This window comes from Polypterus senegalus, chromosome 11, assembly GCF_016835505.1.
Source record: "Polypterus senegalus isolate Bchr_013 chromosome 11, ASM1683550v1, whole genome shotgun sequence".
Taxonomy (NCBI): domain Eukaryota; kingdom Metazoa; phylum Chordata; class Cladistia; order Polypteriformes; family Polypteridae; genus Polypterus; species Polypterus senegalus.
This window is the reverse complement of record NC_053164.1, coordinates 57,954,841-58,026,929: the sequence shown is the minus strand read 5'-3', so window position 1 is coordinate 58,026,929 and position 72,089 is coordinate 57,954,841. Positions and strand designations below refer to the sequence as shown.

The 72,089-nt window shown below is 37.3% G+C and overlaps 1 protein-coding gene and 1 long non-coding RNA gene across 3 annotated transcripts; both read right to left on the bottom strand.

The window, feature by feature from the left end:
* Positions 1 to 26,925: 26,925 nt before the first annotated feature.
* c11h6orf47 (chromosome 11 C6orf47 homolog) lies at positions 26,926 to 36,712 on the bottom strand. 2 transcript variants are annotated; one of them, XM_039768714.1, is made up of 3 exons: positions 36,114 to 36,712; positions 33,317 to 34,240; positions 26,926 to 28,264 (listed from the first exon to the last, which is right to left on the bottom strand). In XM_039768714.1, the coding sequence occupies exons 2-3, from the start codon at positions 34,128 to 34,130 to the stop codon at positions 28,203 to 28,205; spliced, it is 876 nt and encodes a 291-aa protein (XP_039624648.1). In that variant the 5' UTR covers positions 34,131 to 34,240; positions 36,114 to 36,712; the 3' UTR covers positions 26,926 to 28,202. The 2 variants fall into 2 exon arrangements, with proteins under 2 accessions (XP_039624648.1, XP_039624647.1); XM_039768713.1 differs by having other exon boundaries at positions 33,317 to 36,712.
* A 5,905-nt stretch (positions 36,713 to 42,617) lies between these two features.
* LOC120539024 lies at positions 42,618 to 63,184 on the bottom strand. The gene is made up of 14 exons (XR_005635542.1): positions 63,170 to 63,184; positions 62,040 to 62,119; positions 54,768 to 54,845; positions 53,825 to 53,959; positions 52,587 to 52,634; positions 52,330 to 52,376; positions 51,584 to 51,637; positions 50,920 to 50,994; positions 50,117 to 50,182; positions 47,942 to 48,003; positions 47,053 to 47,475; positions 45,248 to 45,339; positions 43,251 to 43,380; positions 42,618 to 42,632 (listed from the first exon to the last, which is right to left on the bottom strand). It is a non-coding gene; the product is annotated as an uncharacterized LOC120539024 (long non-coding RNA).
* Positions 63,185 to 72,089: the final 8,905 nt, after the last annotated feature.

The window sequence follows — 72,089 nt, the reverse complement described above, 5'->3', positions numbered from 1 at the left end:
GGAATTTTTCCAAGTGAGAAAAGAGGAGTGCCTGCAAAGTTCAAAGTTGGACAATTAGGTCACCCGTCCAATCCTTTACTATAAACACAAAAAAATCTGTGATAGGAGACTCAGTTGTACTTGTGTTCCCTCCCACTAGGTGTGTGTTGTTAGCCGTCTGTCTACTGAGAATTACACATTTTTCCAGAATATTATTGTGAATTAATTGCTGCCCCACTAACACTGCACTTTCTCCATTTTTAGTTAAAGATCAGATTTAAAGGAATGAAATATATACTATATTGCAACTCACCCAGGATAAATAGAAAAGCTGCTGACTTTCCTCTCATTGGCTTCTGTAAAATATAAACAGAGATCTGAAGTGTGAAAGGAGAACAATTAATCAGCAATTAGCAACATAAATCTACTTGAATTGCCCATTGGCTCTCAAAGAGGAAGAGCAGGAGGTTATTCAGAAATATCTGGCTGGAACATTACAAGGCCTCTCTGAATGGAATGTAGACTTAAGGGAATTAAGTCCGGCTGCTCTTTGTGTTTCCCAGATTTGGTAAACATTCTTTATCAGATACACTGGCAGCCTGGGGTTGGGCATTTGACCAAAGCTGTGGGTGTTTTGACAAAAATACAGACAAAACTTAAATAAAGACGCTGTTAGGGACTTAAATCCAGCTGGGGTGGATCCCTATAAATAAGGCCTTTCTGAAGTTTAATTTTGCACTGTGAATATCAAGAATGTTTCACCACAAGGACATAACAAGTTGTGAGTGTTTTGAGTACTTTTTAACACATCTGGACCACAGTTTCAGCAAATAATGCACACATTTCTCTGAAGTACAAACCAAAGGTGTGCTTAACCACACTATGCAAGGAGGCCCTCTCATGACTGCACTCTGAACTCAATAGCTATCAGTCAAAGTATGTGAAAAAGGTGGAACCTGTACCTTTTGGTGAAGATTAAGCATGAGCCATTAGAGTGATCCACAAGGAGAGTGGTATTAGACCTCATGGACAGGAATACTGTATGTTCAGCAGATGCATTCTTACTAGATAAGCGGTAGGATTCTGTGGTTGGCGGGGGTGAGCTGTATTTCAAGTGGTGTCATAAATGCAAAAGAAATCTAAATAGATGATAAAGAGCATCTGCAAAGCTGAGGCATGATTGGGAATATTTTGGGAAATAAGGATTAGGAATGACGGTAGAGTAGATCCTACTCTGAGGATATAGAGGATTCATGGTTTTGCAATCTAGTGAGTGACACATCTTTCTATTATAAAAAAAAATCTTGGAAGGGAGACTATGGAGAGAAGAAGTGATCTACTCAGAAGACAATTTGACTTCCCGCAAGAGACACTTTAATGTCCCATGAGATACAGCAGTGAGACAACATTTAAAGCAAGTTCACGGACATCTAACCTAGCAGTTGTTGGAATGCTTTTGTTAGACACACTTCATGTGCTCCCAGCTCTTAAAACGACAAGTCACAAACAGAAGACATAGCTCGCCAGCAGCAGCAAGTCAGCAGATGATCCGACCGCGTGCGTTCAACACCCCCCCACCCCCACCCCTTCTTCACAACATGAGCGGCAGAGACGCGAAGTGGCAAAAGGATAGCTACTGTACAAGCTTTGAAATGATCTATGCATAGCACGGCAAACAGAACATGCAGCAAGAGAGCAGATGATCCGACAGCATCTCCTTAGCGTGCGTTCAGCTGCCCCCCCTTTCACAACATGAGCAGAGTTATACGTCCTGCGAGAAAGATTTAACCACGCCCGGGGCTGGAAATAAAGAACAAGTATTGTTTTTACAAAAGTTTTAAAGTAAAAGTGAAAATGATGCATATGTAACAATTCCCATGAAAATAACAATCTCTTTAAATTGTATATCCGGTAAACCAAACGTGGCGGTTGGTGAGTGAAGCTAGCAGGAGGTGGAGCCCCCTAGCAATATACAGGAAAATTGCTAATGTCTCCTTATTAATAAACAGTTACAGGGAACTAGCAAATGGAATTCTGTGGCCATGTGACAGTAGCATGGGGTAGACAGTGTAGTAGCTGTTCTTAGCTGTTCATTGTTTTTATTTTCAAATTACGTTTATGGCTGCAATTTTCTGAGTAAGGGCAACATGGCCTCTAGGCAGTCTCTTATCCTTGAAGCTCATTCAACACTGCTCAGGGGAATAGTTTTGAAATGAGCTACATATGACATTCTTCTGCAGCCAAGGTAAAATAAGTTTTGACCGGGACAGGCTACTCACCTCAACAAACCTCATTGTTTCCTGTAGTTCTTATTAGGGGTTAGGGTTCAAGGAACATACTGCAAATTAAGTGGTGTTAAAGGTGCTGTGTCCCAGAGAATATGCTGGGGCCTACTACTTTGAATTTTTTTACAAATTATCTAAAAGTAAAAAAAAACATAAGACCCTCAACTAGGTTAAATAGAAGACAACCTGAAGTCTTTAAAGTTATTACATTTGGACCTGGATGGAATTCAAAATTAGACAAATATGTGTCAGATAATGTTTAATGGAAGCAAAATGTTATATTGAACATAAAAATATATTACAAAAATGAGAGCTGAGGAATTTCACAACACACTTATTGAGAAGCATTTTGAAGTTGTAGTGGACTCATCATTGTCCACATTGTCTTGGCAGTATATGGAAGCAAGTAAGAAAACTAATTGGATGTTAGTTAGATAGCATGTTGCATCGATTACAATTCAAGGGTGGCTCTTCTTAAATTACAAGGCTTCCTTGTGAATGTTCTATGCAGTTTTGGAGTCCATATTATGAGAAAAATCTACCAGAGAAAATCAGTTAGACGTATTCCTGGACTGTGGGTTTTGGGCTATTAGGAAAGATTGTCGGAATTAAATGTTTTAGTTTAAGAAAACCAAGATTAAGAGATAACACTCTCATACCCTCCTAATCTAATTTAGCTTCATTTGAGGGGATGGAGTCTATCCTTGGTGCAAAGCAAGAAACAATCTGGACAGGCTGCCAGTTCATCACAGGGAGACTGAATAGATGATTTGATGCAAGAGTTTAAAATTGTGAAGGAAACTGGGACATAGGGGGCATAGACTGAAAATGGTTAAGGGTACAATTTTCTTAAATTATAAAAAAATCTTTGTTTACACAGAGAATAAAAGATACATGAAATTAGTTACTAAGCTCTAAAGTAGATAGCCATACCTTAGATCCTCAAAGATGTTCTTTAAAAGGTTGAGTGACAAGGAATTGACAAGCTAAGTTGTTGTTATGTGTTTATCTCTTATTTTCAACTGATTGTCAAGATTTGGTTTGAAGATATCCACCTGCTGCTTTCAACTACAGTACATTACCTGATGAATTATCCCCTGAATTTGCTGTCCAATTGATTCATTTTAGGTTTAGATGCAATGTACTTGTGACTTGGTGGCAGGGAGATAGAGACGTCTAGGCATTGAAGGAGGAGAAGCGTTTGATCTTTTTATATATGAGACGACCATCCACAAGCAAGGAAGATGTCCTAACTGACAATTAAGACACCAGTACCATTACATTAAGCCTTTGATGTTGTATGGTTGAAATTAAAAAAAATGGCTCAATAAAGCACTGGAGTTTTTTTGTGTTTTTTTCTGTCCTCCTGGCTATCAGATCTTACTTTATTCTTTGTTACTTAGAATTGCCTGTTATTTTTGTTTTTTATGAACTGTTCTTTATTCATCTTGTAAAGCACTTTGAGCTACACCATTTGTATAAAAATGTATTATATAAATGTTGTTGTAAAGCTCTTGATCTCACAACAATATACGATGACAACAATATTGATTATTACTTTTTTAGCTAAGTTAACTTACAATAGAGTTCAAAATACTTCTACTAGATTCCAGATTCAGACCAAGAGGATGAACTGTATTGGGCTCCAGTCTGATATCAATCCATTTTCAAAATTTTCCTACTAAACTGAAAGGTGTAAATTGCAACAATCCAAAATGCCATTAATCTTTTTGCAGCAGGGATGTCTGTTGAACAGATGTGGTGCTCTGATATCTGCCTTCTTTTTATCCTGAACACTCACCACTCCACTCTCAATTAAGTTCTTATTTACCATTCAGGTTCTCCAGAGGTCTGTCTTTAGGCCTCTGTGTGAAGCTGAACCAAAGGTGACATACAAAGCAGAACATTTCTTTTTTGGATTGTATTAGTCCATGATTATTTTCTTTTTTTTTTCTAACGCTTCTCTAGTGTGCTGTTTATGTACTTTTCTGCTACATAATCTGATTTGATGCCCAACTATTTGCAAATTCAGAGAATGAGGGTGCAGTGACACCAGGATGATGCTGTGACCTGGTGACCCCAGTACTTTGAAGTGATACCCCTGAAACAAAAGCCTCCAAGTGATTTAAAGGGTCATTCCCTTTACAGCCAACTGGCATCACTAGCAAGAAAGTTGTATGGCCGAAGCTGCTGAAGAGGGAAGCTGTAAAGGGAAGTGAAGCATTGTCTGTTGTATTTGGAAGTGGCTACGTGGGTGAGCTAACCCAAGAAAAACTTAGAAAGGGAAAGCCTTTTAAACACTTGGATTTTAGGTTTATATGTTACTGTTGAGTACTTCATGCCTTGCCTAGTTTATTTATCCCTTCTTATTGTTGTTCATTTAATTAATATTAGATGATACTTTATAGTTTCTAAGGGGAAACAGCAGTGTTAAAGCAAACACAGCATACTTCATGAATTATACAATGAAAGTGTGCTTTAAATAGAATACACAAACACTTTTAGAAGCAACAAGTTCAAATATAAACTTTTAATACATGAACAATCATGATAAACAAACTTAAGTGTACATAAGCAAAGACAAACCTCTGGGTTCATGGGAGCTGATAAATAGTTTATTGTTAAATAAACTGTTCATTTGGATTCTGTAAAGCTGGAAAACCCTCTGGGACTCTCTCCACTTGAAATACACTCATTGGTTAACTGTCTCTAAATTCGGTGTATTATAAATGTATAAAAACTGCACATCACATACAAACGTGCATTCTCAAAACTCAGTCAAATTCTGGATTGTGGAGTTTATCCATGTAGCACTCAAGAGTGGCGTTTGGGAGTGGCAAGTGAGGCGACTGCCCCAGGCCCCGCACCTAACGGGGCCCCGCTTTTGAGGTCCGCGTGTCCTGTTTGAACGGATTTGTCAAGTTATATTCTCCATTATATATACAGTATATATGAGATGCTTCTAAGAGAAATAGTTTTAAAATCCCTCTTCAACGTCAAATTCAGTACATGTACTCACCCGAAAAGGGTCGCCAGTATAATCCCTTCCTAAAATAGGTATAGCCCATTAGTCACTGGGTTGGCTTCTCCTATCTATAGAAAAAGACGTTGCATCCAGATTAGACTACAAAGATGTCATCAACGACTTTTTCAATCGGAAGGCAAGAAAAGTGGATTTTCGTCTCTGAACCTGGAAACCAGTAAGAGATTTCATGATGATACCTCTATGTTAATTTCACACTTCCTGTTGAAACACTGAAACTCACCTTTTATTTGTAGGCCATAAACATGTCCGAATATTAATGCACAAAAACATGTATCACTAATGATAACCGGCTGACATGACGTCAACTTGAGTTATGATGATCCTGCATATCGAGACTCAGAATATACTTGCAATTTGGGTACTTTCCTAGAAGAGGCCCTGCTAAGTTCCGCATGATACCACATAGCATTTTGCACTGTTGTGGTATTGTCATGAATTATGAATTGAACTTTTTTAATAGATTATATCGTTATATTTTGATAAAGTCCGCATGTTATCTTGCAAAAATTTAGCCGAATACTGTAATGAGAAAATCTGGTGTATGTTAACATTATTTTTATTAAACTCGCAAGCAAGTTTATACAGTCCACACATACCAGTGACAGTGTTTGACCTAACCGGCCCACATGGGAATGGTCAGCCCTAGGCCCCACACACCCCTAAGGCCACCTCTGGTAGCACTGTATGGGGATGAGGCACCAGTTCATCACTTACAAACAAATTTAAAGTCACCAGTTAACCTGCTACAAATATGTCACTTGCAGAAATTTTCAGATGATTCTGCACTTATGGGGTGTATCAATAAGGTGGATGAAACAAAATATAGGAGTCAGATAGAGAACTTTGTTTCTTAGTGCAAAGGGAATTATTTGCACTTAACATCAGCAAAAACAAAGAACTGATTATTAACTTACACCGAACCAAAGAGGCTGTATGTCCAGTCACCATTCAGAGAGTGGATGTAGAAGTGGTGTGCTCCTAAAAGTGCATGGGTGTCCACGTCAATGATAAGTTGGACTGGTCTTGGAACACAGAGGGACTACATAAGAAAAGGCTTTTTCCTTAGGAGACCATGTTCCTTTACTGTGGGTTTTCACATCCTTCACATCTTCTGTGATGGCCAGTGCAATTTTCTAAGCAGTAGTGTGCCGGGCTGGTAACATCACTTCAAGACTGGTCCACCGAATCAACCAGCTAATGAAATGGCAAACTTAGTTATGGGACTCACTTTGAACCCCCAGAAGGTTGTAGCAAAGGAGAGAGTTAATCGATCAACAATGTCTCCATATCATCTAGTTGTCTGCCTGAGATCTCAAATCTGAGTTAAAACCACTTTACTAATAGCATTAGTGTCCTCATGTGAGTGCAAGCCTTCTGCACCCACTTAAACTATGAAGGGAAATGTGAGTGAGTGCATGGGTTAACGATTCAGCACAAGATAGTGGTGACATCAGCTCATGATGGCCTGGCACACATTCAACACAGAAAATACTGTACAAACATTCCAACATAACTTTGACAATAGGCAAGAAAACAGAATGAGCAACAGATTTGATTATAGATCATGCATCTAGCCCTCCAATGTAAATTAGCTGTATGATTACTGTAAGTAGGAATGACAGGTGAGAAATGAAAAAATATAAAAGACATGGAAATTCCAGGCCAGTGGAGACCAATTTGCATAACACCTGCTTCTTGTGTCAATCCTTTATTTGTCACTGAGATCCAAATCATCACAGCCGGTCAGGAAGGACAATTTTTTCAGTGCTCCCTTTTTAATTATTGTTATGTTTTGTTTAGTAGCTGGCACAGGGCCTAGCACTGCTCTCTCACAGCTTCAAGTCCCAAGTTTGCATTCTGTCCCAGTTATTGTCTCAGTGGAGTTTGCATGTTTTTTTTCCACTTAGAAAATATACTGTATGTGTGTTAGTTTGAGTCAAAGTTCATGACTTAATTGGTTTTATAAATTACAATACAATAAATTATATGTCACTTAGACTTGTAATGCTACATCTTATTTAAAACAAATTCAATATCACAATCCCTATAGGGTGAGAAGAGGGTGAGAAGAAAACAGATTTAATATGAAATTAGTCAAAAATATCAAGGCATCCCAAGGGTAAGCAGAGGTTCAGCTCTACTATATAATAAAACACTAATGTCTGTATGCGTGTGTGTCCAGTCCCTCAGGGCAATCTGATTGGTCAGTTTGGCACTGGTGATGCATTTGAAAGAGGAAGTGCGAATGTGAGACACAAAGAGGAAAATAAGCATAGGAGAGCTACATAAGCTGAGAGTCGCCTTCAAAGGCAGAAAGTATAAAAGTGGGCAGGAGGCAAGCAAGGTACCTCGAAAATAATGACAGAATCAGAGAAGTAGGCTTTACATGAATGTGCTTGAGAGGCAGAGTGCCCAGCAAGAGAGGTTCAGACACACAAGCATACAGAGGAATGGTACTGAAGAGCATGAGAGAGCAAGTGTTTTGACATTTATTCTATTACTTGTCTTTGACAGGTAGCATGGTCAGTGCTTGATATGTCAAGTCCAACATTAATAGATGTGTGTCAACTTCTAAACGGGTTTTGGATTACTTGTAAAATGAATTTCATTTATTCACATTTTTAGCAAAACAGACCATTGTTTATCCCACTATGTGAGAATAAGTGGATTGGAGTTCTACCAGGCACAAACAACAAAATGATATGTTCACACATCAGATGCATGATGTCTCATTGGGTGTCACCCAAACACAGTGCTTAGATGGTCAAGGACACTGTGACTCTGGAATTTTTTGATAAATAAGGAAAACTTGTCCTGAATCCGTTATAGTAAGTATTATTCAAAATAAGAAACCAATTATTAAACTCAGTTTTATTTAATAATTAGAACCATATGTGTTTAAGCTACAAGGCTTAGTTAGGGATCTGAGGAAATGTAGGCACCCTAAGTAAAAGTAAAACTGATGACTAGTGGTATCGCTGTCCGGCTGTCTGATTTCAGCTTGTTTTCCAGTTTTACCCACTGTCCATCACGGAAGTCATTTTACCTGCAGATTAGCATCTCTGGTTTTGTGACATTGTCCTTTCTAAACAGAGAAGATATTTGTGTCAGCTTTCTTTTTTCAATTATAAATACATCATAATACATGTTTTGGACAGCTTTTGGAGGAACCTTTGAATAGACTGATTATATATTGTCTGTCCAACCAGTTTGTTTGAAAGAAACAGTGCCTTCAGGAAGTACTCAGACAACTTCACTTTTTACACATTTTTTTTATACATAGTCTTATACTAAAATCATTTTCATTTATGTTCCTCTCATTGAGTAATACTAAATACTCAAGATTTTAGACATTTTTGCAAATTTATCTTTCTATTATATTAAAGACTAGCCACCCCGCGGCGTAGCATATGTCACATATAATTATTTATTGATGAGTGAACACTTCCTGAAAGACACAGTTGTCCAAATGGGGAGGATTTGAGGATACAACTGTCAGTGAATGAACAGATGGAACTCTGGAGAGAGCAACATACAATTATCCGTGAGTGAAAACAGGTTTTGTCAGATACAGGCATATTTTTTTGAAAGTTTGTCCTTGTGCCTTATTGATAGTCATTGCAAACGCTAATCTAACAGGAAATTGTCTGCATGTAAAAGTAAAAGGCAAATTAGAATCTGATGGGGTCAGGGAAATCCGGGGAATAAGGACAGTTTGGGAGGTAGCAGATGTGATAGTCTTATACTCCAGTACATTGTGGTGAATGCTGGTAACAGAAAGTCTAGTGCCATTACAGAGACCTTTTGCTGGCATGAGGTTTCTGAGAAGCATGATGACTGAACCAATTTTAATTTCTGAGTTTATGTGGAGTAATGCCAGTGGGAGTAAGACTACTAAGAAATTCTTCGGGGAATGCAAGTTCATCTGCAGGATCGTCTGTGACGATGGAGTCAACGCTGGTGAAAGTTACTTCATCGTTAGGGATAAGTTTCAGCACCTGTTCATTAATGGTTGTGAGTCTTTGTTGATGACGCTTAATATAGCTTACGTACTGAGTTGTTCCAGAGTGGCAGTTGAAAAGTCGATGTCGCCATATAATTGCCTTGAGAGCGATGTTGGAAGCCTGCGGAGGGTGAGAGTTGGCGGAAGGGGCCTTGTCGTGCGTTCCCCATGATGTTGGGAGGTTGGTTAGAGTGGGCGTTCGTGGCTCTTTCGTGCGTAACCCATGAGCGGGGCTCTGTTAGAGTTGGCAGGCGAGGCTCTCTGTCTTACGTGCGGTGAAAAGTCAACGTGGCTCAGAGGTGCATGTGGACTTTTGCACAGACGAAAGCGACTGAGGCTGTGTTTGGTGAGTTGTTGCGTGCGGGCACATGAGCAGGCAGTGCACATGCCTCGAGAGCGACGCTGGACGCGGGAGTACAGTTACAGTTGGCATGCATGGCTCTGTCGTGCGTATCCCATGATATGGTAGGAGGGTTAGAGTTGGCGGGCAGGGCTCTGTCGAGCGTATCCCATGGTCTTAGATTTGGCGGGCGTGGCTCTCTGTCTTGCTTGCGCTCACTGTCTTGCGTGTCCATAGTGAATTATATATACAGTATAGATATTTTCCGTCGTGTTCGCATTATTCAGTCTTGACCCCTCCCCTCCACAATGTTCACCCAATCATTACTCCTACTGCGCAAATCCTCACTCCTTACCTCCCCGTAACAATCTAAGTGTTGACTCGCCTTTCAACATAGTCGGTTAAATGGCAAGGCAGAAAAGCAAATGATCTATTCAAGTACTTTGAATTTTAGACTGCAATAGAAACAGAGTGGCAAGAGCTGATAAAGAACGTTGAAAAAAAGAAAATGAACAAAAAAGCACTACATAAAATAAAAATCAAGAACAAAGAGAATTGTCCAAAAAATGAAAATGATAAAAATATTCTGAACAATATGTGAACAGAAATACTGAAAAGCAACGTTTATAGAATGTAAGTTAGAGGATAAAGTAATTCATAATATTGTTTTTGATGAGGTGTTAATGTAATTTAATTGTTTATTTACTTTTATTTCATTTTAGTTTTTTACTTCTACTTTTATTTTTTACTACTTTTTATTATTGATTGTTATTTAAAATAGACAGATGTAGTGAAATACTCAAGTAACAGATTTTCTATCTATAATAACTAAGGGCCAAACCGTGTTCCTCCCACGCCCCGCATACTCTTCTATATAATCTTCTCTTTAAATACAATCGTCTAATGGAGCGCCCCGATGCCCTTCAAGCATTGACACATCACATTGACACATGTATGTAGAACCTTTACTCAGTGCTTTGTTGAAGCACCTTTGGCAGTGATTACAAGCTGGAGTTTTGAAGGGTATGATGTGACAAGCTTTACAGTCTGATTTTTTGGAATTTCTGCCATTCTTCTCTGCAGATCCTCTAAAGTTCCATCAGACTGACCCTCTGTGGACAGCTATTTTCAGCTCCCTCCAGAGGTGTTCAGTTGGATTTAACTCCATGTTCTGTCTGGGCTACTCAACACCATTCAAAGAGTTGTTCCTAAACCACTCCTGTGTTGTCTTTGGTTTGTGCTTAGGGTCTTTGTCCTGTTGGAGATGGACCTTTGGCCCAGTCAGAGATCCAGGGCACTCTGGTGAAGGTTTTTTCTTCACTTTGTTCCTTTCAACTTTCTCTTAACCCTGACTAGTCTTCCAGTTTCTGAAAAACAACACCACAAGCATGATGTTGCCACCACAATGCTTCACTGTAGGAACGGTATTGCACAGGTGATGAACAGTGCCTTGTTTCTTCCAGATATAATGCTTAGCATTGAGCCCAAAAAGTTCAATCTTGGTTTCTTCAGACCAGAGAATTTTGTCTTTCATAGTCTGAGAGTCTTTTAGGTGCCTTTTTGCAAACTCCAAGTAGATTTTCACGTGTCCCATAGACGCTCTGTCATAAAGCCTAGGTCAGTGGAGTGTTACAGTGATGGTTATCCTTCTGGAAGTTTATCCAGTCTTCACACTAGTTCTCTGGAGCTCAGCCAGTGAGACCCTTCAGCTCTTGGGCACCTCTCTTACCAAAACCTTCTTCTTCTTCTTTCGGCTGCTCCCGTTAGGGGTCGCCACAGAGGGTCATCTCACCTCTTTTACCGATACCATTCTCCCTCAATTGCTCAGTTTAGCCAGAGAGCCAACTCTAGGAAGACTTATGGTCGATCCTAACTTATTTAAGAATTATGGAGGCACCTATGCTTTTGGGAACCTTCAGTGCTGCAGAAATTTTTTTGTCGCCTTTACCAGATCTGTTCCTTGACACAATCCTGTCTCGAAACTTTAAAGACAATTCCTTCAACCACATGGCTTGGTTTTTGCTCTAATAAAGTACACTTTGTCAGCTCTGGGACCTTCTATAGCCACGTGTGTGCCTTTCCTAATCATGTGCAATCAATTGAATTGACTACAGTTGGACTCCAAACAAGGTGTAGAACCATCCCAACGATGCTCAATAGAAAGGGATGCACCTGAGCCAAACTGCAAGTCCCAGAGCAAAAGGTCTGAATACTTGTGCCAATGTGTTAATTCAGTTCTTTATTTTTCATAAATTTGCAAAAAAAATAAAAAGAATAAATAATAAAATCTTGTTTTCAGTTTGTCATTCTGGGGTACTGAGTATTGTTTGATGACAGAAAAAATTAATTGAAATAATTTAGAACAAGTCTGTACAATAGCAAAATGTGAAAAAGTGAAGGGGTCTGAATAGTTTCTGAACGCACTGTAAAAAACATCAGGGCATTCTGAGTGCAGGACCAGGGCCCATAATGGCAAGGGGTCTTTTTACCAATTAGCTCCCCACTCTACGCTCATTGAAATGTCTAAAGGAGGACCTACCCTAGGCTTATTGAAATAATTGAGTTACTGTGTGCCATATTGGCCAAGGAGACACTCCCAAACAGGGACCTAAAGTAATTGAGTATCACGTCGAGATCAAGAATATAAATACCACACTGCATTAAACAGCCCACTGACCATGTGCTGCATTGCTAAAAGTATGATCAAATCTCTGTTAAGGAGCTAAGTCACCCATGGGTCTGTGTGGGTCTTAATCTGGGCTTGTGTACAAGAAACAGCGCGCCCATGGCGCATTCTTAATTTAAATACATTGTGCTTGACGGTGAAGGCAAAACTTTATATTTGTGTGGACCACTAACAGCAGTACAGTAGCTACAAAATGATAAAACAAATTTACCACTTCATAAGTATAACCATTTTAAAATTTTGCAGTCCATTCAGTTTGTTAAATAATAAAATATATCACACATACAGTTTAGATTTTTTAAAGATATTCAAAATATACACTACAAATGAATGTAACACATATTATAAAATTCTCAGTTTGCCCTGTGGCACTGGATGCAAGACAGGAACCATATCTACATTGGGCACCCATACTCACGTAGGACCAAATATAAAATCATCAAACAACCTAACGCACACACATCTTTGGGGATGTGGGAAGATGATGGTGGCACACAGCATAAATCCTCTGTAACTATGGAGAAAACATGCAATTTTTAAAAAGAAAATAACTAAGCACAGGATTCATGCCCAGGACACTGTTAAATTGTAAAATAGAAAATGATTAAATATATGAAACACAAGCTATAGTCTTCATAATGTAGTAATACAGCAGATGTAAACAGTATAGTATTTACAACACACCCTTAGAGTTAGTGTTTTAAAGCAACTATGAATGTAGAAAAAGAAAGTTACTTAAGAATGAAGTCTGGCCTAGTGGTGCATTGGGCAGCCCTGCTTCTTTGCAGATTGTGTGTCTTGGGTTTGAATCCCACTCCCAGTAATTGTCCATGAGGAGTTTACATCTTTTCACCATGTCCACATAAGTTTTTCTATTACATTCTCAAAGATGTGCAGGATAGGGTAATTGTCAGGTCTACATTGGCCCAAATGTGAAGTGCAGTTATGAGCGTGAGTTAGTGGTCCCTCTAATTGTCTTATTGCCTTATACAGTGCTGGTGAGATAAGTTCCTGTCCATCAATGACACTGAATTGGATTAAGCAGGTTTGAAAGTGTGATGAGATGAGTTGGCCAGAGTTCACATTGGTGGTGCTACTGCCTGTCAACACTTGGACTTCACTATGACTCCATGCCTAGCACCCCTCTGTGTAGAGTTTCAGTGTTCTTCCAGGGAACTCTACATCTCCTATAGTCCAAAGACACATTTCTGTGCTGATTAACAACCCCAAACTGGTCTGATGTGATAAAAATGTGTGATATACTGGCATCTGCTGTGCAGAGTGGTGGCAGAACTTCTGCGTTTTTCCCAGTTGATTATGGGGTTTGTCAGTGGTGTGTTCTTGCTCCTACTCTGTTCAGTACTTGCATGGACTGGGTTTTGGGCAAGGTCATGGGGTCCATAAGCATCTGTCGGTGAAGAAAGATTCACTGATCTTGACTTTGCTGATGATGCTGTGATGTTTGCAGAGTCAATGGAGGCTCAGATCGGGGCTCTTGAGAGACTGAGTGAGGAGTCTGAGTGTCTGGGCTTGTGAGTGTCCTGGATAAAAAATAAGATCCAGGCCTTTAATGACCTCTTTGGCACAGTCATCAGCAGTGTGTCTGTCGGCGGAGAGAGTGTTGACCTTGTCGAGAGGTTTACTTACCTCAGCAGCGATATTCATGTCTCTGGTGACTCTTTCTATGAAGTAAGTAGACGAACTGGGAGAACATGGGGGGTCATGAAATCACTGGAAAGAGGTGTGTGGTGCTCCAAATATCTTTGCAAAAGGACGAAGGTCCATGTCTTTAGAGTACTGGTGCTTCCTGTTTTGCTTAATAGTTGCGAGACATGGGTGTTATCCAGTGACCTGAGACAAAGACTGGACTCTTTTGATACTGTGTCTCTCTGGAAAATCCTTGGGTACTGCTGGTTTGACTTTGTGTCGAATCAGCAGTTGCTCATGGAGTCCCGATTGATGCACATTACCTGCATTGTGAGGGAGCATCAGTTACAGCACTACTACCGTGTGGTGAGATTTAGCTCACAGTATCCTCATTGCTGAGGACCTGAGTGGCTGGACCAGGCCAAGGGGATGCCCCGTAACACCTGGCAGCAGAAGATAGATGGTCATTTCCGTAGGGTGGGACTGGACCCATGTCTGCCTGGGGGTTGACAGGCTGTTTCATTGTGCGGTGGGTGCGGCAACATGCTGTACTGGTGCATGCCCCCCAACCTGATCTGACCTGTTCTGGCACCTGCTTTCTTTCTAAATATTCATACCCCTGTTCTGGATAATACAACTTTAAAAAATGAATGGATAGAAAGACACAAAAGTGTGTGAGGCGTTCCTGTCATGCAAGTTGAAGATATGCAGTATAACAACAAAGTTCAAAACGTACTGTATCTACTAAATATTTTTTAAATTCTGAAATAGAATGACAGTTGTTTTCATGTGAAAGACTAAGACGTAATTATGGTTCCTTGTGCTCTGAGCAGCATACCAGTCTTATGTCAATAAAACAGGAAAGTTGCCTGGCAATATGAAGAGTTCCATAAATACAGTGAATATAATATGAGGAGAGAAAATTTCTTTTAAAGAAATGTAGTTTTGTTAACATTTGTGACTTTGCAAATTTTATTTACAATGATTACTATAAAGTATTTGTTTCAACTTGAAAGTTGCCAATATTGTTATTACAAATTGTTTTATGTGAAGTGCATGCCACAGCATAATACAGATACAGACTAAAATGAAAACACTATTATTCTAAAATGGCATTGGGTCACCCCCACGGCATCAGAGCAACTTAAATGCACCATGGAAAAGATTCAAAAGGAGTCAGGAACTGTATTAGAGGGATCTGGTACCATTTGCCCATCCATTATTTGCTACTTTATTGATGCTGAATATATTGGGAGAAGGATGCTAAGGATAGAACTGTCAGGGAAGAGGAAAGAAGAAGGCCTAAGAGAAGGTTTATGGATGTGGTGAGAGAGGACATGCAGGTGATGGGTGTAACAGAACAAGATGCAGAGGACAGAAAGATATGGAAGAAGATGATCCGCTGTGGCAGCCCCTGACGGTAGCTGCCAAACGAAGAAGATGAATTGATGGAAATGGAAAACACTGATGTTACTTCATCATCACTCAGTTCTGACTTGAATTAAGTTCTGATGACTGGAGCAGCCTTCAAGCCTTTCACGGACCTCTTGTGCCCTGTGGGTGGGGCTATCATTGTCACTTTGGCTAGAAATGCTTCACTGCAGAATGACAATGATGGAGTATTTGCTTTGCGTTCATGGAAATTCCCCTAGACATGCTAACCATTTACAAAATAATCCTTTCACAACATGAAGGAGCCTGTAGAACTCTTTACAAATATCCGATCATGAAGACTTTTGCTGATATGTGTCATACATGCACTCTTCTGAGAAGGTGGAGGATGATTCTTTTCCACGGCCCGGCTGGCCACACTTTGTGTTCTTTGCCCTAATTTACCCACAAAAGTGGATTATTAGAGGCAATAAGAGGTTAAACTAAGCATACCATCTGTTTGTGAAGTTCTAGATAAATTGTGTCTGGTGAACCTTCATGCTCTCTGTTCGATTGGAGTTTTTGCTCAGATTATTCTCCACAGCCTTAAACTGGGAAAAGGAAGGGCGGATAAAAATGCAAAGCACATGCATATAAAAGGTCAAGAAGGTTGCATTTCTGTCCTCACTACCATTAGCTGATGATGCGTTTCCCTCCAGCAACAATCTCATGAAACATCAGCAATCTGGGCAGCATTCACCACTAAAGCTCCTGCTAAATGTGTCCCTCTCTTAAAGTCTCTTCTTCATGCCATACTAGCCAGTAAAATGCACAAGTGACACCGCTCAGCATGACTCAAGTCCAATGAGATATTAATTTGCTTAATTATCTCAATGGCCACACCTGTGCAGAAGTGCCTGCTTCCAATACCATTTGCATGCTTTATTTACTCAGTGTGTTTCCTTTATTTTGTCAGTTGCTTGTATGCATTTTCCTGGAGCGTGGGCAGGCATGGTAACATGCCCAGGGTCATGGAGTCCTTCAGTAGTACGAAAGCAACCCATGACCTCCTAGTCTCAGAAAAACTTCCAATATGCAGTGCTGCCCTTTTGAAAGAGAAACTGTCAAACAAGCTTATTATTTTCAAATTCATCTGAATTATACAGTACATCAATGGAGTAGACTTAAATAACACTGACAGTGGTCTCCAAAAAGTGTCTTTCAGGGTTAGTGAGGACTGCATGTGTATGTTCAGCATATAAAGTGTCAGGATGGGCATATCAGCACAAATACAATGACATTTCTCCATTTATGCTTTAACATTGTTATTCTGTTTAGAGAGACTCTTTTCATATTTTCAAAGAATACTTTGTCGTTACTGTTTAGTCTTCTGAGCTCATAAATATTAGCACGTTTGGTAAGAATAAAATTAAAATAGAAAATGCATACTTATGCATAATTAAGGGAGATCATTTTCAAATACAAATGTCATTTGAATGGCTCACACTGGGTGTAGCTGTACAGCAAGGGTGTCAAACTCAGATAATGGAGAGCCACAGTGGCTGACAAGTATCGTTCCACCCAGTTTCTTAATTAGTAACCAATTACTGTTAGCTAAAAGGGACGCACTTCTTTTTCTTTATTTTCAACTGCCTTGCTGTTTTGTGACTCAGAACCCTTAAACGTGTCCTTAAACAGTGGTCAAATAATCTGATCTAATCAAATTTGATATTTCTTTCAATAAAACCTTTTTAAAGTAAAATCTGAGAAATACTGATCTACATTCAGATGAAACTTTCAAATTCAACAGTTTTGGAAATGGTTGGCGTGGCCTCATTAAGAGGTCATAGAATTGAATAATATGTGACATTAACAAGAAGAATTGGCTTCTAGTTAAGCAATTAGCTGGAAAGAAAAATAAAGCAACTGAGTTTGAGATGCTTGACTTGGCCGATCATTTGTTAGAATGAAGAAGAAGAACACATTGCATTTATATAGAGATTTTCAAAGCACTTACAGAAGGGGTGGGCCATTTCAACCACTGTCAATGTGCAGCATCCACTTGGATGATGTGATGGCAGCCATTTGGTGCCAATACACTCACCACACATTAGTTATTAAGTGGTGAAGGGATCAGAAAGAGACAGTTATTCAACTAGTGACAGGGGATGATTAGAGAGCAGAATGACCAGGCCGCGATGGGCAGTTTAACCAGGACACCAGGAAATCTGACATCCCTGAGATATTTTATGACAACAGAGTGTCAGGATCTTGGCTTTACGTCTCCTCTAAAGGATAATGACTTTTTTTCAGCACCATAACTATGTCACTGCACTGGGGTATTGAGATCCACACTTTTTTTCTGAGTCAGAGATGGGAAATTCTGACTTCCAAGTTTTAGCTGAATGTAGGATTTGACCACATTACCACATTTTCATTCTGGTTATATGTGTAGAGTATGAGTCCAAAGAGGTTATGCTCAAGCTTGGCAATGCTCTGGTAAGGCCTCATCTGGAGTACTGTGTGCAGTTTTGGTCTCCAGGCTACAAAAAGGACATAACAGCACTAGAGAAGGTCCAGAAAAGAGCGACTAGGCTGATTCCAGGGTTACAGGGGGTGACTTATGAGGAAAGATTTAAAGAGATGAGCCTTTCCAGTTTTAAGCAAAAGGAGGTTATGGAGAGTGTTTAAAATTGTGAAGGGAATTAGTACAGTGAATCCAGACTGTCACTTTCAAATGAGTTCAGCAAGAACACAGGGACTCAGTTGGAAACGTGTTAAGTTTTAATTACACACAAACATTAGGAATGTTTTCTTTACACAGAGAACCGGAGACACAATGAATAAGCTACCAAATAGTGTGGTAGACAGTAGGACTTTCAAAATTCAACTTGATGTAATACTGGAGCAGTTAAGTGGATAGGACTGGTGAGCTTTATTGGGCTGAATGGCCTGTTCTTGTCTAGACTGTTTTAATGTTTTAAAAAACACAAACATTTGTCTTCATTTTTGCCTTTCATCCACACTACCCGGACAGTTTCAACCCATGAAAGTGAATACCTTTGAAAACATGCTCCAGAGCTGGAGTTTCAATTGGGATGGGCAAAAACAAAGATTCCTGAAAATGCTGACTCCATAGTGTTCCGATATTTCCCCGTTTGGATCCTGCTCATTACAATGTCGCAAACATATTCCAACATAGCGTGTATAGAAGAGTAGCTTTCCATGGTGCTTGTTGTGTTGCTTACTTACATGTAACTAAATTGTGTTTTGTACAGTTTGAGTGCTGCGCACATGTGCAAATATCTATCTATCTATCTAAAGGCCAAATAATTTACCGGTTACAACAGTTTTTTTTCTAAATCCCATTTCCAGCAGCATTACCGTTGTAACGAAAAATTCAGAGTGTCTTGAAAATTATATTGTATATAATTCAGTTGATAGTCTCTTATCAATGTTTATTATTTAGTCTTGGTCCATTCAGTAAGGAGGGACACTTTCCGCAGCACAACTAATATTAAGAAACCTAACAAAGTGGATGGGTGTAGAAGTTCTGGAGCTCAATAAGGATACAGAACAGAGAAACAAAAGCAAAACACATTGAAGTGACGACAGAGACATACAAATTTATTTATGTCCTCTATTGGGTAAGTTTTACAAATGTTTGTTATAAGATGTGCTCCGTTTGCAGTCCTCCTGTGAATGAACATTGAGTTGATAAATTTTTTTAAGTGTCGTTTTAACATTTGTTAGGTTTGACCTTAATGATGAGACTACCGTCACCAGTTCTGAAGACAGTTACATTCAAATGTGATCAGAGCATTAATGTGAGATGGGGGCAACTCGCTACGGCTCCTCAACTAAATTTCTTTTTCTATGCTGTGAATGCACTATCAGCTGATACTTTTGAAAGTACACAAAGCACAATGGCATCTGATTTTCATGTGGCTCTGAATTTTTCACTGCATAGTCCTTTCAAGGGGTTTTCAGCCGATGTGCGCATGTCCAGTGTAAGCGATGGTCTGCGGCACATGCATTTTTACTCATTTTAGTGTGGACAAACATATCTTTGTGAACAAAGTGAAAACTCGAGTGTGGACATAGATCCTTTCTGTTTCAAAACACTGTCTTAATAATAATAACAATAATAATAAGTTGTATTTATGTAGCACCTTCCATACACTCAAGGACCACAATTCAATAAACACATTAACAAGAAAATGAATAATACTCATTGAAGAGATATGTTTTTAACAGGAGTTTGAAATGAATAATAGATTTTTCCTTGAAGGCTGAGAGGAAGAGCATTTAAAATTTTAGAAGCTATCACACTGAAAGCTCTGCCCCCCCATAGTTACTAACCTGTATTTAGGTGCAGCGAGTAACTTAGCATCCGATGATCTTAATGCAAGGGCAGGAGTGTAAGGAAGCAGCTGCTCAGACAGATAATGAGGTGAGAAGAATTATTTTATAATTTGATTCTTGAAAAGACTGGTAGCCAATGCAAATCATAAAGGACAGGAGTGAGGTGAGCAGATTTTTTAGTGTGTGTAAGAAAATGAGCAGCAGAATTCTGAACATATTGTAATCTATTGATATATTTAGTCAGGAGGCCATACAACAATCCATTGCAATAGTCCAGACATGATGAACGCATGAATGAGTGTTTCAGTATCCTTCACACTGAGGAAAGAATGCAGATGAGCAATGTTGTGAAGATGAAAAAAAGCTGTCTGTACTATTGCACTAATGTGTGATTGAAAAGCAAGAAGCTGATCAAAGATGACACCCAAATTACAGACTGATGCTGAGGGTTCAACCAGGATCAACGTCAATTTTTAGCCCATGAAGGGGCAAGAGGACAGATTTGGTACCAACTAATAAGATTTGTTTCATCAGGATTAAGTCGTAAAAAATTAGCTGTCATCCAATTATTGATTTCCCGAATGCAATCAGTCAGTCAGTTCTCAACAGGAGGATGCAGTTGCATCAACACTTATATAAAGTTGTGTGTTATCGGCGTAGCACTTTTAAAATGAAAGCATAAAAGCGTGGAGGTGGCCTAACACACACTCACACTCACACTCATACACTGCCAGTGTTCAGTTGCCAAATAATTTAACACACGTCTTTGTACACTGGGAGGAAATCCAACACAGCCATAGTGCAGCATGCACATTTCACACACTGAGTGCAGTGCAGGAATTCAGTCTGTGCCACCCACACTTTAAAAAAAACAGAAACAATTAAAACATAAATACAAGAAAATTCACAGTGCTTGTTGAACAAACCGACTCCATTTAGATGTTTATTAGACTAGCACATGACCCCGGATTCAAAACCTGTTTTTATAGTTTGCACCAGAATAATTCAAATACTAATAGTTTTAGTTTGTAAAGACAAGGCAGTGAGAATATTATAAATGATCTGAAGGTAAATTTGACTTGGGGTACTTGTGCTTATCTTAGCCTATGAAATTATGAGGAGTATTTACATAGCTTTTCATAACAATATAGACACAAAACAAGCATACAGACGATTCATAAAACTCACTTGACATCTTATGACAGAACAAATTCAAACAGCAAGTGAGGATGAAAAAAAAAAAAACCCATAGAAACTAAATTATCCATCCCTCATTAATGAACACATGTAATCCATTTCTACAATCAAAGAGAGCCAGAGATTACCTTAATAGTAGTTGGTGTGAGAGTGGAATAAAATCTGGGCAGGGTGCCAGCCCATCAGAAGACACACTCACGCTCTCACACAGCCAATTCAGACTCAGTAATTACACTGCCCTGCAAACTGTCTGATGGATGAGGAATACTTGAAGAAAAGGCACACAGGCACAGGGAGGACGTGCAGACTCCACAGGGAGGACGTGCAGACTCCACAGGGAGTGCAAGAGCCGAGGTATGAATTGAAGAGGCCAGGTAACCAGACTTACCAGTGGGCCGCCACACAATTTTTTATTTTAGTACTTAACTTTCTTTCATTGCAAATGAAGTTTTACTTGAAATGCTCAATGAATGGAAATACTCTATTCCAATTTTTGATAATGTATGGCTCAAACACAACTGGTGGCAAAATCATGTAAATAAATCATCTTGTTGCCCGATGCTTACTTGTGTCAGTGTGCAGCATTATGAAGTTTCAGGCACACACAGAGTTTAATGAGTACACAAATTCCCTATTGCAGTTTGTAACGGTATACATGTTCAATTTTAAAAGAATGCTACAGTAGAAATATTAATATAAAAATGGTTACCTGGGTTGGGTGTGTCTAAATTGCATAGTTGACTAGTGAGTTAGTGTGACAGGTTTTGCAGGATTTTTTTTTCTAAGTAATGCAGCCTAGCCACTTTCAAGTTACAGTTTTCTAAGTTGCGATATCGATGTGTGTTGAAAGGACTTGTCTTCAGACAATGAATCATTAAAGCATCTGAGATATTTCCCCCAAAGGTGTTATGATTGGAATCAAAAGATGTGCACCGATGCCAAAAGCAGTAAGAAACCAAAAGTGGGCCGAGTGTCTCCCACATGGTACAAAAGTGCAAACAAAGTGACTGTTTGGCGAAATTGTCCCTTGAATTATGAACTGTTAACTTATGTGAATGCCAGCTTCTAACAGTTCACTTTGCACTGGTCAAAGTACAGAAACAGCGCTAACTCATGTTGTAAATGATGTTTTATTTGTACATGACATTTTAATATCTTTGTGATGAATGAAATAACATTTTTTAAACACTTTAACAACATTGACCTCTCTGTTCCTTTAAATAAACTTGCAAATTATGTAGAGCTTTCAGATGACGCCCTTGTGGGCTTCAATTTATATTTAGCAAAACAATTTAAATATTTTTGAAAGTTAGATATGGCGTCCCACAGGGCTCAGTATTTTGACAGTTAACGGTTTCATTATAGGTGTTTGCTAAAAACTGTAATTAGAAAACATAACATTCATTTCATTAGTATGCAAGGGATACCCAGCTACACCAAATGATATTTCTCTTACATTCTCCTTAATTAACTGTGTTAGCAAGTTGGAAGAATAAATGGATGATAAATACTTGTCTGAGTAGAGAAAAAATACAATTATATTTATTGGGAAGAATAATACAGAAGACAATATTTGTTGCCGTTTATCTCAGTAGGTCATACTGTATTAACATACATCGTAGGTGTTACCTTTGATACCATTATGTCTTTCAAAACACACATTACAACATTACCTAAAACCTATTATTATTTCCAGCTTTAAAATATTGCAAAATTAAAGATGGTTTCTAAATACAGAAGAATCTAAGAAATTAATTCACTACTGCAGTGCATTATTTGCAGGCTGTGTAAATCGTTGTCTATGCTGATTTCAGTTAAATTAAAATGCTCCTTCAACAATCATTACAAGAGCTAGAAAGAACAACTTGATAACTCCAGTTCTTTAGTCCCTATGTTTACTTCTACTTAGGGCTGATTTCAAATTCTTTTTTTCTCATTACTGACAAACCAGAGCATGCATTGAGATCCCAAGATGCTAGTCTGCTTAAGATTTTAAGAATAAAACTATGGGAGGTCAAGCCTTTAGTTACAGGGCCCTACAGCTATGGAAGTCTTACTTTTGTACAATGCAAAATAATAGAAACAATAATACAAGTATAATATTTATTAACTTTCAAAAGTACATATGTGAAAATATTATGCTAAAGAACAGCTGGGATGAGTTTATAGAGGAAGATCCTGCTAAACTACGTTTTCTACTGTTGTAGCCCATCTGCCTCAAGGTTTGATGTGCTGTGCATTTCGAGATTTTTTTTTTGCTCACCACAGTTGTACAGAATGGTTACCTTAATATATCATCGCCTTCAGCACAAACCAGTCCGCCATTCTCCTCTGACCTCCTCTCATCAACAAGGCATTTCCATCCATGGGACTGCTGCTCCCTGGCTGTTTTTTGGTTTTTCACACAATTCTGATAAACTCCAGAGACTGTTGTGCATGAAAATCCCAGAGGAGCAGTTAAAGAAATACTCACACCAGCCTGTCTGGCACCATCAGTCATGCCACAGAAAAATCACAGAGATCATATTTTTCCCTATTTTTTATTATTTGATGTGAACATTAACTGAAGCTCTTTACCTGTATGAATGATTTTATGTGCTGCGTTGCTGTTTCATTCTTGTCCATGCAATTATTTAATCAGCCAAGTGGTATTCAAGTGTTCTTAATTATTTGCTCAGTGATAGATATAGATAGATAGATATCTCTCTCTCTCTCTCTATATCTATATCTATATCTAGAGAGAGAGAGAGAGAGAGAGAGAGAGAGAGAGATAAAATGCTAAGGGTTATGTCCATCTGTCATCAATTACTTGCAAAACACTACAGCAAGGACATTGATCTTGGTTTTAACTGAAAAATTGAATGACAGCCTCAACTGCTTCATCGGCGTTCACATTTTTCCTACAACAAACTGCATAGAGTAACCGAGTGGAAAAGGTGACATGGCAGAATGAAAAAGGAGGGAAGTTACATCTGCTGAGCATGAAGCAAAATATAGAGTCTGATTATGTGATAGAAAGGAGAATGCAGCTCTAGCATGCACTCGGTAGCAAATGTATGAGGTGTTGGAACCTTCATCTTAACAGGACCAGAGGTCTGTGTGTTTCTAGTGGGTCGGGGTGTGTGTGGGTACTGTAATATTACAGAATAAGCTTTTGAGAATTCAATTGCACTATGTACACATGATAATAAACTTGAGTGTAAAGGGCAGGCACAGAGATATATACGCCAGTCAGCGTACTTTTTGCATTATTTGACAGTAAACTAAGTAACATTCTATGATCTGCTTCTAGCAACTGAGAGGGCCTGTGGCGGATGTTTGCCAACTGACAGACCAACCACATGCATTACATGGTAGGTAACCACCCATACAATCAGATCAAGACTCGGACTACGAATGTAATTACTCTGATCTCCAGGCTGTCAAACGAACCACACACCGCGGGTACAGTGTAAAGAGGCTTCGCCTCAGATGCTGACATCCGATCCCCGCGAGGGGTGCAGCGGAGTGTGCAAGATGTGAGCACAAATAAGTGCGAAACACGTGTCGTGTACTATTTGCATTATTTGACAGTAAACTATGTGAGATAGATAGATGACAGATAGAAATAAAAAACAAGTATAGGCCACATATACTTAAATTACGATTGAAAAAGGACATCAGATAAAATAACCAGATAAAATTCACATGCAATTTGTCTTTAAATTGTAATAAATTTAAATTTATTCAATAAATAATAAAAGATCACTGCATCAAGACTGAGGCACACACTTACCTGTAACATTTTTCTAAACCAAACAAAAACCTCAGACCATTTGTCATTAAAATGCAGATTAAACCTTGTGTAATGACTGATTTTTATTAAGTCTGACATCTTCGAAAAAAAATGACATAAAATGATTTATTCATTAATTAAATAAACAAGCAAGTGGTCTCCTCTAAATACATAAAGATAGAATATTGAGTGGTTCTCTTTAAACAGAAGAGGTTGCTAATCATTTACCTGAGTAAATGCAACTTATGTGCAACCAAGAATTAAGTTAAAACCTTTGCCTTTTGTACAGCTGAAGGACATGTCTGCACAAATCAGATTTTACTTTACTATAAGCTTTACTACAAGCTTATCCTGTTTTTTCCCCATCTATTAAAGCACCAAGTTAAATATTTAGTATTGTTAAAAGTGAGCTACACTATTTTAAACCCATAAGGAGTTGTGACATAACTTTGCTAATTTAATGCACAGGGACAGAAAGTTGTAGAGATTGGTGTTTTTTCAGGAGTTACCACAATATCTCTCGGCGACACTCAAATTCAACACACACCAGATTTCATTTTCTTTAAGTAAGTCAATAAAGGAGGCAGAGAGAAGAAAAAAAAGAACATTTTCTGACACATGATACACATTAACCATTTATTTACCTTGAAGCTTGAGTAACTATAAATAATTTTCCACAAGAAAAGTAAACACCTACCCTTGTGCAGACAGCTGGACTCATGACACAATGTGAAAGTTGTAGTGTGCCACTCGGCTAAAGAGTATTTCCTTCAGTGCTTCTCACACTAGCTGGACTAACATCTGTACTTAAACCTAAAAAGAATCACCTTATATAATATGCAAATCAAGTTCATTTTCTTAACTAATAACAGTTTGTCTGGGCTGTTTCCACGAAAGCCTATATTAAATGATACATGAGGTATGTAAATAAAGCCCCTTGCTAATGGGGAGTAACTCAATCAAGCACAGGATGGCCTATACAGTAACCAGATTTGAACTGTAGGATGTTGCATTAGCTGTAATAATGCAAGTGTTATTGCGCTATTAAAACTAAAGAAATCCTCTTACACAGAGAGTCTTGGAAAAGAGCTATTTGAAGATTCATTTTTACTTCACTCACCAAAACTTTACCCTCATGTAAACATACTTTGAATAAAAGAACTTGGAAGGCAATTCTGAAAAAGTACAAAGACCACAAACAGCAAGCATACAGCTGGTAACATTGAAAACAGCCAACACAATAAATAGCATGCAGGAGGTTAAAAGGTCCTCAAACTAAGATTTCATAAAAGGCAAAGGTAAACTTATTTAATCTACTGTACATTGGAATCACATGGATTTCTGCATAAACTGCTCAAAAGTTTTTTCAAACAAGTTTGAGTCAAAACAACACGGTCCTATTTTCAAAGAATCAGAATAGTAGACAAAAATAATGTGCTTAAATTAATAATACAAACAATGGTACCTCTTTGTGTCAATCGTGAACACACTGCTCAAAGATTCACAGTCTAGGCTTATAGTACAGAGCACTGTACAGAGGTCTCAGGCCACTAAAAATGTTTAAAGCTACTTATCTGGCCAGTAATGGTTTGTGAAAACACTGTGTACTGTGAAGGTTTTCACATTTTATTATACAAAGGTGGATTTAATTGGGCTTTTTTGACACTGATCAGGAGGAGAAAAAAAAAAAAAAGACTCTTTAATGTCAAAAACAGACCTATGCAAAATGGTCTAAATTAATTTAAAAATATAAAAAAAAAAAACAACACACAATTCAAGTCAAGCCAAAATTTAATAAATGCACTTTTGCCTGCCATGACAGACTTGAGTCTGTGTGCTCACCTCTCTATCAGATTTGCACATCTGGATATTGCAATTTCCCCAAATTCTTTTTAAGAGGTCTGGAAAGTCTTCTTTTAGTGATTTTATCTGTACTACCCACCAGGCATTAGCTTTAGCGTTTTTATTTTTATTTTGTCATGCCCGACATTCCGACCAATAAACAACAAATAAAATTCAACATTTGGTTGTCTTAAAAAAGGTACACAAAACATCCATCCATCCATCATCTGTAAAACATTTCAAGGACAATGACGAGCTGCGATTACATAGTCTCATCTACTACTAGTGCTAAACGTCCCTGAGGAAAAATCTAACAATATAATAAACTTCAAAAAAGTATTGTAACACATTACAGATACAACTGATGATAATAAACAAATCAAAACAGGTTTTCTGATTATATACTGTTTTATTCAGTTTAAAACTTCCATAACAGAAAAGATCAGATAGGCAAAATAATAAAAATTAAAGAATGAACAGGGTCCCATTACTAATTTCTGAGACAGGATATTGAAATATGGAATACGGACAGTATGTCTGAACAATGGAAAACTTAATTTGATTAAATCTCATTCTGAGACAAAGTATAAATGATTATGTGATGAATGTTTTAAGATTGCGACTCTTCAAATAAATAACACAAATTAAAGCATGCATTTTAGTTGGGTGTACAACTCTTCCAAAGATTTTGTAATTCTGAAGAATTAAATGAGTCACTAACAAAAGAACTTGGCATTTATATTATTAAACAGACAAAGAAATTAGTAAAAAATACTAAGATAGTCAAATCTATTCTCATAATAAGAAATTATTTGCATAAAGGCTTTTATATTATGTAATTTTCTCATATCAGTGTAATCAAGGCACATTTAACAGTTTTTTTTTTTTTTTTTAACTCCACTTTTGGTAGTAATGTGGCACCACCAAGTAATTAAAACAGGGAGTGTTGTAGTAAAGAGACTACAAGTTCGGTTCCCAGGTCCTCCTTGTGTGGAAAGCGCTTTTAGGAGTGAAAAATGTGCTAAATAAATGCAAAGAATTGTTTTTATGATCATCAAGTGAAAGAAACGGGATGACAAAGGAGTTTATTCAAATCAGCAGCATTTACCAAATCTGTAAAGCAGTCAGTAACACAGTATGGAAGCATAAACTAGATTTATGTGGACACTGACTTTGTATTAGTTTGTCAATGACATGATTGTAAAAGTGTAGCATAAACATTCAGTATTTCAGAGTACCTCACGCTTAAGTCCGACATTTAGCACCAGAGAAAACTACACGGAGTGTTAATGGTGCAATTGGTACTATTACTGGCAGAAAGTGAAGACAAACATTTCTCAGAAAACAAAAAATGATTTCCATGTAATACTGTTATAGCTAATCACTAGGTTTTATATAATTATCTGCAAAAACCAGTACCGCTCTTAAAAAAGAAAACAAAAACAGACAATGAAAATATATCTGTTAAAACAAATTAAAGTTTTTTTTTTTTTTTAAAAACAGAGTGATTGAAAATTAACCATTGCAGTGTAGCATAAATTCTATGCTAAGTGGTTGTGAGAGATAAAATAGTTTAAAGAGAAAAAAAAAACTTCAGCACTAAAAAATAAAATTTCAGGACACTGTGAAGCGTTTTGTTGTGAGCGAATTAACTGCAGAGTGAAGTTCACACGTTGGATAATATTTCACAAGGAATATTTTCAGGATGTTCACGTGGCGCTTTCCTTGCTGTAGAAAAAAAAAGAAATACATTATTTTTTCATCTTATATTTGACTTTAGGTAACTTTTCTAGGTTGGTTACAAGCCACAAGCTCTACAGCCAAACACTACATTTTGTAATTTACATTTTATCAATTGTTGCTGCCTGATAACAGAATAGCTTAAAAACTGATTCACTTAAATAAGATATTCAATTCATAAATTCACCTTTAATCAACATCTCTATTATGTAAATAGAAGGTAGTTATTCAGGTCAAAAATATCTCTGTGCAGTTTATCATCTGGCCAGGTTACACACAATACAAAGTCTACCCTTAAAATTCAAGATCATTCATTAAATAATTTAATGCTATGCACACACCTTGATAAATGAGGTTTACACCAATGTCCTGAAATATATTTCCATAATGTTTAATATGTATTACAAAACATATTAAAGTAATAGTATATAAATTCTAACCAAATGTTTTGGAAGAATAAATAGACATTTAATTAAAACTTTAATGTAAATGAAATAACCATTCTAGACAAGAAATCTGAATATATGACATAATAAAACCTTTAATTTGGCAATGACTAATTTAAATTTACCTAAACAAAATCATAGAGTTTTAAAACTGGAACACAAGTTACATACAGGAATTGTGTCCAGTTAAAATCTTCTTAAATTAAAAGTTTTATGCTGAAAGATACAGGCATGAGATTACGATTGACTTCAAAAACGGTGCCTTTTTTTAAGGGGCAGTGTAGCTGTAACGTGTCAAAATACTGCATTACAGGACATGTGATAAATTTATTTTTTTTATTTATTTAAGAGTGGCATAATATTTACAAAATCATACACTTATTTACTAATCCATTAGTCTTTTTGTGACTGACAGAATTCTGGAACATGTTTAAAATTTTATGTCAAATGTTACTATAACAAACTGCAACAAGCACCAGGAATAAGAGTTCTGAATACAGTAAAAGGATGATTTAAATCACAAAGTATAACTATACATACACATATATAACTATAACCATTGTAAAAGTGGTCTATTTTTTTTTTTTTTAAATTGTACCACGAAACAATAACATTTAAATTTGATTCAGCACTGTAGCCCAAGGTAGATATTTTCCCTCTAAAAAATCTGAGCTAGAGAAATAATTACACTTCATTTGAAAAAACTATACCAAAATAAATAAATAAAAACTTTAGTTTAATAATAAAAATCCTGTTTCTTCAATCCTAATAAGAGAAAAACAAACATTGATGACAAAACTCTCAGGATTTGACGAAATGAGAAAAAATTAATTTAAAAAAATAAAGTGTGCAAATCCAAAAGTTCTGTTGATAGTATGAAATGTGTGAGGCTCAGACATGTTAAAAGCATGACAAAATGTAAACAATAAGAGGTAACAAACATATTTGAGAAAAAAGTATCAGCTTTCTTTGAATGGGTAGAATATTATTTAAACTGCAAAAATAAACAAAAACATCAATTGTGGAAAGAAATGTAAAGCAATAAATAACAAAAAAAGCGAGAAAACAGTGGTAGTGTATGTCATGTATTGTCCTCAAAAAGCATTTGTTCATTTCGAAACATTAGCTGCGTGGAGGAGAAAGGACATTTGCCAACTATGTGCTTCATTTTTAAAGCATGTTTATGACAGCAAAAGCAAGATGATGACGATTCACTATTTTTTTCCCAGGCCTATTTTACCATATTTGTTCAACACTATGGCACTGGATTCTCTGCCTATGTTTTATTGTCACATAAATTGTGTAACATTTTAATATTTTTTGAGAGACAAAGCATATTATAACAACCTAGATCATAACCGGAGGTGGAGCGTATGAAAGGGGGAAAAAAGAAACCCACATACAAAACTTCTAAAACTCTGAATCAACCTAATTTTGAGGCTATAGATTTAAACAACCTACAAGCAGAAATAATGACCCGTTGCACCAAGAATAAAAATAAGTACGGTACTTGTTGATGAAAACATATTACTAGAAATGTTCTGCCATATTTTATAGCCAAATATGGCAAAAAAAACACTCAATTACTGCAACAAAGCAAACATCAATGTGAAAATATCCCCTTGATTTCTGCTTTATCTCAGTGTGGGGCAATTTATTTTTTCTCTCCGAGGTCTGATGCTGCTTTATTAGTCATTCTATGCTAGAGCTGAAGACATGGACAGGTCACTTCTTGCTATTTATCATATGCAAAGCAGGTGGTTTATCCAGCATCCAAATGTGAGCAAATATATACATCTGTTGGGGCAAGTGTTGCTTGTTTCAATGGAAAGTTCATCAAATTTTAATGCAAAAGTGATTGAAATGCTTCAGTCAGCAACCACAAGCACCACCTAGAAGTCATAAAATAGATTAGCATCGGCCTTGAGATACCTCAAAGACACCTAGGTAAGTGAAGAAAGAAGGGGCTGGGATGCTGGGCATTTTCCTCACATAGAAAACATCTGAAGTCTCTAACAGTTAAAGTATAGTTTCACACATGCCTTAGCATATGGCTGTTACAGAAAGGCCTTTCTGCAGCTTCTCATATTCATTTGTCAAAGTAATTCTTTATTCAGTAAAATGAAGATAGGCAAATAAAGATTAATGGATTTTTTTTTAAAGTGTTCAGATGAATAAAAGCGATTTATAAAAAAATAAATAAAAAAAATAAAAAAATGAATGGGTGGATGCAAGTAACATTTATTATAAAATGAAATCAAGTAAATGAAGTCAAACAAAGGAAATCAATACATTAGAACAATCTTTTTAGGAGAGACAGCTGTTTGCAAAAGATACCAATCACAACTTGAATCAGAGAGAATTTTTCATTACCATTTAAACAAAATGATTCTCCACTCCATCTCTTCTAAAAATACTGTATGCATGTCAACTTACCTGGCAACTACTGCACATATTAGCCTAATGTGAGCATGGGTGGGGGTACTCTGCAATGGACTGGCATACTCTTTTGTGCAGGTGAGTGAGCACAATAAAGGACCGGTGCCCCAACCTGGATCGTTTCCAGCAGATGTAGCCAGTATAGGTTTAAAAATTCATGTGACCTTGTATTGGATTACACTGATGTTTGACAGGGTTTTCATTTTGTGTTTGAGTAAATTGCAACCTTCCACTTCATGTCCTTGAGGCACAAGAGAAAAACAACCAGGAATAGCTCAATACAATGAGAAGGTCCTCGTCAATTACTGACTAAAAGAAGTTTTCACTGAGGCTGGTACGAAGGAAAACAAAAAAAAAAAAAACACCACACACACGAGAGAATCACGAGCCACACTTGCAGAACCCTGTCCTAAACAAAGTAAGCACTTAAGTTTTAACATACAGTAGTGTGAAAAACTATTTGCCCCCTTCCTGATTTCTTATTCTTTTGCATGTTTGTCACACATGTTTCTGATCATCAAACACATTTAACCATTAGTCAAATATAACACAAGTAAACACAAAATGCAGTTTTTAAATGATGGTTTTATTATTTAGGGAGAAAAAATCCAAACCTACATGGCCCTGTGTGAAAAAGTAATTGCCCCCTGAACCTAATAACTGGTTGGGCCACCCTTAGCAGCAATAACTGCAATCAAGCGTTTGTGATAACTTGCAATGAGTCTTTTACAGCGCTCTGGAGGAATTTTGGCCCACTCATCTTTGCAGAATTGTTGTAATTCAGCTTTATTTGAGGGTTTTTTAGCATGAACCGCCTTTTTAAGGTCATGCCATAGCATCTCAATTGGATTCAGGTCAGGACTTTGACTAGGCCATTCCAAAGTCTTCATTTTGTTTTTCTTCAGCCATTCAGAGGTGGATTTGCTGGTGTGTTTTGGGTCACTGTCCTGTTGCAGCACATTCTCCTTCAGGATTTTTTGGTAGACAGTAGAATTCATGGTTCCATCTATCACAGCAAGCCTTCCAGGTCCTGAAGCAGCAAAACAACCCCAGACCATCACACTACCACCACCATATTTTACTGTTGGTATGATGTTCTTTTTCTGAAATGCTGTGTTCCTTTTACGCCAGATGTAACGGGACATTTGCCTTCCAAAAAGTTCAACTTTTGTCTCATCAGTCCACAAGGTATTTTCCCAAAAGTCTTGGCAATCATTGAGATGTTTCTTAGCAAAATTGAGATGAGCCCTAATGTTCTTTTTGCTTAACAGTGGTTTGCGTCTTGGAAATCTGCCATGCAGGCCATTTTTGCCCAGTTTCTTTCTTATGGTGGAGTCGTGAACACTGACCTTAATTGAGGCAAGTGAGGCCTGCAGTTCTTTAGATGTTGTCCTGGGGTCTTTTGTGACCTCTCGGATGAGTCGTCTCTGCGCTCTTGGGGTAATTTTGGTTGGCCGGCCACTCCTGGGAAGGTTCACCACTGTTCCGTGTTTTTGCCATTTGTGGATAATGGCTCTCACTGTGGCTCGCTGGAGTCCCAAAGCTTTAGAAATGGCTTTATAACCTTTACCAGACTTCTAGATCTCAATTACTTCTGTTCTCATTTGTTCCTGAATTTCTTTGGATCTTGGCATGATGTCTAGCTTTTGAGGTGCTTTTGGTCTACTTCTCTGTGTCAGGCAGCTCCTATTTAAGTGATTTCTTGATTGAAACAGGTGTGGCAGTAATCAGGCCTGGGGGTGGCTACGGAAATTGAACTCAGGTGTGATACACCACAGTTAGGTTATTTTTTAACAAGGGGGCAATTACTTTTTCACACAGGGCCATGTAGGTTTGGATTTTCTTTTCTCCCTAAATAATAAAAACCATCATTTAAAAACTGCATTTTGTGTTTACTTGTGTTATATTTGACTAATGGTTAAATGTGTTTGATGATCAGAAACATTTTGTGTGACAAACATGCAAAAGAATAAGAAATCAGGAAGGGGGCAAATAGTTTTTCACACCACTGTATATGAAGAACATAAATGTCCATCTTTCAAATTAATCGATTCCACTAAAATAAGCTTTTGTCACTATAACAAACTTTTTTTCTTGGCAATTTGCATGCAAATAGCAAAAAATAAAACTCATTCTTTTCAAAGCAAACACTTACTTTTTGATAAGTTCAGTTCATACTCCTGCTCTTCACTTTTTTCATCTTCACTATAATATGAAATGATTTCAGTCCTTCCTTCATTCTCGAAGACATCGTCCAATGTATCATGCAAATTGTTGTGCTTTTCTATAGCATACCTCTGTCTGACGCTGACTGAAATAACCAGAGCCTGCACCACACCATAAATTAAAGCAAACTGGGGAAGATAAGTCTGGACAACCCATAGTAAGAAAGCCATGCCAACTGTTGATACCAGGAACAATACCATCCCATGCAGCCAAAGTTTGAGTGCTCCTTTCAATCCAAAAATGTCCAAGATGACCCTTACTACAGGCGAGCTGGCACATAAGAATCCAACCACAAACATGTCAAACAGATGCCGCAGGAAGTTAAAACAGATCTCATAATGCTCTGGAAGAACGACGTTATCCCATCTGGCACTTTTTGGCAGGGGAGTCGAATCCGGGGGTACTGGAGCTGCAGAGAATGTAGTCCCAGACAACTCTGTAGGTTTAGAGTCTGCTTCAACTGAAGGTGCAGTGCTAGAGTCTGGGTCTTTCTTGGGAAATCTCCAAATCCATCTGCCAAAATCAGGCATATACCACCACCTCCAAGAGTATCTTGTTTCAATTACTGTGGCACTTGGCGACTGCATTTTTTCCAAATGCACCAGACTTTGTTTGTCAGCCATTTTTTGCTCCAGCACTTTGTCCATATTTTTCTCTTTATTTTTGACACCCCAAGGGCGATAGGCAAATAAGGGTTTAAATAAACCCCAGGCTTGTCCAAATAATGCCATTTTCTCTGACATTGTTTTAACAAATAGAACTTTAGAAAACACACATCCAATGTGTTTGGTCAGTTAAACATAAGTTGAATGTTCTTTAAGATTTCTCTGGTTAGGCGTTTACGCAAAACTCACTGAAAGTAAACAAATATTTAAAAAAATTAATAAAAAAACAAAACAATGAAATCCTTGCTTGTAAAGTACCATTGTGCTTGCCATCCTCAAATTGCATGTTTTTCTCAAGGCTGTCTTTTAACTTGTTTTAACTAATGAGTAACTTTAACTACTTACAGTTCTGCTCTGCTTTTCTAATTTTAGACTACAAACCAAAAAATTGCACACACCAAATTGCTTTTGTTTTTTCTTACAGCTTTATATTTGAATTTTCTTTATGTGCCCTCTTTCCTTTTTAGAACACGCATCTCATTCCCCTGCTTTTATATACTCTAGCCTTACATAACATACTACTATTCTCAAAAAGAAAAATATATATATTGTCTTCTAAATATTACTTAGTGTCCTTAAATATCGTTTTAGATAATCACCTTTGTTATTTTTAACTTCCGGACTTTATTTAGAGTAAATGTTGAAATCATTAAGCATATAATGCAAGCCTTTTCTTTCTTATAATACTTGACCTTCTCTCCCTCAACTTATTTCATGGCTGAAAGGATTCTTTGTCCTTCAGCCATTGGAACTTAAATGTTCTAATAATAGCCTGGTACAAACCCTCTTTTTGTGCTTTTATATAGCGTTTTAACATGTTATATCGTCTCCATTTGATGCTGCTTGAATTTGCCAAAAAGCCTGACACTTCAATTGCCGATCGCAGAATTAACGCACTCGGGCCATATTTATCTGGCTTAAAAAAGAAAACGAACAAAGGAATGCGCTAAGTGTTCAAAATGACAGCTGTTCAAAAATGTGTTTATATATGGCAAAACTCAGTATTTAGAATATATATCTTTACAAAGTATTACATAAAACTCTATATATCAAAACTATTACAAAATTATAAGGATCTACAAGGAAACAAACATGATCTAGTAAACAGTTGTGATAAAGGGGCTACGTTAGTTAGTTACCTCTAAAACATGCGTTTCATTTGTTTTTTCTGGTTTTGTCCCTTTTTTCTGGATTGTCTTTAAATATTGGGCGATTGACAGAACAATTTAAAAAAACAGTTTTTTCTTCATAAACCTAAAATGCAGCACAGTCTCACAGTTTATGGAATCTAATGCTTCGCTAAACAACTTTCACATTTATCAGATGTACCAGTAATATCTGACAGCCTTTCCCACAGATTTATAATAAAGATAAAATGTTCACCGTATTTGGCTCTGTCTTGAGCTTTTGTTCACATTTGTCGATCAAAAGTTTCTATCGGATGTCAAAAACCTTATCATTCATAGCTTATTTCACCCCCCAAACCTCGTCACTGTCCGGTTTTTCTGGTAATGTATGCGACAGAAAAAAAATATCTGCGGGCATCCACCCGTCTCACAGCTGTGCACTTTCGCCCCCGCCCTACGTCTCAGAATTCTCTTACTTGCATGTGGAGCTGTCGATTAAAAAGTAATTGACTGGCCTGAGTGATTCAAATATTCTTTTTAACAAACTATTACGCAAAGGCTGCAAGTCACGAATCTACTAAACACAGTGGTCATTTTAGTTCTATTTTTATGTAAACACGTACGCAAACGAATGCTGTCACCTTGCTTTGTATTCTTCACTTGTCATGCATTTAACTGCAGTTTCTAACTGATGTTTTAAAGGCTTCTTTGTACTGCTCGGTGTACATTAACGGTTAAAAGAGGACTTTGAGCAAACAAAAAAAGGACAAAAAATATAAAGGACTTCCTCTGAATTAAGTCCGTTCCCGTGTCAGTGAAAGAGTTGTCCATTGATTCGTAGGACGCGGCCTTGATTATGATAAATGTGTGCTCATCTTGCAGGTGAAAGCTTCAAAGTATCAACTGTATATGAGGTAAGCGAAGAGAAACTTACTTTCCCGTTTCGTGCGATACGCTTCTTTTCGATAACATAACTTCTTCAAAGTCGCAACTGCGTTGACTCTTACTGTTTATATTTTACAGTTCAAAGGTCTTCATAAACTTTTGATAAGGCAGTCCCAATGTCATACGCAGGAGTCTTTTCTCCAGATCATCCTTCACTGAGCGCAAAAGTCAGATATTCCCCGTGGCGTGGCTTCTTTGTCGACAGCCTTTGTCCCGCTGCATTCTCCTTTGCCCGTTTAATGCATCTCACTCTATCCCAGCGCTCGCTTCCGGCATTTGTTTCTGATCCGTGCCCAGTTTGTTAGTCTTCTCGCTTCTCCTTAAAAGCACGCCGGTCACTCTGTGCATTTCATTTTTCCGGTCTTGTTACTTTGTATTCTGTGACTCCGGACTACCAGACACCAGCCGGTAATCCGAGGCTGGAGGCCGGAAACAGCTGTACTCCTCGGCCAGTCCAGACGCGCTTGTCTACGGCAGCCTGCGTAGGACACGCCCTTCACCACGTCGCCGTTTAGTCAATCACATGGGTCGAACTTTTAACATTTTATTATCATGTGGCCCAAGAAAATCGAGCCAGAAGAAACTTAGACAGCGAATAGAAAAACAGTATAATTAAAGAGCGGCTTAATGGAAAGGTATGTAGGTTGGGTCGAATGTACGTGTTAACAAGCATTTATTAAGCCACGCGTGAGTAATTTAGTGAAGGGGAAGCATTTCGTCCTGTACAAGCATGCCCAAAAATGCATCCATTCATCCATTGAAGAGAAAGATCCGTCATCAAGGCTACCAGGTACTTTAGACAAAATCCCCCCATCCGCAAGTCAATTCCCCTCCTTTTGAGAGTTTTTTTTTCCTTTCCGAAAAACAAATATGGTTTAATAATTTACCGCTTGATCAATTTACTGTAAAAAAAAGTCTTGTCACTTGTAAAAATAAATTGATAAATTGTTATCGAGCTGGTTAAGTACAACTAACTCAATCTACCGATGTAGCAAAATTTTTAATCAATCAGATTAAAAGCAATTTCCAACCTTTATGCGTTATTGTATGCCATGTCTTTGCACTACATGGAGGATATTCACAAATGATGGGCACCAGCTGTTACCCTAAACACGTTAAATATGCAACGTGGCAAACAATCATAATGGAGGACCACAGTGGCTGCAGGTTTTCATTCTTACCCTTTTCTTAATTAGTGCACTGTTTTTGCTGCTAATTAACTTCTTTTGAATTAATTTTAATAGATAGATAGTTGAGTTGTTGTTTAAGATTTGTTCCCCTGAATTTCTTCATTGTACCTCTGAACTGCTTCATGTTTTCATGAAATAAAATGTGAAGTTTGTGAGCCAACAGAAGGCCAACTAAGCTAGTGCCTGAAACTCCAACCAATTTCACTCCATCCAGTTGCTTAATTAGACTTTGATTCTTGATGTTAATTAAACCAGTTCTTTAATTCCATGGCTTATTGCTGCTCTTATTGTGCAATAGCATACATTTCCGAAAAATTCTCTTTTCCAAGATCGGTGTTAAAATGTTTTGGGGACCTGAGCAGATCATCATTCCTGAGACCTTCACCTTTCTTTATTTTCACATATTGTATGATCAACAGAGTTTGCTAGTCATGTTTTGGTTCCTTGTATATATCATTATTGTTTGGCTGCTGATTAAGGAAAAAGAAACAATTAAGGGATCTGAATCTTCAAGGGCAAGTCAAATAAAATTATTCAAAATAAGTTAATTATCAGCAAAAACAGGTCACTAATTAAGAAAAGTGTCAGAATGAAAACCTGCAGCCACTGAGGCCCTCCAAGACTGGAGTTGGGGACCCCTGGTCTATTCTTTAGAGATATTAAAGCTTAATTAATCTACAGCGTATAAACCTCCCATAAATCACAGTCCAAGACATGGGGGATTAGCATTGTGAAAATGGCGTGGGTTCACCCTGCGATGGACTGCCGCCCTTTCCAGAGACTGGCCCTGCCTTGCACCCGACACTTGCTGGCAAAGACTGTAGCTGTCCTGAGACCCTACCATGGATAAACATGTTAGGGAAATGAATGGATGGATGGAAACAGCAGTCTACTTGTACACTTGTAAACGCAGTGTTCTGTGCTTGGATGCGAACAGACAGTTTCATTGTAAAATTAAATTAAGTTAGTGTTAACCCTATGATATAATATGCAATAATAGTTTCATTTAGAAACCAATAAAATGTAGGAAAGCAAAAGTAGTCATTTAAATAATAGACGCAACCTATAAATTCTTGTTTTGTACTTTATTTACTGCTGAACCCTCAGCCTGTAGCTTGATTCTTTGGGAATTAATACAAATGGTAATTGTTAGAGTGAAATATACTTAAAAGATTCGATTCTAAACTTGTAAAACTAAGACAACAATGTCACTGAGCTCTTCAGGCTAATACATGTCATAGATCGACTGTCATGCTTAGCTAGAACTCTGAATCTTGTTAGTAAAGTTAGAAAACTTTACAACAGGAGTACTGACTGGGGTGTAATGTCAGATGGCTATCAATCCCAAATGACTCTGACTCCCTAACCAATTGTGCATGAGCTTTAAGATGAGGTGACAGAGCAATGGCAGGTGACTCTTGTAAAGCTGCCTTTGCTTTCATTGACAACATCGTGGTTGGGGAAATTGTGTAAGGTATGAAATCACATTTCTATAGGAACATAAAAATGCCCCTTATTTTAAAGAACACCCCCCCACCCCATTATATTTTTGTCCTCCTAATTCTCCCATGAAACTTTTTCCCCAATATTTCCATCAAGGCCCTAATTTCTCCTCAAAACTGGACCTTGTAGCCCTGTCCATTCTTGTACATGAAGATTTTGAGTTTAGAAATTTACAGTTATAATGTAAATTAGTGGTACATTTGTGTGTGTGGTAGTTCGGCCATTTTTCAGTTTTAAATCTGATATCATTCAACCCAATTGTCTTTATTCAACTCTCTGTTCCTAAAAAATGTGAACAGTTTACCTTTATTTATGCCATTCTACAGTTTAAGCCTTTGTTTTACATATACTTCTTATTTAAATGTTTTCTCTAGTTACTCTTGTAATGAAGCCTCTGTATCCCAAATAACAGTTACTTAGCTGCTTTTGTAATCGTTTTAGAGCATCCATGCTTTTTAAATTTTCCACTGATAAAGTGGTCTTGACTAAACACAGTAACCTAAGAAATTTGTCTGGGTATGTCAAACATCAAATGTGCTTCATTTTATTTTAGAAAGGGGCTGGTTGTCTTCAAAGAGATTCTAATTGACCTTTTGATTTAAATACTGTAACAGCTTAATTGTTTTGTGCTGCATTGGTAAAATGTATTCTAAATTATATTCAGTGGGGTTTCTGCATTAAAGGCCAGTGCCAGTGCAGTACAGCTCCACTGATTGCTGCACAAAATAAACTTCCCTCGGTAATTTAAGTTACTATTACGTTTCTTGGACCTCTCAGCTTTGTCATCATACAGTATAAGCAATATTTCCAAATTTCTATCATGCGCTTAATGCATTTACTTAACTAAAAATAAACACTACTTCTTGTAGTAGGTGAAATTGTTTTTGTACTGGGTGCTGCCAACCTGCTTCCAGTTGAAGGGGCTAGACCAGTTGGCCCTGCAGTGACCTCTATACCCTCGGGTCTGTGCATGTGCAAACTGGATTTTCTGGTTTTGTGATGGGGCTTGAAGGCTGTCGCCTTTATTAAAATGAAGACTGGCTGTTTTTGGTTTTTAACTGTGTGTTTGCACTTCTGGTACAAGCTTTTCCCAGTTGAGGCCAATTAGCACATGCCTGCAAAGAGATACATAAAATCCAGTACCATTTGGTCCCTTAACGTTATTCAGTCATTGAAGACAAAAAAAGTAGATCAATATCAATAACGCATCATTTTGCCACCCCGAGAAGGGCTGAGCTAAATTTGAAAAAGCCAACATGAGCTCATCCCACTTCATGGAAAAGAAGCCAGCAGTATGATGTCCATTTCAAAGAAGTGAAGGATCTTGGTATAGAAAGAGCAACATCAATACCTACATGAAATGATAAAGAAACATTAATTGATTTTGAGATTATAAACAAAAAGTACAGTAGTAATAAAATTTAAAAAACTAAACATCAATAAATACATCTAACAGGCTGGGTACCTAATAGAGGAGAAGATATGCTCTAGAAAAGAGAGCAATGAAGGTCAGTAGGAACAAGACAGAATACATGTGTGTAAATGAGAGTGAGGTCAGTGGAATGGTGAGGATGCAGGGCGTAGAGTTGGTGAAGGTGGATGAGTTTAAATACTTAGGATCAACAGTACAGAGTAACGGGGATTGTGGAAGAGAGGTGAAAGAGAGTACAGGCAGGGTGGAATGGGCGGAGAAGAGTGTCAAGAGTAATTTTTGACAGACTGGTATCAGCAAGAGTGAAAGGGAAGGTCTACAGGATGGTAGTGAGACCAGCTATGTTATATGGGCTGGAGATGGTGGCACTGACCAGAAAGCAGGAGACAGAGCTGGAGGTGGCAGAGTTAAAGATGCTAAGATTTGCATTGGGTGTGATGAGGATGAATAGGATTAGAAACAAGTACATTAGATGGTCAGCTCAAGTTGGACGGTTGGCAGACAGAGATGCGAGATTGCATTGGTTTGGACATGTGCAGAGGAGAGATGCCGAAAATATTGGGAGGAGGATGCTAAGGATAGAGCTGCCAGGGAAGCGGAAAAGAGGAAGGCCTAAGAGAAAGTTTATGGATGTGGTGAGAGAGGACATGCAGGTGATGGGTGCAACTGAACAAGATACAAAGGACAGAAAGATATGGAAGAAGATGAGTCGCTGTGGTAACTCCTAATAGGAACAGCTGAAAGAAGGCGGCTGGGTACTTAATGCAGCAGTGCTCAACAAAGGTGGTTATTATTTATATAAACCATTTTAGGAAAGAGAACTGGATCATTTGATGTTAATCAATAAACTAATGATTGACTTTGCCAGTTATTCATGAGATGTTCTGGCAAGACTCCCACTTTATTTACATTAACGGTCGCCTGATTTATTTCAAGGTAACTGAAGCAAACTTGTTTTTAAAAAAAAACTGAATAATAAAATTTACTGATAAACATAAACATGATAGAAATAGGTTTACTGCATACATCAAAGATGGGATGTAACACAGACAAACATAATACAGAAGAGGCTTCTCATAATTTGCTTAGAAGTTTTCCAGAGTCACTTTGATTTATTAGCCTTTTCTTGTATCTCTCTTTGTTCAGAGTGTTCAAAGGGATTTTAGAGTGTCCATATTCAACAGCTCTAAAGAGAGTATCTTCTGAGCCCAGAAAGAGTGCTGTTCATCCCCAAAAAGAAGTCCGGGTGAATTTTCTGGCTCCCAAGAAAGCGGATAGGCTTACTGTCCTCAAAGGAGGAGTGTTCTGACTGCCCAAGGGAGTAAACTGAGGAATGCACCTAGTTGTTAAGTGTAGCCATAGCTTAATTTGTTCAGTCTATTTTAGGGTACAGATCAACGTCTACTCATATGTGGGTAATTGAGTCCATCAGAGTAAGGAAGAGTTCCAGTTGTGGCTAGAAGCTTAAGATGAATATCTTTCCAGGCACCTCTTGATCTAAAGAAAGTCTGCAGAGCCATCAATTCATGTTTGACTAACACCTGGATATCAGATGGAATTCAGAAAGCTAATTGTTGTCAGAACAGACACCCAAGCAAACAACACCGAATGCTTAATGGTTGCAAGTACTTCAGGATCAGACCCACTAATGTGCTCGGTAGTAAATAATGGATTCAATAACAAACACACATGGAAAAGCAGATTTTACTACTTTTTTTTTTTTGAAAGATAGAATTTGATGATTATCCCAAATATTGACTTATAGTACTGATTGTAACATACTGAGCTAGTTAGTCATTTGTGCAAACCACACCCACACATTATACACTCTATTGGTACTAAATTAATGACTGTAAAATGTATCATTAATAATAAAACTAAAAAAAAATTTTTTGGCAATCTCGCATGGCTAGGTTCTAGATATGTTTCACTAAATAATACACATTCAGAACCAAGAAGAATGAATGGATGCAAAAAAGAACACAATACATAACAAAAGCAGTGAGTGCTTACACACATGCATGAATGTGACATAACATATCAAAGAAAAGCAGTCGCAGCCACTGTCCAGTGATTGTATCCATGAGCTGCACTTGATGCATGTGGATCAGTCAACAATCCAAAAAATCTACTGGTATGAGAAATGCTTCATACTTAAAATTGAATTTTCAGTTGATCACATTACTCATATTCAAAAATACCTGACAGTTCTTTGTATCATAATACAAAAAAGTAAGGCTGCATTTACTGTATCAGGCCTACATATCAGGAAAAGCACGCTGCAAACAGTTATGAAAGAAGATCCTGTAAAAGATAATACAACAAAATGGCAAATGTAGATCCGGTTGTGATATTCTGCTCATCCACAACTAGAAGTGTAACTCTGTAAAATAGGAACATAATAGTTACAAGTTTTAGTAAACTATCCCTGACATTCTCTTCAGTGACATCCAAACTATTACAGTAAGCAATACGATAGCAGTGTTGCCTAAATGCCAATCAGAGTAAGTTAAATTAATAAAGTAGTCAAAAAGGATTAATTGGGGCATCAGAATGTTAGGAGACAAAAAAACTGGTCTTTGTTCAATGACTGTCATTTCACTGACAGAAGCTGGGTGGTTTTATTACTGCAGGACAGGAAATGATTGTATCACAAATACATATTCAGTTATGCAGTATTTTTAAGAATTCTCTCAGACACCAACACATAGATGTCTAAGTGGATAAAGATCACATAAAAACACTAACACTGATACTTATAGACTGCACCGTCACAAGGCATTTTACAATGATATTTTTAAAAACAATGCAAGTTTAAATTGCATGTTAGTTATAGGCTTGGAATGTACCAAGATAAAGAATGACAGAATGGTAGAGTGGAGTGGAAGATTCACACCGGACGACAGTATGGCAGTATTAGAATCGGTACAGTTCTTTCTGGAGAATGCATTAAATACACAGATGAGGCTGGTAAATAAAAATGTAAAAGATGAATATTTACCACTACAGCTTCTTGAACAGATGTACCAGGAATGCCCCATAGTAGGCACAGTGCTGAATGAACACACACAGAGCTTCAAAGGGGATGTTTGGAATTGTGAGGAGGCCTGCATCCCAAGGATCTCAATAGTCTGTCAGGTTCATAAGATGCAAGTAGGGATGACAAAAGAGTATTAGGATCAACATCATTAGGAAAAAACCAGAGAGAGGACTATGAATGTAATCTGCTGCTGAATAGAGAACTTGAATAAGACGAGGCTGTGACAACTTGTTACATTCAGTAATATTGCCTCAGCGGAGGACAAAAGGGCTTAGCCTCCGGTAATATTACTTTGAAGCTGTCAAAACATCCACCTAAGATGTGGTTTTCGAAAGTCTGAGCAGACAAGAACAACTGCAGGAATAGTTGTAAGTGGATAAAGACAAAAGTCTGAAGCAGCTAAGTTTGAGAGTTGAGCTTTTATAGTTTGGCTAGTGATCCCCCAAGGAGCAGGTATAGAAAGTTAGTGGACACATCATTTAGGTAGGCAGTGTTCACTGTGCAACAAGGAGAGTTCTTCATGCTGAGTATCACTTATATTGGTGTGGAACACAAGGTTCTGCTGGAAAATCTGGCAGTGTGGTGGTAGCATGTAGATACTGTAAAGAAATGGACCAAAAACAGAACCTTCAGCACTGACCACAGTGTTGTCAATCACACGCTGAAGACAAACCACCTTAAGGAAACATGTTGGAGTATCTAGTTGATATGTTTTATCATTCCAACAGAAGGTGCATCCAACATTTGTAGTAATAAAATGCATTACATTTGTCATTCCAGACAAAACATTTTGTAGTAATGTTTTATTCCCCCACTAAAATGTTTACATTTGTCATTCCAACTGATGGAGCATCACAATGCATTTGTATTATATGCATTACAAAACACACTCCTATAGTTGGTTTACTGCAAACAATGCTGAATCCACAAAGGTCTACATCGATTACTCAGATTACAACCCATCTGATATGGGTAGCACAGCTAGTAAACCCATTAACACTATAAGATCAGTTATTCTTGTGATTTATTACTGGCTAATGAGTACCTAAAGAAGAATCATTGACAAATATTCTAAATCAAGGGATTGAGAGTGCTATATAATCAGAAATATAGGTTAAAAAAGTTTCCATAACCTGCAAAAATTTGTTACTGAAGAGTAACACCTAAGCACTTTCAATATAAAAGCAACCTTGCAAGCAACAGGACAGACTAGTATGGAGAAAACCCTTGCTCTGCTTTTCTTATAGGAAAGGGCTGGAGGGTTCCTATCAGCTATGCAATGGTGTAGGCAACAAGACAATGTGTCAGCTTTTCAAACTCAATCTTAGGGACCCACTGTGGCTGCAGGTTTTTGTTCCAGCCATATTCACAATTGGTGATAATTGATAACTAATCTTATTTGATTAGCTGGTCTTTTTTACTCTTATTCTGTATTCAGAAACACAATATGGTTTAAACATTTATAAGACATTTAGAAATATTTCTATTTTTTTTCTAAAGCTATAAATGCTTAAGTCTCTTTTGTTGTTTTTCTATTATTTTTTCCCCTTTTCCTGTAGTTTGTTCCCTTCATTTAACCCCAATAGTGACAACAACCAACCAGCACAGCAGACACCCAGAATGATCAGAGCTGCAATGACCTCAGTGTCAAACTCACTAATTAGCAAAGAATCAATTAAACCAGAACACCTGGAAAAGCAGAATGAAAATTCGGTTGAAAATACTGTCAACGACTTTAAAACAAACCCTATATATTCCCCATACAGCCACAACTTCTCCATATAACTGCTTATTTTAATAAAAATCTACCAAACTTAGTTTGTAAAACACAGGAACTGGGAAATGACTTAATTAGGCTAAAAGTCCAATGAAAAACAGAAGTTGGCTGGAACAAAAAACTGGGTCCTCTGGATTGAGTTTGGGAATTACTGCTCCAAATTAACTTCTCAGCTGCTCACCTGCTTAAATGTACATGTGTAGGTGTTGAGATTTTGGTTCTGGAAACTGGTACTAATAGTTGGAAGGCAGGATCTTCCATCTTCATTCAGCTCTGATATTGGATAAAACAGGTTCAAGCAATGGACAGATTAGGAAAAAAAGACTTGATTATACAACAGTATACTCTAAAAATGTAGAATCTTACACAATCTGCCATTTAGACAATAGAACACATCAGAATACTAGGTTAACAATGGATCCAAAAACATGTTCATGGTGACATCAGGGTGTATTGCTACATGGGTAAATTGGGAAGGAGGAAGCCTCCAGCATCAAAATGAACACAATCTGCACATCACATTTATTATTGATAATTCAGGCAAGTACACAATGATGGAATCAAAGGTTGCTTACTACTACTAAGAAACACATACATCAGCTCCAACAGTGACTTCACAACTCTTATTCTACAAAAAGTACTGGAAACAAATTCACAACCATAATATAAATAAGCTCTAAATAGAACACACTTTTCCTGAAGTTTGTGCTTAGCACTGACTAATGGACCTTACAAGTATATTTAATGTGCAGGAAACTACTGTTCTTTATGAAAACAAAAGTATCCTTTGACTTTAGAAAATTGCCCAAGTTTGGTATTTTTCAAGTCAGTTATTTCTTCAATCATGTCGCATATTACCTTGCCACAATTTTTCTGAAATTAGGCATTTTTATACACTATAAAGAAAAAAAAATCTAGCCTGTTCCTCCATTTTAGAATGAAAACTTACAGAACATCTGCTTTGAAGCAGGAAAAATTTAAGTAATGTGCATTCCACATTAGGCATATTTGCGTACACAAAAATACACTGGAAGCACATTAATTCTTGGTACCATTTTGACGCAACAAAAGGTTTCCCAATGGCTCGCAATTGCCATCATGGACGGTTGACATTTACAGGTACACACAAAATTCACCAAGTTTCCACAGCGTCAGGCTGCACAAAACTGTTGTACGTGTCCAATATAGAGGTAGGGCTGTTTTGATAGAGGTAGGGCTGTTTTGAGTCTTGAAATTCTCTGCTGTGATTCAAAACATGAGTACACATTGGCAACACAAATTGTAATTCTCTATTTGATGTATACTCAAATCTTAGTCCATTCATGCTGGTACACAAACCCATTTACAAATGCAGTCATTTCCGTAATACCTCTTCTCACCTATTTCATTCTTACTTTACATAGCCTATGAAGCAAGATTCACACCAAGTTGCATCTAACTAATTACAGTGCATTGCATTTTTGGTGCTTTACATGAAGGGGAAAAAAAAAAGTCAAGCCACCTGCACATCCATACCAAGTTCAGAGTAGCAATCAGAACTAATTTTGCACCATGCCCTGTGCATATACTATATGAAAAGTCTACTGCAAATTTGGAATAAGCAAACGGTAGGTTTTCCTGCCTTGCACCTTGTGTTGGCTGGGATTGGCTCCAGCAGACACCCCCTGTAGTTAGGATATATAGCGGGTTGGATAATGGATGGATAAACTTCAAATGCTGGGCTTGCAAGTGCCAGTGTCAAGTACCGTTGGGCAAAAGTCAATTCTGTAGTACAACCAGGCAATTGTACACCCAAATCCACAACTGGAACAAGGATCAGATTGGTTTAGTCGATAGTAAACTCCTCCCAAATATGAAATGCAGAAATTGAGCACTTAGGTGTGCACTAGGAAAGTCTCCCAAACAGTGTACAGCTTTAACAGGATTCCATATAAAAAAAGCTAAAACCTTTACCCACATGAAGCACTGTCTGCATTTTTACCGTACCTGTATTAGTCACCTGGAATTCTAATCAACTCTTCAGAACCACACAGCATCTCTGTTCTTAAATACAGCAGACACCACAAAGTGCAAAATTCTTTAGAGAAAGTGGTCAGTCTTTTACACACCCATTTAGCCTTGCTCCACCAAAACTGGAGGTATGGTGTGTGTGGTTCTTGTATCGATAAGAGAAATAAGGACCAAAAAAAAAACACCACAAACCAACCAGCTACTGATTTTTCTGTTGAGGTTTTTATTTGTCATCTTTTGTAAATCAATTTCTTATAATCTCTGGAGACATTGCACAAAAGCAGACCAAGTTGGGAGCAAGTGAAAAGGGTAGGTGAAAAAATTGCCTAAATTTACAGTTTTAAAAAAGGTCTTCAGAAGGGAAACTGTGGACTTGGGTTTGTTATTAACTTCAGACACCTGCAAAAAACACAGAGTTAAAAGGTGAGTTACCCCAGGAGTCAATGTATTGGATTTTAAACTAACCTCCTGCCCACCTATGTGTCTTCAGTTGTACTTGGAACTGCCATTTACAACAAATATGCATTTCACTTTAACATGCATGAGTGGTCACCCAGTTATCAAAATTAACAGAGGTCTTTAGAACATTTAACAGATTTAAGTTACAAATAAACTGGTGTAGCCTTCACACCATAAGAAAAACATGCGACTTAAGTTTTCAGATTCCATGTCATTTAGGATTTGCTCAGAAACAGTGCAATAGACAGATCCTACTTTGGTGAAAATAAAAGATCAAATAAATCTGAAGCGTTTCAGTGCGCTGCGAGAGTGACTTCACAGTTAATCAGAGAACCATATAAAATGTTTCATCATAAACGCTTCAAAATCTCTACCACAAAAATTACAATATACTATAAATACCAACCTCCACCAAGCTCAGATTATAGGGTACATGTCAGAGAGTTGCACTTCTGCTGACAAAGCAATCTGGGGGAAAAAAAAAAAAATTACCATTAAACCAGAACTTGAGTACTTTACAAACCAAGTATTTTATACAAGTGCATTTGCTTACTATAATCATACACCAAATTGCAGCCACACTATTTTACAAGATACAATAAATACATCTATAAACATCTAGTCATTGACTTTGGTAAAGCTGGTTTTTCTTCCAAAAATAGGCAAAAATGTGTGTGTGTTGGGGGGACAAATTGATAGCATGACATCTATACAAAGTACAAAATTAATGTGCCTCAACTCTTTTGCCACTACTATGAGGACAATGCGTCATGCATTAAATATGAACATTTAGAAGTAAACAATATTCTAGTTCTGAATATGCAGGCTGTAGAAGATTCCATCACAGGACTCAGATCTGCAGGTCTGTAAGTATCAAGTAGAACTCTGCACTACCAAAGTCTGGCACGTAAAAGAGAACTGACTAACCCTAAACAGTTAGGGCTGAAACAGGAAACTAATGAGGTTGGTTGTATCACTGATTCCAATGCGAGCCAAGCAAATGATTTACCAAACAGGAATGAATTCTGAAGTCATTTAATGAAGAGGCTGGATGTTTAAAACTTGTCTTAGAACGTTTGTCATTTTAGATTGTTGTATTTTAAAGTACAATCAAATGTAATTTTCTTACCTCAGTGCAAAATCTAAGTACCACCCTTATGTACTGTGTAGTATTCTAGAATGCTTTAATCTATCCTTGGTGTAAACTAACAATGAATTATGCACACTTCACCTGACCAGTACTTGATAGTAGGACGGCTAGAATAAATACCGGGCCCAAAAAAAAAAGGGGGCTTTTAGGAGTGTTTTCAGTGCGCTGCGAGATTGTCTTCACAATTTAGTCAGTGAACCAATAAGCAGTTTCATCATTAACACTCCACAGAATACATTTTGGGGCAGGGGATGGAGGAAAAAAAAAAAAATCCCAAAACATTCATTTAATACAGGTTTAAGAATCACAATGGAACCAGTTAGCTTAAAATTGTTACCAAATCATACAACCGGTTTAGACTAAAATTTAACCTGCATAATTACCAAAAGTGAAGTTCACAAGTGCACTACTTTGCACATTATGGTACAAAAGGTATCAGCAAAGATGGAACTAATTAAAACTGAAACAAGACCCGAGTTTTACCTGGCAAAAGCCAGATACAGTATGAACTGCTAGAACAGATAATGCAGTTATAATTAGAAGTCCATTTATGAGTTTAGTTTCTTACCAACACACTGTCAATTCTAATAGTGTGGAGATTTTACAGATAAAATGTTCCTAACCTGAATTCTTATGAGGAACGTTCAAAATGTTTCCACACTTGTTTTTAGCTCTATAAAGAATTAAAAAAATCAAATTACATCACTTTTCTACATAGTCACCTTCCTTTGTGAAGCAAATTGTCCTAGCGTCATACCAACTTTAACAAACAATTACTCCTACCGTCTTCAACAGTTCCAACAAAGATTATGAGTGCGCGAAAACTTTGACTGTCCCTCATGTCTGAACAGGAACCCTGTCCTCTACCTGGAGCCAATCATAACTGTTCAACTGTATGTATATACATTTAAAAGAAATGTGCAATAGGGTCACTACTTGGGCAAAAATAACCCATCAGGATAAGGATCTGTTTGCTAAGTACCACCCTTATGTACTGTGTAGTATTCTAGAATGCTTTAATCTATCCTTGGTGTAAACTAACAACATTGAAACAATACTCTATTTAGGCTGATAACTAAGAAACTAAACTATACTGCAGATTGATCAATATTTACACCAACAATACATTCAGATAATGTGATGCTTGCCATAGAGTGCAATTACAAACATTAGTTGTACTACAGTACTATAAGCTTTATACAGTTCCATTATACCAACATGCCGCATAAACCTTAACAAAGGAGCAGGAGAAGTAAGCAAAAGGGTATGTGGAGAAAAGTTAATGAATAAACTGCTATTATGGTCATTCAGTACATCAGAATATTTAGCTAATGCCAAGTTAAGCCACTCTGACCTTTTCCTTGGAAACAACATCTGTGTAGGTGTGAAATACAATTGCCAAAACCCATAAAGTAAAAAAATGGCTGATACCATTCAAGAGGAGCCTTCGGTTTTAAAGTCATCTGCTCAACTTCCACCAAAAACCCATAGTGATCACTGAAATTAAATTACAAAAAAGCAAAAATGTTAAGTACTTAAAACTACATATCACTATAAAACTTCCTTCCAGATGAGTGTTAAAACGAAACATCTTATGCAATACTCATTTTAGTTATACACAAATCAGGCTTTGTAATACCACACACTTAACTGTGCTAAACACAATTACATTAAAATTCATGATAAATTAAATTAACATTGGAACCACATTAAAAGGACTATTAGTAAGAGAACCCATCGCCTTTTGTGGCAACAACGTGGTGTCTTCAGTGCACTGTGAAATAGCTTCATTTGCTACTCAGAGACTCTAGTCTGAAAGATTTCATCATTGACACCAAAAGGCTAAAATCACAATGGGCGATAAACATCCTGAACCTGATATATTGAACCAAGCTAATTTTTTTAACCAGCCACAGGTTATAGTGCATGTTTCTTGTACCACATTCAAGCCAACAAATACTAAAAACCAATAAAGAGTATCATGTGATAATTCAAATTCTAATAGAAATATAGTTCTAAAGCATTGTTCCCTAGCTAATTAAAATGTACCAGACCAGTCCCCCTCCTTGTCCAAAGGTCAAAAACTAAACTACAGCGGCTGGTTCTTACTCAGATGACTTGGTTTTGTTGATGTTCAAAAGACACCACAAGAAAGTGTTACTCAATTGTCACCCTCCATCAATTTTCCAAACCCACAGAGGGAATAGTACTGGAGAAATGGAACGATAACAGACTCGGATTTATGGTTTAGTTGAATCCATTCTTCAGTTAACAGTTACACAAAAGGTTCATGCCCAGAGATTTGGCTGCTGAAATTAAACAAAAAGGACTGTAATTACAAACTAATAGAACTTCGAGTAGGAGGAATTTAAAAATAGTGTCATAACTTAGGATGAAACTTGGATACAAATGCATTTCTACAACACCAAACCAATTTAACATCAAAGCCAACAGTGCCCTCAACAGCTGTCCAATTTATTATGTTGCAGATACTGGTAATAGACAGACAAGCTATCAACCGTTCCCCTTCTGGTTCAAGACAATATCTCCATTCGCACTGCACAAACCATAAGGGCTGATCTGCAAAACTAAATATATGGAGGTTCCACAAGTACTCTATTCTCCAGCTCTGGCCCTGTGTGTAGCTCATTTAATCTAAAAGACTACCTCAGACATCCTATGCTGCAGATGAAAATGTCAAGTCACATACTTGAGTGATCACCAAAACAAGACTAAATATTTTCAGTGGTGCAGTGTCTTTGTGAATTTTATATATTGAAAATTGGAGTTTCTCTTGTGTTCAGGCTCAAAACTCAAAATAATGCCTCTGATCAATATGAATGACTGAACGATTTAATTAGAAACAAAGCAAGAATTTACTCAAAATGCAGTACTTACTCTGTGGGAGTGATAAGTCTTGCTTGTCACAGAGCCCATTCCTCAAACACTATCCTACAGTTTAACATGGAAAGCAAAAATAAAGTAGCTGTTTTCCAAATGTAAACAGAATATACTAAAAAGAGTCATCAGTGCACTGTGAATGAGCTTCATTTCATATTCAGAGACTCTAGTCTTAAAATTTCATCATTGACACTATAACCGCATCTCCTAAACCCACTCCAGCATTATTTATGTGCTCTGGGACAGATGGGGAAATATACTCGTGGGAAAACCCTAAAAGTAGTATTTCCTATTAGTACAATTTTTGAGAAAGCAACCATACCCAAATTAGTTTAGTGGTAAAGCATTGTTTACTTCAAACCTTATTCATAAAAAAAGCTCAGTCTAAAATTGTATTTTTGGTCATATCAGTTTTGGGAGGATAAATGAGCTTTATTAAGGAGCTTTATTCACATAAACAAAATGTTTTAGCTAATTATTGATTTTTGTTAAGACCATAAAGCAAAACAGACTGTTTCTCAAAGACATTTGCAAAGTGAGAGCCAACCCTATATGGTGGGTCAACGATTTATCAAGAAAGGTTTTCAAATAATGACCCTATACACATTAGACGTTTTCTTCCCTACACTTTTAAACTACTGTGAAAAAAGATTAATGATTGAATGACCTTGGCCTCCTTATGTAACCCATAAGGCTCTGTACAATAAGTAATATGGGATAATGAAGGAATGGCTGACACATACCACACTGATGCTGAAATGGTGTTTTTTTCAAACCACTAGGATCCATCCTGTAAGAAAAAACATGTTTTAGAATCATAATATAGAGCTAATTATGATCCAGAACGCACAAGATGCTGAAGCATATTCAGTGCACTGTGAAAGAGCATCACATTCATTCAGAGACTCTAGTCTGCTTATCTCATCATTAATGCTCCAAATGGAGTTGTACTACAATATTATAAGTAATATGGGATAATGAAGGAATGGCTGACACATACCACACTGATGATGAAATGGTGTTTTTTCAAACCACCAGGATCCATATTCTGTAAGAAAAAGAACATGTTTTAGAATCATCATATAGAGCTAATTATGATCCAGAACACACAAGATGCTGAAGCATATTCAGTGCACTGTGAAAAAGCATCACATTCATTCAGAGACTCTAGTCTGCTTATCTCATCATTAATGCTCCAGCAATAAATACATAAATAAAAAGGATGGCATATACTCTAGTTGGACAAGAATGGATTTTTGAGATACAAAAGCATCATTACTTCAAGGACAGTTAAGTAACTGCAGTTTCCATATAGTTTAGACTCCTGGTCTAGAAATTTAACTCTAAAAAGTGGAAAGGTTTCCAATTTTAATAAAAGTCACACAGGTATTACTGTATATTCATTTTAATGGCCTGTGTTCCTCTTCAAATTAGAGAGAGAGAGGAGAGAAAAAAAAGCGTGCCCGCCAAATATACAATTTAAAATAGCTAGGATTGGCACGCCTTAAAACAAGTTTTGATTAAACACAAAACTTAATTTTCATGTTAACTTATTATGAATTCAAAACAGAAATACAAATGTACATCAATCTTAGTAAGCACTGGTTAAATGTATTACCTAAACTCTGTTCTAAGAATAAAGTCAACTGTTTAAAAAAAAAAAAAGGAAAAGCAATATAGGTACTGCCAAATTCTATCTTTCCTCCCACAGACACGAGGCACTGTGGCCTACCCGATTCACTTGAGCATGCATACACTATCGGTTGATGTGGTACATTACTGGGTAGAAGTAAAATGGCTAAATATCACTTTATTATATGGACCACAATAAACCATTTTAGGCAACGTGTTCTCAACCGGGGTACCCAACTTTATACTGAAAGCCTTTCATGACACCTTTCCCCTTCCCAGATTAACCTTACAGATTTATAGTTCACGATTGATTTTCAACGAAAAACAAATAAAAACCCCAGCTTTATAAAAAAAAAAATAATTAGATTTTGATGTTGAGACTCGTGTTTGAGTAAAGAAACTCCCCATTTTCAAATGTATACCAATTTAAAAGACCCCCACACCCTTCCCATTTACCAACTGTTCTGTAAATCAAGAAGCAGATACTAACACAAAATAAAAGTGTGAAAATCACTTTGCTATGGATAGCAACAATCTGAAGAAGCTATATACACATACGTTTAAAAAAAAATAGGTATAAAAAGAATTGAAGCCAGACATGATTACCTTAAACTCTCCAAGCTGACTAGCCATTTCACTCTCTACACACGACCCTCCTCGTTGTAAAAAAGAGCGAGGAAGTCGATGAACGGAGACTTATACGGGTCCTCAGCCAATGTAGGAGGCTAACTAAATGCCCGACTGAAAAAAAACAAACAAAAAATACTGCAAATAATAGAGTAACTACTGATTTTTATGTTAAAAACGTTAATTTAAAAGGTCTATTAGAATAGCTTCCGAATTATTAGTTTTACAGCAGAAATTATGCCTATTATTCTGGCTTTAGAATGGGCAAATTATGTAACGCCTAAGAGAGTCGTCATATTGACAGACTTATTATCAATATCATCGTTAAAAGGAAGTCATGTAATAGCAGCGACCTTCTAATAGAAGTTAATCATACAATGTCTGGCTGGCACGTATTTAAATAATATAATTGTAAAGTTTGTATGGATTCCTGCATATAAAGGTGTGCATAGTAATAAAATTGTATATAAGCTGGTTAAGAAATTTTCGAAAAAATTGAACCTGACTTAATTATAATTCCTTTTGGGAAATGTGAATTTAACGGTATAATTAAAAGGGCAATTTAGACAGAGTGGCAATATAGTTACAAAAAGGAAGGCATGTGGTTCATATAAAGCTTTTAGTAAAAGATAAGAAGGAAAGATATATATAATAGAATAAGGCTTGGGTGTGTCTTAAGTTAATATTATTACATTGGCAGACATAAAACATAGAATTGCGAACAATGTGGGATTGAGGAAGCATTAGAGCATTACTTGGTTTGGTGTCATAAATATGCTAGGGCAAGGAAAAAGTTAATAGCAATTATTCTGCAAAAAGACTTAATTTGCAATTTGAAATAAATAGTAATTAATATAAATGGAAATATAAGTCTATTTATAGCTTTTTATAAAGATCTTAAAAATTTGGAAATATATAATACCTTGGATTGGATAGGGAATTGATATTGAAACCACAGTCCAGTAGATGGAAGTAATGGATTGATGGATATGATTCCAACCTGCCAACATTTGGAAAAAGGAGAAGAGGGGAAGAAAAAAAATCACTTTCTTTGTTGTGGAAAACAAATTAAAATCCATATATAAGATCTGGAAAGCAGCTCAGAATGCTAGTCTTGAAATTGAAGGCAACATATAGTGCCTTGCAAATGCTTTCAGTACCCGAGCCTGTTCTCTAATTTTACTGAATAACATTCTTCACTGAAACTTCATTGTGATATTTTTATTTCAAAGGACTGAAGCTTAGAATTGTTTTAATGTGCCATTGTTTCATGCTAAAAGTAGAAAGTATAAATATTACTATAAAACGTATATGATCAACACTTATATTTTCATATTTTGTACAGCCACCTCTAGCTTTAATTCAGGCAGATATGCTCTATGTTGTTTAGGTTATTCAGAAGGTTCTTGTTCATCACACTGTCAAACAGAGCCACCAGTTCTCACCTGGATTACCTTGGCCCTTGTAATACATTCATGATTTCTTCTTGAGCCACTTCAAGGTTCCTTTGGCTTTGTGCCTGAGATCATTGCCTTGCTGAAAAATGCACTTTCACCTAAGACCGAGACCAAAACAGGTTCTACTCAATGTGCAGTATTTGCTTCTATTTTTCACCATCCATTTTCTTCTGTTTTACTAAAATGCACAATTTTTGCTGATGGCAAGCTGCATACAATCCAGTAATACCAGCACAATGCCTAAATGGAGGTGTGGGCACATATATGTCTTTGAACTTTGACAGAAAAATAAGCTCTCTCTTGGGATTATCTGACCACAAAAACATTTCCCATGTTCCACCAGATCACTTCCATGCTTTTTTGACTACAGGTTTGGTTTTAAATGGTTTCTTTTGAACAATGAATATTGCAGTGTAAGAAATTATACTACTAATGACTATCACTTTTGTACCACAGTCACATACAGAACAGAAATATGCAGAGCTCGTAATATAACTGTTGAACCTCGGCTCGGTTGCTGCTCTGCTATGCTCTGTTGACAAGCCAATCAAATCCACTGGTAAAACCACATCAGGAGTATTGTGTGCAGTTAAAATCACTACACTACAAGAAAGGTGTAACAACACTTGGACCTGTGCAGAGGGGAGCAACCAGGTATATCTTAGGACTTGGGGGCATGTCACAATCTTACAGACTCAAAAGAATTAAACTTGTTTAGTTTCGAAAAGCGGAGAATGCATGGGTAACTAATCCAGGTTTTCAAAATCTTCAAAAGCATTGATAAAAGTGATCCAGAAGAATTCTTTCAACTAAACAAAACATGTACTCAAGGACATCACTGGAAATTAAGGGGGAGTGCATTTAGGACTGAAGCCAGAAAGCACTTCTTTACTGAAAGAGTTATGGGCATCTATAACACACTACCAAGCAGATGAAGAAGCAGCAGCTTTGTCAGTCTTTAAGAAGTACCTGGACAGCAGCAGAATTGGACTATCTTACAGCCTTGGAGTGACATGATACACACCAGGCCATCCCCACTATGGAGGGGTATGGGAGAGGACATTATTACTAGGCAGCAGTGGTAACTTTCAACAAAAGAATAATAATAATACATTCTTTATACAAGGACACCGAAAAAACAATAAATAAAAAAAGAAGCACATTATAAACAAAACTTAAAACATCAGAAAATATCAAAGTTAAAACCAAACAAACCCATTGCAATTACAAAGAAAAGGCCATTTTAAACAGATGGGTTTTAAGTTTACATTTGAAAGTTGAACATGATTCAATATTTCATAGCTCATTAGGTAATGAGTTCCAGAGCTTGGAGCAGAACGGCTGAATGCTCTGCACCTAATAGTGTTTAGATGAGCGAGAGGGATGGTCAGATGGATGGAGGAGTTGGATCTAAGGTTATGTGAGGGATTGAGGGATTGGCAACATGAAGAAGGTCAAGGTCAGATAAATATGGAGGGGCGAGATTATGAATGGCCTTAAATGTTAATGTTACCGACCTCAGGCCTAGGGGAGCCTGGGCCAGGTACAAGCCACTGTTGCTACAGGGTGTATGGTGTAAAGCATAAAAGAAACAGACAGCAGTCCCGAGTCCCAGACCATACTTCTCCTTTACTTTATTCTCCTTTTTCCAGAAATATATATATACTTCAATTTCTGCATAGATCAACATGGCAATCAGTGAAAACAATGGTGCAAGCCAATTTCCTCTACATAACAAATAGTGTAAACACATTTACTTTGAGTCCTTGATTAGAAACCAATTTTCCAAAGAAGCAGACAGTTCTGTATCCCCACATTGTATGTAGATGAGATACTAAATCAAAGCAGTCTGACTATTCAAAGCAGGTGACTCTTTAGCAAGACATGTAAATATTTATGTCCTGTAGATAGCCATCAGCAATAACCTGTAGCAGAATTTTCCAGAAATTCTGCCTTTTCTTTAAAACACTGGTTTATAGCCCATTACACTAAGTAACACGCCAAAATGTTATTTTCTTTATAATACTGAGTTCTAGCCCATTACATTAACAGCAGAATTTTAAAATCAACTTGAAACTTAATTGGGAGCCAATGAAGCTGCTGCAAAACCAGAGTAATATGGTGCATAAACGGGGTTCGAGTAATGATGCAAGCAGCAGAATTCTGGACCAGCTGAAGCTTATGGAGAGATTTATTACATAGACGAAAGATGAGTGAATTGCAATAGTCCAGACAAGAAGTAACAAGACTGTGAATAACGATGGCAGTGGTATTGGGAGTGAGGGAGGGGCAGATGCAATTAATATTGTGTAGGTGGAAGTAAGCAGACCGAGAGATGTTATTAATGTGAGATTGGAAAGATAGAGTATTATCAAGGATGACACCCAGACTCTTGCCCTGAGGTGAAGAGGAAACAAAGGAGTTATCAATAACAAGTGAAAGATTAAAGAAGTGACATACAACTCCTAAATAAACTGTCTCTTGCTCTTTTTAATGCACTCATGTGGATGTTGGTGCAAGCAGGTGTCATATTTACATAGGAGCAGCAAATTGACATGGTCCAAGAGAATTGTCTTTTAGAGTATTGGTAGCTTCAGCTATACCCTCAATAATTAAGGCAGCACTTTCCAAACACTTTTTCCGCATCCATAGCACACTTTGGCTTGAGGATTATTGGAGGTGATAACAGAAAAACAGATCAAGATCTTTACACTGGGGTAATGTAAAGTAGTCAGTGTGTAGCAGCCTTCTCTACATTCCTTCCATCTGCCTGGGTATCTCTTGCTTCATCTGCCTCATCTGCTTCTTTTATGTACCCAGAATTACAACTCTGTCTTATCTCTGGCATGGATTCTGCAGTTGATTTAAAGTCCTCTGTTCCCACAAGGACAGCTGCATCTTTAATAACAAAGAAATGAATTAGTAGTGTGTACTATTATGTACTTTTGCTAATTATAACTTTGCAATACATAATACATGATGCATGTATATCTATAATATATTATTGCTTATTCTTTCATAGATAATTTCTTCATATCCTGCAGTCATAATAATATTGTAACAGCACTGACAAGTTATATCGGTCAGGGATGAGTCACCCAAGTATGAGTTGGCATTACGTCACCAATAGCAGGTTCAACTGTAAAATTAATGACAAGTCTGCAAAGTCACATGCCTTTCCAACTAGTGCAACATTAAGGATAGCCAGACACCTCAAAGAGCCATGTAAAGAGCAAAGAATACATCCATTGTGGTGCTCATCACCGACGCTACAGTATATCACACTGGTCATAAAATTTTCTGTAATACTGGAAAATACCTCCAAACCTATTCTACATGTGATTATCACACAATAGCATCACAATGTTGCATGTACCCATTGCTTCTTGTCCTCTCATTACTGCCTCCTGCAGTATGTAACACTTGGAAATGGACAGTCTTTTATGGATCTACTAAATGTGCATTAATTTTTTTATGATAATTTGAAAGGCTGTGTACAAAAGCTCAGCCAGCCCAGAAATGTCACAAGCCCACCAGTAAATATCCCAATACAGCCCCATTAAATTGTGGGTAGTATGAAACAGTCAACCAGTGCCTTCAGATTCAGTACTCACTGGATGCACATATATACATACACAAATATGCAATAAATAGACAATATAAAGGTAAACAAACACAATGCACCCATATAAACAATTAATGTAAAAATACAAAAGAAAACATTTTATAAGGTAGATGAAATAAGGATATTACGGGTTGGAAAATGAATGGATAGATGAAATAGATTTGTTCCAAGAAGTTCATATCAAATAAAGAAATAGAATATGATGTCAACAAGTAATGTTATTGGATATTGAAAAATAAGTAGTTTTCAGTTCTTTCACAAAACTGCCCATCACAACGAATGCCTTATTCTTCCTTTAGTTTCAAATGAAGAGTTAATTTAAAAGATTTTGACTGTGTGCCGGATAGGATTCTTAGATTAACAAAATCTGACCACCAGATGCCACTGCAACACAATGTTTGAAAGTTTGGAAAGATCATTTTTCCACAATCACTATCACTGCCCTGTGTTATCATGGCACAGTTCTCCTTGATTGTACAGAGAGTTTTTAAGAAATAACCTTTACTAGTTAACATCAGGTTGGTTTTGTGTAACTTTCACTCCCTGATTAACTGAACCAAAGTTGTGAATTGGGACAGATAAAGATACAGTACATGTTGTTTTCTGCCAATTTTGTTATGTTTATATTTTTATTTTTTTATCTGTAGCTCTTTTAGAATTCTTTTTAGTGTTTATTTTCACAGCTGTCCTTCTAAACCTGAATAATGATCCCCTTAAATGACGGCTTTTTATTCAGAAAGCATTTGTGTTATTTTAATGATTCACTTGTGGAGGCCAATTTTAAGGTAAGCATATCCTTATTAGGCAACTCTTTTTCATATTCAGAAATATAAAGCTTCCACAAGCCAGTGATTGAAAAGTTATAAAAGACTGGCATTACCCACTTTGCTTTGTTTGACAAACAAGCCTTTTACCTATGCTGCAGCTGCCAGGCCCTCCTTTCGCTGACACTTAACCTCAGCTAAAGTGTAAGTTCTCCTTACAGGGTCCCTGTTTGGATCAGTTACAGGCAAATGACACACAGAGATGGCCAGGTAAGGCACTGTTTGCTATGCTTGGTCTGTGAGCAAACCATAATTCAATCACTGGCAATCTTGATGGACAAAACTTTATTCCAATTATCAGTCAAAGTACTGGGCTTATGTGCACCCAAGAAAACAATTGCAACATGTCCACTCTTTCTTTTTATAACCCATTACAAACATTACCTTTTCTCTCTCTTTTCCTCCACTCACTGCCTGGCAGTAACTTTTTTTCTGCAACAGGACCCATATTGCTTAGGGCATAACCATAGCAAGGGCTGTAACAAACCCTTTTATTCCATAGAGCATCCTAGTGCTGGACTGTTTGAGATGAAGACTGTCCATTACAGATTTGAATGCATGTGCCACACTGTACATCTAGCTGAAGAAGGGAGTTGATTGAATATTACTGCCCAGCAAATGAAGACCACACTGTGTGAAACCTCAAAGACTGTAACTGCAGTGAAGCCTGTGGCCATAAGGTCGTAGAAGCCAGAGGAGAAAGAGACAAGTACCTGGACAAACAAAGACAAATCATGTGTGCCAAAGAAAACCTTTCAGGGATCTTGAAAAAATCAGGATAAAGCAACACTCCACCGAGTATCAACAGAAACCAAACCATAAATTGACCTACTTTAATTTCGAGAACTATAGTCTGTAACTTGGCAGTTAGGGGAAAGCCAGCTAATATATTCTGGTTATTAGAATTATTGTAACTGAAAGTAATATCCTGTGTAAAGTGTAAGTCTTTAGCTGTTGTAAGTTTTTGTTCCTAAATTCAGTGGGAAACTTCTGAGGAGTTTATATCACAGACACACAAAGACATACCCACTCACGAAACAGCTGGAGGAGGGATTGCAGGCAGTCTGTCAAGAAATCAGCACCACCCTCAAAGCACAGTTGCTAGGGAGTTTATAACTAACGTAAGACTTATATATTTAACTGGCTGAATGACCAAGATTGCGACAAGAACACCTGAAGTTGATCCTAGATAAATAATATTTCTTAGGTTAATTCCATGAATAAGAATTAAGAAAATAGAATTTATAAGTATTGTGCTTTTTTGTATAGAAATGAAAAGATCAAACTAAGCTAAAACAGATTTGGTGCTGTTTGAATAAACTTGCCTATGTTTTCTTATATTATGAATAAACTGTACTATTTTGTTTATTGTAGCAATAATTTTTAAGTTGTTTATTGAAATAGCCACCACTATTACCACATCCAAACTACAAACAAAGAAAGTGAAAGGGGATTGATCTAGACTTTCACCAATTTATGAAGAAAGTTCATAATTTGAACAGATCTGTTCATAGTTATGAAATTTGAACTTGAAGACTAAACAAAGGTCCCCTACCTTATGCAAACAACATACTCACAATTTTTTAATATAAACAATATCACATTGAAAAAATTATTTTGAATTATGGAGTGAAGGTCCAATAGTCAAAATTTCAGTGTATTATTTTTTTACTTAGTAATACTTGAGAATTGGTCACAAGTCTAAATACTTTTACCAGACACTGCATATGTTTTGTTCACACACCATTTTCCAACACTACCTCTTCTGTTACAGGGAATAGGGACCTGAAATCTATCCACACAGTATAGAGCAAAAGGCGCTCCAGACCATTGCAACACATACTCAGTTACACACTGACACATTCATAAAGGACCAACGTAGAGTTGCTCATAACACAGTGGTAACCCTGCCTTCAACATGTTTAAGGTTTGGAGGGAACAATGATGAAACATGTATGATTGATTTGTAAGTGTTAGTCTGTATGATGTACTTTTTGGCAAATGTCAAAATATAGCTCATTTTCAGATAATTGTGTCATTTGTCATATATTTTTTTTACAGTGCAGTGTTTAGATTAATGTTGATCTAGTTATTGGTTGGTGCCTCAGTTAATCTGGTTTCCTCCTCCTCTTCCTCACACCTCCAGGATACTATGTTCAAATTTCAGTCTGGTTAAAAGCTATTTGGTTTTTGCATTTTCCCTGTCTGAGTTTGGTTCTAAGCACTTCAATTTTCCACACAGATTCAAAAGCCATACGTCATATGTTATTTATGGACCGCAGACTTACCCACTCTAGAGTTGGTTCCATTCTAATGTCCAATGCTGACAGACTAAGTATGCTCTGAACCATTAAGTTATTTGAAATTTCTGTAAAAAAAAACAAAAAACACCATCAGAATCTCTGAGAGGGCTACATCAAGTTAAAGAATCATTTTTTCCCAGTAACGGAAAGTGAGAGAAAGAAGATTGGTCAAAATTGATGGGAAAATGTTTTTAATAAATTTACAAACCTTTCTGAAAATATTTTCACTTTATCATTATGGGTTACTGAGTGTAAAAAATGAAGTGAAGAAAAAGTTTTGAATTTCAGTGATTTGTATATTTATAATAGTAAAGAACTGTTATTAAACATTTCATTTCCTTTTTAATAATAACAACAAACATTTTTGTTTAATTTCAAGTATATTTCTCATATGAATAGTTCTAAAAAAAGAAAGCGAAAGTAAACCTTTTTAAATGAAACAATGATTATCCTAAACGGAGTAGAGTTCTATAGTGTAAATGCTTAGTGTTAGCTTTACTAAAGGCATTCTTGGGGTGTACATCTGATGATTTTTGAAAGAACATTATGAATGGTCGCTTATTGTTAGAAAATGAATAAAGTAGTCAAACAATAAATAATCAATACATTTTATTTACCTTGGCTTAAATAGCACGCTTTTTCAAATAAGGTATTTCAAATGAGAGCCGCCATTACCAATGCAGACAGCTCAGCATATCCCATTTAACAATTCAATAACCGATGTACAAAAATAGCTAAATTATTGCCAGAAGATATATGCACTGACTGTATATTATGCGGGTAAATCTTAATGAATAATTTACCCCTTTTCAACGTTTAATGCTGCCGACTGACATTTGCTGAAAATCTACACCTTATCTCAACGTTTTGATATTATCTGGTGTTCTTACGGTTCTCTGTGTTTCGAACAAGTAATTCGCACTACCAGTAGACAGAAATTTATCCACGCGCTTTAAGTGTGACGAAATGGTATTCGTCCTCACCGGCGCACATTAAACTTACCGCAACGTGTGCCTGAACGGATAGCACGCGATAGGACATGGCGACTGAAACAGATTTTAGTATTCAACGTATATATCCCAGTCCTATCCACTCACCCCTTTCCTAACACTCACATTTTTGTGCCGCACCAGTTCATATTATTTTGACATTTCAAACTAGCGTCATGATTCCCTCACTTTACAATATCATTGTTCATTTCCTCCCTTTTCTTGTTCTTATATTTGCCCGTCAGTCAACTCGGTTTGATTGTTTAACTGGTTATGACAGGGAGGCTGGTCTCGTAAGAAATATTTTTTTATATTTTCGTGTCACAGAAAGGAAAGCTCGGTGATGAAATAAGAGTCCACCTCTTTCTGATACTGTTGAAAACTGTACGCATGGGCATAAAGCGCAGGGAAATTCTCTTCTTCGTGTAGATCTGAATTCTTAATCACATCATCGTTGTTTTGCACGGTAAATAGAGGTCGATATATAATTTAAACTTGGACTAACTCATTTCATGTAGCGACCCATCATAAACGTATCTCCATACTTTAAGAAAACTTGTCTAACGGTTTGAACCGGACGCTTTGAAACAGCCTGTTGCAATCCCGATCACGCGCGCATGCTGCGTGGATTGGTACACTTGAAACGGTGAGATTTCCCACTGCCCCCCTGCTCATCCCACGCCGTTGCTACTCGCCTCGTCCCTATAAAGATATGGGGACTGGTTCATACTAAAACTACCAGAAATTATAAGTCATTCCAATTCCACACACATTGTGGCTGATTTCGAATTCTCGACCTATACAGAAAAGTTATGAAGCCTTTCTTTCACTTTTCACAACTCATTAAATATTACAGTCACTCCCATGTTACTATATTTTATGAGGAAATAAAATGACAGCATTCCTGGACATTTATTTTTTCCATTTTAAAGTTCCAGTTCTTATGTCTTATTTCTGGACAGTTTCATTCTGCTGCAAAAGCCGGGTACACTCAGTGGGAATCACAGTTTTGTTAAATTTGACAGGCTGTGAAAAGTAACATTAAAGTTTTACACATTTTGGAAGGACTGTGAAAAAAAGAACTCGCTCCACAGGTACCCTTTGAAAAGGAAATACAATGACGTGTCATTTCTGGATACAGTACTTGTATTCTGCCGTTTATATCCAGCTCCTTTACCTTTATGATGATGTGTAGAAGGGAAACATGTTAAAGGTTACGGAAGGGGAGTTTAACTGTTCAGAAGGGAAGTGCATGATGTGAATTAAAAAGTGAGCAATAAAGTCACTGTTTCAATAGGAATTACAATAATATGTAATTTTTTGTGATATTTATTTCATTACCAATCACCACCGCCTACACCCCCTGCTGATGCATGCAATGTTTTGTTTTTATTCTCACAAATAACCTGAAAAATACTGTGCTTCTGCGTCCCTCTAAGCATAGTAGGATTGCAGTTTTTAACTGTTTAACTTTGCCTTTAACTTGACAAATGGCAACTTCACTGCCTTATATTTAGTTCACAAGCAGAAATGTATTTGTGATTCAGTTTTCATAACTTATTAAACATACACTTCTGCCGCATGAAGGCGTCAAGATTGGAATTTTAAGGGTTAAAATTTCCCAGGACTGACACGTTAAGGCAACTTAAGTGTCTCAAATTCACACAAGGCTACATTGAATTTGTGAACCTTTTATTTAACTTTGGTCAACTTGTCACATTTTTTTAACGTTTCTTATGTGAAAGAATTAAATTGACAAGGAAAACATATCATTGTAATTTCTCAATTTTCACTTTTTTGAATACAGCGAAATATTGCACTGGTATGTAAAGGTCTGAACGAATTATAAATCTGCTCAAACGAGTTAGTAATTTGTTTGCATGGATTAATAATTCGTTCGAACGGATATTTTTTTCTTGACTCCTACGGGACTCCATACATTTGAAAGCATAGGATCTGAAATGACAAAACGCTGTAAATTTCTCCAAGGAATCCTGCCAGTCCATGCCAACATAAGGGTCTGGATTTCAAGGTATCTCTCTCATACTTTTTGATAGTTTTTTTGTTACTCTTCACAACTTGTCAAATATTATACTGTACTTCTATGCTTACCTGATAGGGACCAGAAATGTGAAACATTATAAATCTTTGACAGATAATTCTAATACAGTATCTTTTAAAAAAAAAGTTGTGTGGGTGTCTGGTCTTAAATTCAGTATGCAGTTGACTTTATTAACTTTATTAACCTTTTGTTTTAATTTTCACAACTTGCCCAATATACTTGCTCCCTATGCTGGTAGGTACTACCTGTATACGGTTTAAAGCGGAATAATATCATTCAGGAAAGACATATCTTTTTTTTATGGTGGTTGTTTTCAAGGATTTCTTGAAATTTGTAAACTTTTATTGGTGGTGATGGTGGTGGTTGGGAGCATGCACTCATATAGTGCGTTTCTGCAAACTGTCATTATTAAGTAAACTGTGCACCATAATGAGGATATAGGGACCAGGCTGTGGCAATATAATCAAATTGTCCACAAGTGATACATCATTTTATTTTCATTGAAAACAATAAATATCTGGCCTGGATTTCACAATGTGTATTTAATACTGTATATGAATCTTAGATTTCTTTGTTCACAAGCTGTCAAATGCTTCAGTACATCACATCCATATGACAGTAAAGGGACTGCAGTTTTACTTTAAAATAAATCTGTCCAGAAGCATCGTAATGCAGCATTTGACACGATGTAAAAAGTGAAATAAAAGATTAAAACAAAAGTTTTTTGCGAATTTAAGCTCGGATATTACATTTCTGTTTGTAAAAAATGGTAATGACATGTTATTTCTCTTCAGACGTAAAACCCTGAAATCTTCTCAGTGGGTTGCATTGTTGTGCCAACTTTGACACGCTGAGAACAGTATAATAAAGGATTGGCAAATCATCTAAAGATTGTGAATTCAGAAGTAGACCTTTAAATTGCTGCTGCTGAAAAGTCTGGTTAATTTATAAATATTCTGCTTTATTCTTTCTGTGGCTGCATATGAGCAAAATCTTTGACATGTTGTTAAAACTGAAATAAATGAGTCACACAGTAAATTAAGGCTGCGAAATGAATACCAGGCACTAATGGTATTCTAATGCAATAAAATGGCAAGTCATATTCAGACTTTTATTCCTTTGCAAATATACAATAACTATGTCTTTATTTGAATTATTAAAAGTGTAAAGTTTGAATGACTGTTGGAAAGGAATAGACGAAAGTCAGGAAAATATTTGGGGCAACTGCCGGTGATCTCCTTGTATTGAAGAACAAAATGAAAAATAGTTTTTGCAAACTCAAAAACAAGCCATCTTCTCAGACGTGAGTGTTATAAGGCAGGTCCAACGCTCGATAAGCAAATGATGGTCTACACCCGCGTCCTCCAGTGGGTCGTGGTAGTGTGCCAGGAGCGGTGGCGGCGGACAGCCTCGCACTTTGTGCGCAAGTGCAGGATCGCCCGCGACCTTAATTAGCTCTGGAGCTGACAGCAGAGAGCAGTAAGAAGGGGCTAGGTCGCTCCTGTTGTGCGATTACGAGAACAGGAGCAACTGTACTGGGAATGAGATGTGAGGATAGAGCAAGGTTCGGAGTGGGCGCCTCATGGTTGCACCCTGGGGACCCGGACGAAGGAAGGCTTCGCAAGCAACCCGTCTAGCGGCAAGGAAGGATGGGGTGGCGGAACGAAGTCCAGATTGGCAGCTCCACGAACCCGGGCCAGAGAAGAAGGGTGTCTGCACCTGCTGATGGACTTCTCCTCCATTTGAAGGTCCGAATAGGGCAAGACGAGGAGGAGTCATATTTTTAAAATGGCATCGAGGCTCAGTGGTTTTAAAAGGAGAACACACCCGTGTTGATTTTTTTAAACCTCGTTTTGATGGATTTTTATTTGATTTTGACCTCCACCTGGGGATTGTTCTTTTTATGGATTATTTATTGCAAGATTTGCGCTGCACTTTGATTTGAACATTGTTTTATTTTTTTTTTTTTATAATAAAAGAACTTGTCACTTTTATACATCCATCCTTTGTAGACTATATATATATATGTCCTCACTTGCCACAACTATCCACACGTTATCAACGGTGGCGGGTTCAAAAGGCATCTAAAATGAAATGGGAGCATGGAGCTAACCAGCTTCGTCACACTGACTCCATGAATTGACTGACTCCATGATGACAGGTGGGGAGTTGTATTGCTTCTTGACCAGATGAAGTGGGACTGGAAATTACATCACAAATCCTCAACATTTTGAGCTTTTAGTGTTGTGACGAGTGGCTGGGGGTGGTACCCAGCTGGGACGCCCAGGAGGGCTTACGCCTCCTCCAGACCACGTGGGGGCGATCGCCCTGGTTGCTTTGGGGACCACGGGAACTGAGCTTGGAAGCTCAACTCTATAGGGGCCCGTAGTCTCTGCCAGGGGGCGCCCCAATGCCTGAGGAGCCGTGGCCCTCAGCACTTCCTCAACACCCGGAAGTGTTGGGGGAAGAAGACCGGTACTTCCACCACACTGGGAGAGTACCAGCAGAAGCTAATCGGTGGGCACCTAAGGGGCCGCCTCCCTCCATTCGATGGCTGGAGTCAGGTGGAAGTGGATAGAGTCTTGGAGGGGAGGAGAGGAGAGGAGAGGAGGAGGCAGCGAAGAAAGGCATTGACTGTGAGAAAGGCTTGCACTTTGGGGGAGTTTGGGGTTGCGTGTGGCACATTGTAAATATGGAGCGTGTAAATAAACGTGTGTTGGGTGAACCATCAGTGTCCACCTGCCAGTGCCTGGGCTGCTTTCCACAGTGTGTATATGAAAAAATGATAAGGTATGAATAACAGCGTTTGCACTCGACTCGTGGTGGAAATCTTGACGCTAAACAAGCCCTCCAAATGCCCCTTATTCACATGTGTGTGGTTCTATCAAAAGTGAAATGAATGATTCGCAAATTACATGTGTGTTGTGAATTCAATTTAATTTCCTTTTTACAATTTCAAAAGAAATTAGAATGATATGTGAATAATTTTAAATAATTTCAAAATTTCAGTCTCTATTCCTATAAATGTATTTTCTGATAGATTGTGAAAGGTGAAATAAAAGATTGACAATTCATTAGTTTGTGAATTAAAGATCTTATGTCTATGTAACTTTTTCTATAAGAAATAAAAGAATATCCTTCCTGTTCTTATTCACTCATGTGGATAAGCTGGCCTCCTGGGTGCTGCTGCACTTTATAGGTGCCCCAAGCCGCCATACTGTTTCTTTATCGCTGGTGTCTCCTCCATCCAGATTTGGTGACTCATGGCCTAGTACAGTGGACATTCTTGTAGTAGATCCCCTGTTGTCTGACTGCCCATTTTGCATGGGCACTGGTCTGACTGACCAGTCTTGGACTTGGTGTAGAGGTGGTGGTTTAGATCTTTGTAGCCTGTCAGGAGTCTGAAGATGGTTTACAGCACAGATCTTGTCAATAGATAGTCATTCATATTATAGCACCAGTGTTGATGAAACAGCATAGTATGTGTGTTGGTTGGACAAGATGATGATTCTAGATTGGTGATAAGTGGTAGACTTGTATTTCTGTTCTTTTATAGGTCCTTACTTTGCCAGTTTGTCAGCAACTTCATTGCCTAGTATACTGTTGTGGGATGGAATCTGCAAAGCAGTGGACTGTGCATAGGTAAATAGCAGCAGTAGATGGAGTTCAGCACTTTTTCCCCAGCAGACTGTAGGGCCAGCAGAACAGACAAGGTGTATCTGTAAAGAGCACAGAGTCATTAGAGGGGGTCAGTCCTGTTTTTTACATTGTCTGCACCAGTCTAAATAGCCATTGCTTCATCCTTAAAAATTGGTGGAATAAATGTCAATAGTGAAGGAGAGCCTTTCTTCTCTGCCCCCTGGGTACTTGATAAAGTTTCCAGAACTGCTTTTCTTTGCTGCAGGATTTGTTGAGCTGTTGGTAGAGACACGTGTCCATTTGTCTGGAATGTAGTCATTCTGGATGTACTCCATGGTGAAGGTCTTCATCTCAGCACTTCTCTGAGAGCCTTTATTGCTGACTCCTTGGATGCTGTAGTGAGTTATGGGTGTATTAATGTTGCTTCATGCAGGGATCACAGGATAGTAAGAGATTTCTCAGGGATCATGGTCCAAGATGTCCTGGTACCTCCATTTGAGGATCTTCATCTAATGAATTATTTTTTCCCTTTTCAGTCTTCTAATAAAAAGCCCATGCCCTATACCTTCATAAGCATGCATAGTTGTGTTAAGTTTGACAAGCTGAGAAAGGTGAAAGTATAATACAGACTAAATAAGGACCATAAAAGTAGGAAGGCTGTCCTAAATTAATGTTTCAAAAAGTACTGGATTTGTGTTTCAAGAGAAATTAGAAGATATGTGGATAATTTTAAATCATTTCAAAATTTCAGTCCCTGCACCTGTATTGTGTAAGGTGAAATAAACGTTTCACAGTTTATCTACAGGATATGAAAGATCTGATGTCAGTGTAACTTTTTGTAAAAGAATTAAAAGAATATACCCTTCTTCTTGATGTTCGCTCAAATGGACATGGTGGCCTCCCAGATGCTGCTGTACTTTGTAGGTCCACTGTACATCTACAGCCCCTTTATTTATACACAAATCCATAAAGTTGTAAGTTTGACAAGTTGCAATAAAGAAATAAAATGGAACTTATGAATTCAACACCAGGCACCAAAGTCACTGTGTCCAATTCCAAATTATTGGGCACATGTTTCACATTGCAAATCCCCAAGGCAAGGCACAGGAGAGTAACGTGATGGAGCTGCAAAAAGTGTGTAAGAAAGAACAATAGTTTTGCTCCAGGTTTCAGATTCACAATTAGGCCCTACTTTGAAATGAATCTGAATAACAGGTCACTTTTCAACACTTTCATTGTATTGTTAAACCTTAGTGCACCACATTCAGAGGCATAATTGTAAGTGTAATAAATACAGTATGTACAAAATTAAATAAAATTTTTACAAAGTGAAGGTTGTAAATTCAAAACCAGGAATTCAAGTTTATGTATGGAAAGGGATAATACATCTTGTTCTAGTCAATTTTGTACCATTTTAATAGTTCTTAATCCTTACATAGGGATATATATCTTTTGCCATTATATAAAAGGATTTGAAAGATTTGTCAATTAAATAATAATTGTTACATTAAAGATACTATTTTGAATGGGATTAAAATTGTATATTTTTCTGCATGCGTTTCTTCAATTTCAAATATTTGGTCCCTGTTCTTTCTTTCATTGGATATATAGCAGTGTAAACTTTGACATGTTGTGAAAAGTGAAGTAAAAGATTCACAGATTTAACATTTGTTGTGAAATCAAGAAAAGTCCCTGGCCTTTTCAAAAGGAATTGGCAATAGATGTCATTTGTGGATAGTTTAAATCCACTACAAGACACCAGTCCCTACAACTTCACAGTGATGCTCTGATTGGTGATATTTGAGAAGATGTAAAAGTGCAATTAATAATTCACAAACTAAATAAAGGTTGTGAATTCAAGATCATTCAGCAATGATTCAGAAGTAATTACAGTGATTTGTCACTTTTGAAAACTTTTAATCTATTACATACATATCACACCCTCTAAACCTTTATTCAGATGCATATAACTGAATGACTCTATTCATTGAAATAAAAGATTCAAAATATTAAATAAGGGTTGTGAAAACCAGACTACATAAATAGGGATGCATAGAAGCAAAATATGTGTCAAGCTGTGAATACAGAGATAGAAGATTAACAAATTAAAATCAAGTTGCAGATTCAAATTCTGAGCTACTGTTTTAAAAGTAATCACAATAACACTTCTTTACTATGGTGACTGAGAAGTGCAAAGAGAATATGCGACTGCCATACTCTTCTTGTGAATTTCATTCCATTTTAAATCTTCAGTCTTTATTATTTTTTTACAGGAAAGAACAGATGTGAAAACTTTGACAAGCTGTGAAAAGTGAAATAAATGATTTACCAATGACTGTAATTTTTGGCTGTGAATTCAAGCCTAGACACCAAAGAATTTGAAAAATTTATAAAGATTTGAAGGAAATGTAATTCTTGGACCATTATAAAGTGATTTTAAGACTCCAGTTCCTGCTTTCATATAAAAGCATAGACATGTGATATTTAACAACTTGCACTTAATCTTGTAGGGCGGCACGGTGGTGCAGTGGTAGCACTGCTGCCTCACAGTTAGGAGACTTGGGTTCGCTTGCTGGGTCCTCCCTGTGTCTACGTGAGTTTCCTCCGGGTGCTCCGGTTTCCTCCCAAAGATATGCAGGTTAGGTGCATTGGCAATCCTAAATTGTCCCTCATGTATGCTTAGTGAGTGTGCCCTGCGGTGGGCTGACGCCCTGCCCAGGATTTGTTCCTGCCTTGCACCCTGTGTTGGCTGGGATTCGCTCCAGCAGACCCCTGTGTTAGGATAATGAGAGACCTAATCTTGTATGTTTTATATTAACCTCTTTTATTTCATTTTGTAAAGCACTTTGAGTTATATTGTTTGTATGAAAACATGCAATATAAATAAATGTTGTTGCTGTTGTGAAAACAGAAATTCAACATGCACAAAGTAAGTTAAGGTTGTTATGTGAAGATCAGACACCTACCTTACTCATTCAAAAAGACTGAGAATGATATGCTATTCCAGGGCCATTTGAATTCATTGCAAATATCAATGTGTATTGGTGTATAAACTCTGAGTGACTGTCCAAGCTGATATCAGGTATTTTACAAATTAAATAAAGGTTGTGAATTACAGATCAGGCTCATAGTTGCTCATTTACTTAAGATATGTTTAGAAATTGATTGGTGTCCACTCAGGGCAAATTGAGTTGATTGGACGGTGTTTAGAGAGGCACACACTATTTTGTATATAAACCAAGTCATGAAGTCCAACAAACTCTTTGTAGACCTCCGGAACTAAATTGTGATAAGGCACAGATCAGCGCGAGGGTATAAAACCATTTCTAAATCTTAAAAATTAGA

What these genes read in the sequence shown, in the direction of transcription:
- c11h6orf47 (XM_039768713.1), bottom strand. Translation starts at nt 34,130, where the DNA reads ATGTCAGAGAAAATGGCATTATTTGGACAAGCCTGGGGTTTATTTAAA. An exon ending in TGAACTGAACTTATCAAAAA is followed by an intron (nt 28,265 to 33,316) that starts GTAAGTGTTTGC and finishes TTTTTTCTACAG; the next exon opens with CAAGGAAAGCGCCACGTGAA.